Source organism: Amphiura filiformis, chromosome 4 (assembly GCF_039555335.1).
Source record: "Amphiura filiformis chromosome 4, Afil_fr2py, whole genome shotgun sequence".
Classification (NCBI taxonomy): Eukaryota; Metazoa; Echinodermata; class Ophiuroidea; order Amphilepidida; family Amphiuridae; genus Amphiura; species Amphiura filiformis.
This window is the reverse complement of record NC_092631.1, coordinates 34153335-34225423: the sequence shown is the minus strand read 5'-3', so window position 1 is coordinate 34225423 and position 72089 is coordinate 34153335. Positions and strand designations below refer to the sequence as shown.

Below are 72089 nucleotides of genomic sequence, written 5' to 3'. Positions count from 1 at the left end.
CACAACAACAATATTGATTTTGACATCAACAACGTGTTGTTGTTGTTGTTGTTGTTGTTGGTGGTGGTGGTGGTGGTGGTAGTGGTGGTGGTGATGATGATGATGATGATGATGATGATGATGATGATGATGATGATGATGATGATGATGATGATGATGATGAGGGTAAAAGACAATTATGCAATAACAATGACTGCATTACCTTTTTTATTGTGTTTTGCTGAATGCTCAACGGGAAGTCCATCCTCATGTGAACCTATAAAAATAAACAAATATTTAAACGGAATATTAATAGGCGTGATTAAAATTTCAACCGAGCATAAACACGTTTTCAATCAAAGGAACAAAATGTAAGTACCCACGCACTCACCACACCTAATGTGATTTTTTTTTTATTACTTCCGTGGTCCGGGTACTCTGGTGAATTCCGATCGCGTAAAAGTGACAAGGTCGTCTACTACGCGCCGCGCCGACGACCAATGGCGTTGATCAGCCATTCAGCGTGATTGTTTATCTCTTCTGTGTGTACGCTCGTCTACGCTTAGCGCACAGCTCGGACCACCGAAGTAAAAAAAAATTACTTTACAGCGTGCACCCCAGAAAAAAGAACATGCGCTCCCAGGTCCACCCACTCTCACGCACCTCCGCATGCGGGGTACACACCCATTGATCTAACAATCAATTTATCAATCAATCAATCGAGCCACCGAAAGTTGAATAATTGATCAAATGATCAATCAAGCAATAAATCGACTAATAAGCCCAATCGCTATTGTAACTTCCGGTTTTGGGGGACACTTTGACCTCTTTTTATTCTTGTAAAACATTTTAGATTATATTTTGTACGCACAAAAACCAATTTTTCTGAATTTTCTCAATAGGTCAGAGGGCAAAGTGTCCCAAAACTGCAACAACTGTCCCACAATGCATTGCAAACTTCCAATGCCGATTTGGCTTATTAATAAAGGTAACAATTAAACAATCGATCAATCAATCAAACAATCAATAATTAACAAAAATTAATTAATTAATTAATACTCAAACTATCAGCATCAATTTGATGAATGTTCTCAGTCATCCAGTTGCAGTAACATGAAATTTGGAGTTGAATCAAACTACTGGACTGGCCATTTTCCAAACCCACACATCTACTTTACATACACCCGCCACACCCACACAGATACACACTCACCACCTCCACAAACTCACCCCACTCCCACTCGCTACCTACCGTAATAACACCGATTTGAAATGATGCCAGATATGCCAGTAGCCACTCGTAATGGTTGCCGCCCCAAATTCCCAGCGTATCTCCTTTCTTCAAACCCAACTTCAGCAAACCTCGGGCAAACTGGCGGCTCTGCATGTCATGAAATAAAATCTTGAAAAACGGTTTTTTGTTGTTGTTTTTAGCATTTTGTTTAACTCAGTTATTCTGTTTTACCTTCCGGACAACTTTGGATGAGTACTTAGTAAAATGCACGACTATGATCAAATAAAGAGGGATATAATGCGAGCGGAGAAAATATGGTTTGTTTTTTATGTTTTGGGATTTTTTTTTAAACTACATGTTATTTGCTAAAGTTTCGATATGGTACATATACGCAAAGGGTAGTATATTTTATAATCGAACCAAAGAACACGAAATGTTAGTTAACACCATGATAGAGTGAAGCCGGTTTGTGGTCTCGGATCTTATTATTGAGCGGAAAATCACGACAGAGAACCGAAATCGAAGCCAAAATCCGGCGTTGTCGCATTCGAAAATCACGAGCCGCCCATGATAGGTGGGCCCCTTAGAAATTGAAAATCAGTTGTGTAAAATCGGGGTGTTTGGGGATGTACCCCGGAGAAATTGAAAAAATGTTCCCAAAATGAGCGCTAAACTTAAATTGGTGGACACTTTGTACGCTATTTTGTAAATACGTGGTTATACTGACCTCATCTTGCATTTGCTTGTAGGTTTTTCTTTCCTTATCAGCGTAGAATACATACATCTCTTTAGCTGGGTTATTGTTGGCTCTTTCATTAAATAACTGGCCAGCGGTTTTACCCAAACACGGCTGCTCATTAGGAACATGGATGTAACTCGACGTTAGCTGAGGCGAAATTAGAGCCATATTGCTTCTGGATATAAGATAATTAAATTAATCAATCAATCAATCAACTGATTAATCAACAACCAATCATCAATCAAACAATCGTTTGATAAATCGATCTAACAATCAATGTATCAATCAATCAATCGAGCCACCGAAAGTTGAATAATTGATCAAATGATCAATCAAGCAATAAATCGACTAATAAGCCCAATCGCTATTGTAACTTCCGGGTTTTTTTGGGACACTTTGACCTCTTTTTATTCTTGTAAAACATTTTAGATTATATTTTGTACGCACAAAAACCAATTTTTCTGAATATTCTCAATAGGTCAGAGGGCAAAGTGTCCCAAAACTGCAACAACTGTCCCACAATGCATTGCAAACTTCCAATGTCGATTTGGCTTATTAATAAAGGTAACAATTAAACAATCGATCAATCAATCAAACAATCAATTAACAAAAATTAATTAATTAATTAATTAATACTCAAACTATCAGCATCAATTTGATTAATGTTCTCAGTCATCCAGTTGTAGTAACATGAAATTTGGAGTTGAATCAAACTACTGGACTTGCCATTTTCCAAATTTCATATCAGTATCAATAATTGAACAATCAATCGTATATAATCAGTCGTATAGAAACTGATGGACTTCGACCTGTACAACCATTTTTACATGTTTAAGCGCACTTTGCCAAATTCGTTGAATGATGCGACGTGTTTGTTGTTGTTGTTATTGTTGTATATTTTGTGTGTTATCAATTTAATTTAAAGAAAAACAACGAGTTTGGATTCAAAACCTACCTGTTAGCTTCTTGTAACCTACGATGGTCGTTGTTTGTGTTTGTATAACTACATTCCACTCGTGGTAAGGAAATCAAGACACATACGTATATGGTGAAATCAAGACACATACATATGGTCCGATCCCACAAAACCCTGATCATGTTGGCAGATCTACTATTGAGATTTAAAGTCTGTGCAATAATTATCTGTCCCTCTAGGGTGGGCAAAAAAATTGGGAGGGCAAATGGGGGGGGGGAGGCAATTTTGGTAGAAAGGGAGGGCAAGAGATATTTGGCTAGTCAAATGGGGTAAACAATTTTTGCACACATTCATGGGGTTCCTTTTAAATAAAACGCTTCGGAAAACAATACAAAACATTCTCATATGCAAAGTTTCCTGCAGGCGTACTAGTATGTATGCTCGTTACGTTTGCATTAAATGAATGTTTGCAAATTGGGTTCCCAAGATTTTGGCATGTGCACAAGGGGCGATGATTTTTGACAAGCTGAAAGGGGGGGGGGCAAGCAATTTTTGTCATGCAGATAGGGTGGGGCAAAGGTTTTTGGTAAGCCGAGAGGGGAGACAGGCGTTTTTTGGCAGGTCATTTTTAAATTTGCCTACCCCAGGGGATAGATAATTATTGCACAACCTCTTAAAAGGTTTTCTTGCATCTGCAGACTGGTCTCTTGCACACCAATCTGATTACCCAGAAGAAGCTTGCAGCAATATCAGCACTTTTATCAGTGATGCAATACCGCCAAAGCTTGTTTTCAAGAAGACTGGCAAAAATCATTGACAAAAAATCAATTCATGAAACACGCCTATCAAAGGTTATTTTTTGCCTCATTCCGAATCTGTGAATATTAACTCAATTAGTCATGAATATTAATCAGAAATATAAATATATGCCATATCTTTGAGACAATACACATTTTGTGTTATTTTCAAGCCGTATTTGCTTTACACATTTTGGCATATTCCTGTGTTTGTGGGAATTCACACATTGCACGGTTCCGCCATATGTGAGGAGAGCCTCGATCTGACAGCATGCATGAATGGGAATTGGACCAGTCATATAACATTGCGTAAAGTTACATAATACTTCCATTAATGTTCAATGCCAGTTCGAGGCTCTCCCCGCATATGGCGGAACCGTGCAATAGGCGAATAGGTATGGGCGGCCGTGAGGGCCAAAAGGGTCTCAAAACTACACAAGGGTCTCAAAAGTACAATAAGGTCTCAAAAACACACAAAGGTCTCAGACATAAACACACAGTGATGTCTCAATAGCACAATACGGTCTCAAAAACAGAGAAAGGTCTCAGAAAGAAACACACAACAATGTCTCAATAGTATAATAAGGTCTCAGAAACAGGGAAAGGTCTCAAATACAGAGAAAGGTCTCAAAAACAGAGAAAGGTCTCAAAAACAGAGAGGTCTCAAATACAGAGAAAGGTCTCAAATACAGAGAAAGGTCTCAAAAACAGAGAAAGGTCTCAAATACAGAGAAAGGTATCAAAAACAGAGAAAGGTCTCAAAAACAGAGAAAGGTCTCAAAAACAGAGAAAGGTCTCAAACACAGAGAAAGGTCTCAAAAACAGAGAAAGGTCTCAAAAACAGAGAAAGGTCTCAAATACAGAGAAAGGTCTCAAAAACAGAGAAAGGTCTCAAAAACAGAGAAAGGTCTCAAAAACAGAGAAAGGTCTCAAAAACAGAGAAAGGTCTCAAAAACAGAAAAAGGTCTCAAAAACACGTTAAGGTCTCAAAAACACGTTATGGTCTCAAAAACACGTTATGGTCTCAAAAACACGTTATGGTCTCAAAAACACGTTATGGTCTCAAAAACACGTTATGGTCTCAAAAACACGTTATGGTCTCAAAAACACGTTATGGTCTCAAAAACACGTTATGGTCTCAAAAACACGTTATGGTCTCAAAAACACGTTATGGTCTCAAAAACACGTTATGGTCTCAAAAACACGTTATGGTCTCAAAACACGTTATGGTCTCAAAAACACGTTATGGTCTCAAAAACACATTATGGTCTCAAAAACACGTTATGGTCTCAAAAACACGTTATGGTCTCAAAAATACGTCAAGGTCTCAAACCAGGTATTACAACCGACCGTTATAATGTGCAGTACCGCATGCAGTACCGGTACTATACTGCACACATCAGCAGGCGAAACTATACACATTCCGTCACGCACTTCCGCATGAGGAACTACATATCCCAACTTGCATTTCTGCATGCGGTGATGCAGGTCGGAATGTGCAGTTCCGCATGGGGAACTGCAATATTTTTGGTGTATTTCCGCATGGGGAATTTCGGTATATAGGCCTATGGATGGGTCATTTTGTTTTCAAAATTTTCTTAATTTCTTTTGGAAAATAGACCAACTGTGCATCACTGCAGCCAAAATGTTTCTCAAATTGCTTGCGGTTGTAAGTTGTAAAAACTAAGACAATTTGTGTTAGACAATTTGTGTTAGATTTGGCCAAAACTTTTGTCCAAATTTCTTACAAAATTACAAGTTGGACTTAAAAAGTCTTATCATATAATGCGATTGAAAAGAAATTTTGCATTTTGAACACGTTCCTAACGTTTTCCTACACCTTTTAGGGTGTAATATAGAAACGTTGCCCAAAATGTATGTGCCAAAAATTGCTTGCTCCCCCCTCCCCCACCCTTTCGACCTGCCAAAAATTACTTGACCCGCCCTTTCGACCTGCCAAAAATGCTTCCCCTTTGACATTCCAAAACATCTTTGCGTCCCCTATAATTCACCACCCCGGCCCCGGGGTACAATTTATTGCACCACCCCTGACAAGTTCAGGCGCCTATAGAGGTGTAAATGAATTGAATAGAAATTTAGTATGAAATGGGTCTATTGAGAAGATTTATCAATTTTGTCCAGGTATTTGGAACATGGGATCACTCAGGGTCCACCCCATATCCATGTTGGTATATCACTGTGGAGGATGAATCTTATTCAAAATTGAGTTTTATTGGAATTCAGCAGCAGGCATTGCATTCACTAATTTGGACATTTTCAAAACAACTTGCACCTCCCCTCATTAAAACAAACTTCACTGAAACCCTCAGTTTTTGGCAAAAATCAATGCCTGTTTTACACCACAGAAAAAAAGTCTTCTTTGTGCAAGGGGTAAATGTGAAAGATAAAAAGCATCACAAAGAGAATATTTTGAGGCAATTTATGAATTGTTTTCAGCTCAAAAACATTGACATATTTTGCTTAAAATTGTTTTCCTTATAAATTTTTTTTTTCTTGTTTCACCCCTTGCCAAATTGCAACAATTAACTTGTCTAATATTGATCAGCCCTTACACCAGTCACCATGAAAACAAACACAAATATAGATACATGTTAAATTGTATTCTTATTTATAGTCACTTTATTTTTCTAAACACACAAGTATTCCAACATGTGGTCAGTATACATGTATGATTCAAACAAAAATACACAAAGTTGTAAAACCTAAAGCATGTGTTACATTTTAGAATTATTAATAAATTTGTTGTTTAAAATTATCAAATTTTACTAGCAGTGCCCGTATTATTTTGAATATGCATAATTAACATTAAAAGTTGGGTTGTTTGTCTGTCACTTTTTAATTGATTTAAGGAATATCAACAAGGAATTACAAGAATCATAACAAAGCAGCCATGAAAGTGAAAATTTTAGCTCTTTTGACCTTGGGAACTCAGGCCTGTACATGGGGGAGTGGGGAGGGGTGTGACCACACCTTCACCCCCCAAATTTGCACAAGTATGCACAAAGTACCAAAATATCACATTTTTGTGAGCATAGCAAGCAAAAAAATCAGGTTTTTTACGCTTTTTTGGTCAAAAAAGGTGGAAATTCCACTTTTCACAATATCACCCCCCCCCCCCCTGAAAAAAGTGCACTTTCTCCAAATCAGCACCTGCGCACCTGCGTAATCAAAAATCCTGCGTACTACGGGCCTGAGGGAACTGTAACAAGCCCTCTAAACTTACAGCTAAAGAGCATTACTTCTTGTCATTTAGGCCTATATAAAGCACTTATGATTTAGAGCTAATAATTCTGTTTGTACTGAATGTATTCCTACAAATCAAAGATTCTGAATCAGCACCCCAAAATTGACTAAGAACACTTCTCAAACCTTGTATAGCTCTCCCAGTCCGAAACCCCGTCAGTCCGACACCAGCGCCTTAGACCGCTCGGCTATCAAGGCTTGATGGTGTCATGATGAAAATTTAAAATATAATCGCAACTTCATTACTTCAACATACCACGTGACAAGCAAATACAGAAAACGTACCATATTTTGGAATTTTATTTGTTTAAAAACATTAATGTGTATTAATAGCGCTTAATTGTTGATAACTGCGTGTTTTATATACAGAAATAGGAATGAGGCTATACACGCACAATAGTTATAATCGATTTTGATTCACACGTGCGCTACGAACTCGCCGTATACTAAAAGCATAGATTATCAATGTGGCGTGGCCTACCATTTTTCTTGTAGCTTCTTTTATACACGTCGATGTTTTCATCAATTACACAATTAATCCACATTAGACCCTAATTTTATTTCAGGAAATAAAAGATTAGATTACCATAAAAACGAAACAGTAATCATTGGTTGGGTCTAATGTAATTTATACATGGAATTTTCAACGTTTTTTCTATGGCCATTCTCGCTCAATTAAACAAATATTTTGGCGTATATAAAATTGAAATAAAATTCTCTGCCTCATAAAACGACATCAAATGTGCCACAATTGGGTATCACGAATCGTTATATATGATTTGCAGTTAATATTCATATTTTCTTTTATACAGAGGATGCTTCAGTTTTGACAGGAAAAATATTTTCTTGAAAACCCTCTCACTCGGTTATTTTAAAAAGGTAACCACGCTTCCCTAGAATGTGCAATAATTACAATTAAAATTGTTCTTATTCTAACAGTAAGCGTTTCTAAAATGCAGTATGGCGAAATGTGATGTAGATATTAACAAACCATCTAACCCAATAAGTACGATAGGGCCTATATTGTAACGAGCTTAGTAACTTAATTTAGCATGTGATCCTAGCATCCTTTTTTATGACATTTTTCAGTAGATAAAAAAAAAAAAAGCTTATTCACACAATTTCAATCCGATTTTGCGTTTGCGAGTTATGCATGATTATGTGTATTACACTGCTCCATAGGCCACTGTTGTAATTTCGATCTGGTATACCGGTACCAGAACAAAATTCAAATTTTTCATGTCACGATATTTTTGATAAATGAATTAATCTGCAAGAAATATTTAGTACATAAACATTATGTAGCCAAAAGTTCCCAATGGTATAAAAATCTCAACTTTTTTTTTTTTTTTTTGGGGATGAGGCTGTGGATCACGAAATGCCCTTTAACTGTATGTCAAAGCACGTAGCCATTTGACTTCAACTTTTGATTAATACATCCAATTCGAAATGTACCAAAATTGCATTTCCCCATGCGGAAATACACCAAACATATTGCAGTTCCCCATACGGAAATACACCAAAAATATTGCAGTCCCCCATGCGGGACTGCAAGCGGATGTTGCAGTCCTGTATGTGGTACTGCATATATACGGTCGGTTGTAATACCTGATTTGAGACCTAGACGTGTTTTTGAGACCAAGATGTGGTTTTGAGACCAAGACGTACTTTTGAGACCCTTTTGGCACTCACGGCGCGGCCGCCGGGGTCAAAAGGGTCAACGCTCGAGGAATACTATGGGCGGCCGTGTGTGCCAAAAGGGTGTCAAAACACGTTCATGTCTCAAAAACACGTCTAGGTCTCAAATCAGGTATTACAAAGTCAACTCGACCGTTATGTGCAGTCTATGTCTCTGAGGTATATGTCTCTGAGACCTTTCTCTATTTTTGAGACCTTTCTCTGTTTTTGAGACCATTCTGTGTTTGAGATCTTTCTCTGTATTTGAGACCTTTCCCTGTTTTTGAGACCTTTCTCTGTTTTTGAGACCTTTCTCTGTATTTGAGACCTTTCTCTGTTTTTGAGACCTTTTTCTGTTTTTGAGATCTTTCTCTGTTTTTGAGACCTTTCTCTGTTTTGAGACCTTTCCCTGTTTTTGAGACCTTTCTCTGTTTTTGAGACCTTTCCTGTTTTTGAGACCTTTCTCCGTTTTTGAGACCTTTCTCTGTATTTGAGACCTTTCTCTGTTTTTGAGACCTTTCTCTGTTTTTGAGACCTTTCTCTGTTTTGAGACCTTTCTCTGTATTTGTTTTGAGACCTTTCCCTGTTTTTGAGACCTTTCTCTGTTTTTGAGACCTTTCTCTGTATTTGAGACCTTTCTCTGTTTTTGAGACCTTTCTCTGTTTTGAGACCTTTCTCTGTTTTTGAGACCTTTCTCTGTTTTTGAGACCTTCCTCTGTTTTTGAAACCTTTTTCTGTTTTTGAGACCTTTCTCTGTTTTTGAGACCTTTCTCTGTATTTGAGACCTTTCTCTATTTTTGAGACCTTATTGTACTATTGAGACCTTGTTGTGTGTTTGTTTCTGAGACCTTTCTCTGTTTTTGAGACCTTATTATACTTTTGAGACCTTATTGTGTGTTTATTTCTGAGCCCTTTATGTGTTTTTGAGACCTTACTATAAGTTTGAGACCTTATTGTGTATTTATTTCTGAGACCTTTGTGTGTTTTTGAGACCTTATTGTACTTTTGAGACCCGTGTGTGATTTTGAGACCCTTTTGGCCCTCATGGCCGCCCATAAATAGGTCACATATTATGCCAATGTACACGGTATGGCCCAGTTACGTCAATGATGCGCACAATTAGGCTACATGCGTGCCAAATTTTGGGCACAACGGTCCAAATATCCGGTATTGGGTGCTGGGCTACTTGAGAGTCATTCAAGGCCATCTGGCGAGCCAAATCGCCGCGTCTTGCCACTAACAAGTTTTGGCAACACTGGTCACACTACGTACCTTTAACCCCATGATAAAACTGATTGAACAGTTGATTGTATAAATAAAGGATCCTAACAGGTCAATAACATCTACCAAAAGACTTCTTTTAACGCTTTTTTAAACTTGGTCCATACAAAGTCATCTATACTTGTTGCTTTGCTTTAGTTGTCAGTGTTTATTTCGTAGAGTAAATGAATTAATGTTCGTACGTGATTGAATTTTATCCGTATAGACATTATAATGTATTTTGATTTAAGAAAAAGTAGCAAATACTCACTTTGTTAACTTCTTCATCGTCATGTGGGATTCTGCGCCTTATGTACAGGGCCTATATGCAGCAGGTTGACAGACAGTCGATTTGCTAAGTATATTATACAAATATTGACTGCTATGAGGGGCATGGTTAAAATTATAGGCCCAAGGTGATCTCAAAACCATGACTATGCCCCGAGGCGTAGCCGAGGGGCATAGTCATGGTTTTGAGATCACCGCGGGCCTATAATTTTAACCATGCCCCGAATAAAAAGCAGTCAATATTTGTTTTATATACCAAATCTTAAGATTTGGTTGGTTAAAAGCATCGATTTTGGGAAGAGAAATTAATATTTTTAATGCGAACGGCACACAGATTACAATCTGCGCTTTCTGCGTAATTATAGCGCGTGAAAACATTAACGCGTGCGTAATATCATTTACGCTGGGAAAAACTCGCAGTTTGATCGTGACGCACGTGACCGGTCCATAGTTCATTTCCATGGACCGGTCCATAGTTCATTTTGCGGGCATAGTTAATTCAATGACTGCACTTTCAACCAATCAGATGACAGGAATCTTTATATGAGGTATATAAAATACTCTATTGCTATTTATGAACACGCAATATAATAAAACATAAACCTTCAACTGTTTTGATAATGATTCAGAAATACAAAAGTTTTTATTTTTTAATGGGTCAACACCTAATTTTGTTTATTTTGGTGTAAGAATGCATCATGCAAAATGTCATAAAATTTACAAAAAACTTTGGAGGGTGCGCCCTCTATAGGCACACATGTTATGTAGGCTTCCATTGCATCGTCAAAAGAAGCCACGCGCCGTCTTGTTCTAACTCTGCAGGGATTCATTCGGTATTTCGATCACCGTATTAATGCGTGCTTGCTTAAGCATAGTAGCTCAAGTGAGGCTATTTTGTAAACCAGTAACTCGCAATTGCATAGCGCATGTCAAATCCCTACACACACAGTTTGGTCTAGTTGATTTATGTTGCCATTTTTGACGATTTTTGACTTTTGGTAATAAGCCCAAAATGAATCCATAAGATCGTGTATGAGATATTTGCGGGGCATGATATTTGGGCGCGATCACAATAATTTCAAAAATAATTGGGCACTTCTGGGTTCGCTATCGATTATACAGGGTGTCCCAGAAACAAATTACCGGTCGAATGAATATGGACGTAAGTCCAGGAATAGACATTAGAATCCAAAAATCTTATTCAGCATCTTATACGCAAATTTTACTGGAATCGTTTGACTGATCGCAATGAAATGAGCGATTACATAACGCATGCGTAAATTCACTTCATTCCAAGTTTGAAAGAAAGATCATTCAACACAATGCACACTAGTGGTTAACTGTCAATGGGCTTCATATTTTGTTCTGTGAAATCCTTTTCGTTCTTTTTAAGCAATCTGTTTCTTGCAAAACATTTAATTAGGTATTGTTTAAATTTGAAAACCTTGCATGTAAGATGATGCTCGGTACTTGTAAATATATTTTTTCGTTAATGTTGATATAAATGTTGCATAAACAATTATTGCATAAAGAATTTCAGCTGGCTTAAAAAAATTCTCATACACATTAATGTTTTGGAATATTTCCAAGAAATTGTAATGCAAAGTTTAAATCTTTTAAAACTTCAACATTAATGTTGCACTATGGTATCAAAAATCACATGTAAAGCTGTAAGCACTTGATCATTGTTATTCTTGGCTCAAATATTATGAATGTTCTTTGGAAAGTTAATATAACATATTTGCACCACATAAAGAATTTAATTTGGAAAGCTTCCAATTGCAGAAATCAAAGTTTTCTCGGACAAACTGTTATTCATCTTCGGTGAAAGCATGAATGACATAACACATGAAATAAATAATGTGGACTAAATTTAATGAAATACGCAAACTTTAGGTATATAGCGGTGGGCGAGTATGAAAAAAAAAACGCCTGTTGATCAAACTTGGAATGAACTGAATTGATGCACGCATTATGTAATTTCTGTTCGCATTTCTTGGCAACCAGTCAACTGAATCAAATAAAATGTTCGTATGTGATGCACAACAAAATAAGCTATTCGTTACATTTTAAATTTTTAGATTCCGATGTCTATTTCTCGATTTACATTCAATTTTATTCGCTCGGTAATTTTTTCTGGGACACCATGTATGCAATTAAGTATGGTATATTTTCGATGGTAAATATATTTTCAATTTAAAAGTTTGTAGTTCTCATAATATTATATAAAAATCACGTATAAGTCTATAATAATTATAAGAGTATCGGATCATTTTGAATGTTAATAACTGCGAAACGCCGGCGGTAGAGACAATTAATAAATGTGTATTTCAGGGATTCCTGCGATGCCTGCATTAATTTTTATGAATAGAATACAATAGCGGATTCAATAGAACTCTATTTCGGGCAAATAAACCTCGTCACGTTGCTAAATTTCACTTCTTTTTCATTAACTAACCGTTATTTTTTAAACTTGGCAAAACCTCGACCAAGGTTTTTAATATCCCGAGTAGCATCTTTTATAGACATTGTAGAAACAAAGAAACAATATTTATACATGATTATTAGGCCTACATTACACTTCGGTCCTACATACAAGAAACGGATGGTACTTTATTTAGTAAATCCGTTGATGTTCGTCAATGTTCCTTTTATGTTCTTTTAATGTCCTGCTCATGGAACGTTGGAGAAGCAATAGATTACGTAACGCATTGTTTCTTTGAGCCGATTTGATTTTCCGACAAGCTATTCATCGAAAGGTACCTTTTGTTCGGGACAAAAGGGTTCCGCCATTAAATCGGTAACCGACCTGACAGCGTATTAACGCTTTAATGGGCAGACTACTGTCAATAAGTGATCAAACGAAAGTCGCGTGAAAGCGCTTACACGAGCGAAAGGTACCTTTTGTTGTCATACAATACACGAGTGTGATTGAGTAGCCGAAAACACAAAAGGCACACTTTAGCCGTCGTACAGTTCACCCACAGGCGCTTTATTTAAATAAATTAATACTCTTGCTGATCGATTACACATCATAATGTATTAAGGCTGCCAGGTCCACGTGTCTATAGACGAATCCAACGAGCTAATTCATGGTCAGGATTTGGTCGGCCATTACTGGGTCCCCGCAGCACCAAACTGGTGTTGTGACTGCCCAGTTGGGTGGATTAAAGCCGCTAAAAATCGATGTTAGATTCTTTTATGTTCTAAACTGACATCATTCTTTTGTCTACGTGTAACACGGGAAATAGAATGCAGTTTAAAATACCCTCTAAGGCCGCATCATTTCACATTTTAGGTGATATGGAGCCGGCGGGGACCCAGCTATGGCTGCCATTGAGGTGTAGGAATGCGTGAAATTGGATTCGTCTGTAGTACTGTATAATGGTAACGTATATACAACATGCCTATAAATGTTTGTTTTTTCACAATTTCCATCTAATTCTATTTTAAGAAGGAGATTGGCATAGAAACAGTTGCGATTAGGTTTTGGTGTAAGACGGGTTACATGACTGCGGACTTTCTTTTTTTGAGCAGTTTATTTCGTCAACTATGTTTTCTACAGTCCAAGTAGTGACTTCGCCTGTGCAGCTATTTGGTTTCTAGAAAACTGAAAGAAAAAAGACAGAAAGTAATCATCATTATGGCTACATCTTACACAATATTGCATGCACACACCAGCTCTTGTATGCTAAAGCTCTTGCATTAAAGTTTTGGTGATTGCAGAACGAGTAGTACGGAAGTATCGAAGTTATTGAGATGTTCCACTTTTCTACGCCAATGCTTACTTCTACACTTTATGGTATTAATAAATTGAAACAAGTCGCTTAGAGTGATTCTGACATTTTTAAACGTAACCTTCGCGTAGATGTTAGCGTCAGCGTATATTAAAACACAATCTGTCTATTAATACTTGTCCCATGCCTGGGGTAAATGAAAAGTCAGGTTCGACAGAATAAAAAGATATAATCGAAGATTAGATCTTTAAGCAGGAAATATTCACGAAGTCCGCGAACAACTATAGTCCATTTGCCTTCCCCGAGAGAGTAACGTCGTACTTTGTTGGATTTACTTCACGCATGTAGAGATGTACAGTCTTTGATCGGGGGTGTAAACACGTCAGTTCACTGACATGGCTCTCGGCGGCACTGATAACTATGATACGGGCATTAACATGTGGACTTACTTTGCCCGTCTCTGTTGTTGGAAATGCCGCTTCCATGAAGAGAATGTACTTTGGAATAAGAAAATCAGACACCTGAAAGTAATATTTTTGAGAATAAAAATGTCACTCAATACTAGTAATTCCCATCACTACGCTTCTGTAACGGCTGTACCACGAGCATCAAATTCCACGTTCAAAGTGGTCTCCAGTAGCAACGTTTATTAACCCCCATTCAACAATCATACTTCAAAATGTAGGAGAGTAGAATTATATACCTAAAAACATTCAAATCATCCAATGAATGCATTTGAATGTGCAAAAATATTGAACTTAAAAACTATGTCCTATGAGCAAGTTAGAGATTCTAGTAATATCACAAATTACGTTTCAGTTCTGACTATTTGTACTTTTTTTAAACTTCAAAACTAATACTTATATTATTTTCTGGAATAAATATTTGTCTGGAATGTATTTAATCTTTGACAAACCTTTCCTCTGCAAAACTCCTTCAATTCATCTACAGTGACCTTGGCAGAAGGATGAAGTCTGAAGAAACAATAGGAAATGGGAATCTAAGAGAACTGTAAGAATGGAAATGATATTTGTAAAATGACACCACAATGACATTAAGGGATGGGGTATGAACGTTTGGACAGTATTTATTGTGGGACATTAGAGCACATCAGACATATCGAATTGCATTCTGAATACAAAGAATGTCCTTCTGATATCAAATAATTTTGATTTTTTGAAATCGCAATGTAATACATATTTTATGGCAAATGATACTTAACAGTACTCGAAGTAAACTTTATAAATCTGATGATTTATACTTAAAGTGTATGTAGGTGGGATGAAAAGCCGACGATCAATTGAAAATTTTGATCTTTCGTATTGAAGATATGGATTTTTTTCCCAAAACACCAAAATAGTTTAGGTCTTTTTGGGAACAAAATCCATATCATCAATATGAAAGGTCAAAATGTTCAATTGATCGTCGGCTTTTCCTCCCAGCTACATACACTTTAAGAATATATATCATTAAATTTATGAAATTTACTTTGAGGACTGTTATATATCAGAAATGTAAAAAATATCAAATTTTAATAATTTATCATAACATTTGTATTATATCGTGAATTTCAAAAAATGAAAATTATTTGATATCAGAAAGACATTCTTCGTATTCAGAATGCAATTCGATAGGTCTGATGTGCTCTCATGACCCACAAAAATACTGTCGAAACGCTCATTCCAGATCCCTTAATGATGATAATAATACGCTTGTATATATTAATCTTTGTGTTGGTCTAAACTGTGATGTCGGTCTTCTTTACCAAAAAGGTGGTCGGTGGATTGGGAAGTACTTATTTTCTTATTATTTTACAGATGAATTTTGCCGGCGTCTTTTGAATATATACAAGCTTTGCAAAAGCAAACAATTGTTATGCAAGTTTGACGTAATGTAGGGGCCTATGTAATATTTGGCCTGTAATAATCGGGTAAGGTATCAGGAAGAAATAATTTGAAATTTAATGGATATTCCATATCATAATTACGGAACTAGATCTAGATGTTACAATTTATTAATTTATGTCATGAACAAAAATGGAAACCAACCAAATGATTTTTATGATAATTACCTTATACATGCGCAAACCTCTTCAGATGTGCGATCATCGGGAACACCAACAACCTGGAAAATGCCGCAATTTTTAAAAATCGTTAGAATTCAATGGTGCATTGTGCGCCTAAAGAGTCTTTGTAAGTAATCTGTAAGGTCCGATTTCTCGAAGCTTGGCTAGTGGTCAGGCTTCCTTAGCAGGTAGGCTTGATCGACCAATGTGGATTCACGTTGATGACCGTGCTTCGAGAAACCGGCCCTAAAAGCCTTTAAGTTACTCTTGAACATGGTATACATGAGCATGTTTATGTTCTTTAGGTAGAGATTGGATGCCATATTTGTGGCAAAAAGAAACACCTTGGAGTATATTATATTAAAAGCAATCAGCCAAGTCACATAGGAATGACTAAATGTGACCGTACACCACGAATGAGCCGTACATGTCCTCAATTGTATTCTGAGTTACAGTGTAAAATGGGCATGAAGGTCGTATTCATAGGTACCTCAATTTGGTGCTACGTGTACCTCATTTAATGAGATACACGTAGCACCAAATTGAAATACCTATGAATATGACCTTCATGCCCATTTTACACTGTAACTCAGAATACAATTGAGGACATTTACGGCTCATTCGTGGTGTACGGTCACAAATGTTGTGCAGGCGGTCCGGAGCAATTATCGCAGGCTGATGTGGCCAGCTCGTTTTTCTTTTTGTTAGGGCCTACTTTCCTTGTTTGTTTGTTTGTTTGTTTGTTTGTTTGTTTGTTTGTTTGTTTGTTTAACACGTTTGGTCCTAAAGGATACACATTAACAGCTTTAAATTTCATCTGTGAAAAAAAACACTGAGATCATACATATAAGATGCACAAGCCAGGCCGGTAATTTGAGAATAATATTTCAAATATTAAGTCTCAGCTTCCGGGGTTCGCAACGTGTACCGCACAAGAAATCTGAGATCATACATATAAGATGCACAGCCAGGCCGATAATTTGAGAATAATATTTCAAATATTAACAGTCTCAGCTTCCGGGGTTCGCAACGCTTACCGCACAAGAAATCTGTTTCACATTCAAAACGCTTGACGATTTAATCATTTAAATAATTGGGTGTATGCATGGTAGAGAAAATGGTGGTAAAGGGCCTTGTCTATGTGCATACTACGATGGCAAAGCCGGGGTTCTAACCCGGAGCAAGAGCCAAGACCCTCAATATTAAATAAACATGATAATACCATTTATTAAGCTCCATGGATAATACCAATCTATGCAATATTCGTAAATTAAAGCAAAACATAATTACCATAACATTGTTGACTGCAGGATGTTGATCTAAAACTTTCTCCAAATCTCCGGGAGCTATGTTGACCCCTTTCTTTATAATTCGTTCCTGTGGGCCCGAAATTACATTTTTGTTTATAAATTAATTTACCATCCTATATGCTAGCTTATCATGTAATCTGATTACCATGATTTTGGGGGCATGGTGGCATGGGGGGCAAAGTAAATTTCAGTGGGGGGGGGGGTTTATCATTTTGGGGCAAAATTGCCGCAAAAAGTGGAAATTTACAGAATTTTGGCTTTTTTGCCTCAAAAATGGGGGGCTAAACTGGGGTGGCAAGAAAAATATTTGGGGAATGCAACCGCCCCCCGCCCCCGTAGCGCCGCCACTGCTGATTACTAGTACATCTGTATTAAGTTACGGAAATTACAGAAAATTACATTCGAATTAAGACGACACATAATTATACTGGAAAATACGTCACCAAAATGTAAATGTTATTTTAAAAGTTCAGCTTTAAAAATCACTTCCTTGATCAAATCATTCCTAATCAATAATCTAAACTTTACCGCTTTTCTTCCGACAATTCGAGTATAGCCATTTTCATCCAGAGTTCCGAGATCCCTGTTGAGGAAAACATTATGGCTATATCATAAACGGATTTGGGATATTCTGGGTTTATATGACGTACTTTTACAAAGCATTTTAAAGTTCTCGCTACATGGCCATTCGAGTACTGGGTCTAAATCAAAAAGGCTTACTTTTACTTCAAAAGTAAGCTTTTAAAATACCCCTCCCCCTTGTACTACTAATATTTCCACGATCTTGAAGTCCAAATATCCTCGGTGTGTCGGTGTGTTTTCACGTCAAGTACTCAAAAAGTCGGTAACACCGAACAAGTGTTAAAATGGTTCAAGCTTTGAGGACTTTAGCTATAGAGGGGGTAGTAATGTATAAGACCTCATTTTCGCCGTTTAGTCGACGAAAAAACAAAACCCTGTTCTACGGGCCCGATCAACGCAGTTTTTGAACAAATTGTGGAAAAAAATTCCTGTACAAATGAATGCCGACCCAAATTTCGGAATTATCGGAAACAATTTTTTTTTAATTTTTTTTTTTAATTGCAAATTATTTACAAATTTTGGTGATTTTTTCCTAAAAAAACCCCAAAAACCCCGAAAAAGACCCGACTTGAAAGGTCCGTCCGCCCGTAGAACAGGGTTTCTTTTTTTTCTTCTCCTTAACGAGGTTTCCGTAGCTAGGACGAGGTCCTCGGTGTGTCGGTGTGTTGCTATGTTGAAGTCCTCGGAAGTAATGCAAACTAAACGCATTCAAGAAGGTATTTGCATAATTTTAAAAAGACGCAACCAACAACATACATGCATGTGGTGACAGTCCTTTCCTGGCTCATGTGTATAAAAGATATGTCATGGCTTCTTCTGGTTGACAAATACGGTCATATTTCACATAAGTTACATGTACCGCACATGGTATATTCTTGGATGCTATGACAGGGCCGTCGTTAGACTATTTTCTCGGGGGGGGGGGGGGGGCGAGAAATAAATTTTGCTGGTATATGACCGGATTTACCCTTTGCTGGGCGCTGTGCAACATGATTGCCACCCCTGGGCAAATGGCGTAGATTTTTTTTTGACACTGGGGGTATGGTGTTTGAAAAAATTTCTTGACGTATAGTGAATTCAGCGAGCGAAAACATTTGCCATATTGAAGCTATACTGATGAAATATGGTGCAAAAGTGGAATAGAAAATTGGCACTTTTGGGAGTTTAGTCCAAATATACGGTTGATTTTATTTACATATCAATTTGTAAGCGCTCTTGAGCAAAGTCATAGTTCATTGAATTTACATCCGTATGACAAAATAGGCGAAAATAGTAACTTTGTGCACAAGATTTACAATTTAAAGAGAATTGGCCATTGCTCATTCTAATGAGGCTAGTATATGGAAAATAATAAGTGTGCTCTTTCATTTAATGAAATAAAATTTGAAAAATATTGTAAGGAACACTTGAGGTTTTGACTTTTAAAACCTACATTCTTGTCAAAAATCGTGCTGGGATAGGTCGTTTTCAACAGAGTTACCACATTCGTCTTGCTATAAACATTGAATTTTGTTATCTGTTGACCTAATGAGAAAATGAGTTTTTAGGGGGAAGTGTTAGCTTCCGTTTAATATAAAAAAATTCTGATTGGATGACGGGAACACTTGAGGTATTGTCAAAAACCAATCACAGATTTCTATTTTCCACTAGATCTCACACAGCTCTCATGATGCTATGCACTCAACCGTGTAGTCTGCGTATAGAGTCTAGACTCGCTGTGCTTGGAAATTTCTGTGTGCTCGGGTGTATCGAGGTGGAAACTGTGCGTAGATGCATTTATAAGAGAATCGTTTTTGTAGTCAAACCTTTCATATAAAAACCCACTTACAGGCGTCAACATGGGGGATGATTTATTGTATGGATCATCCCCCAGCAAAAATATTGTGAAATCCCCCCCCCCCCGTATCTACGCCTATGCCTATGGCTCTTCGGATAGAAGACAACCTCCCCCACATGGTATAAATCAAGTTTTTTTCCAATCTGTCCCTAGAATTCCTTTATCGGAAAAAGCTCACGAAATTTTAATTGTGTGTAGTGTGCGAAAATTTGCTATTTCAATGCTACGGAAGGTGTACAGGAGTCACTGAGCCAGGGGGGAAATTTTCCAAATCGTCCCACTGATCTGCTACTAAAAAAAGAACATAACCGGGAGAAATGCACGCGAAGCGAGCGAAAAAAAAATGCAGTTTCAATACTAAAATGAACACATACTTGTCCTAAAATCGTGTCATAGGTTAACGTTTGGTTAATTTAGTCTAGGTATTTTGATCCAGCTCATGAGCTTTACGCTTATTACAGGCATCAGAGGAGCTGTCCCAGCTCTCATATTTATGATTTATATAGCAGAAAGAATAAAATTATAACTCACATAGTTGAGTTTCCTGATCGTGTTCAAGTTTGGGATAAAAATAGAATGGGTTTGCTGAGATAAATGCGCTTCGCGCGTGCCAATTTGGCATTCTAATACTAAGTGTTTCCAAATGGGCTTAATTTTGGGTCTAAAATAGACTAGACCAAAACGATGATGCAAATCGTTAATTTCCTCACAACATTTCTGCCGACTGAGCAGGGAAGGGGACTGACTTGCCAACCTGCCCTATCGCCAGTGGCGTAGTTTTCTTATTAAAATTTGGGGGATGGGCTGGGAATATATTTTCTTGAAGTATAGTGAACCCAGCACCTTTTGGTACCCCATATCAAAAAATGAGACCTTTTTCGGATAACTTCCCGATAGTCACCGGGTAGACACCGGCAAATTTCACATGCAAATTAGATAGGTAGCGGGTGACTACCCGATAAATTTTGGGAAACAATAGTGGATACCTTTCAGGTAATAGGTACCGGATGACTATACCCGATGACTGTTTTGGGAAACTAGCGGGTAACCACCCGATGACTTTTTGGGGAACCAGCGGATAACTACCCGATAACTTTTCGGGGACCTAGCGGATAACTTTTGGTGACGATATACCTGGTGACCTCTTTGGAGACTTCCTGTTGACCTTTTGGGGAATGCAGAAATACAAATTCATGAGTATGTACAAATGTATTAGGCAATTTTATAGCTTTATTTGAATTGTATAGTTTTTGGAGAAATACAACTTTACAGTCATGGCAGCAGTTGAGCTTGTGATATCTTGCTATAAGAAACTTGAAAGTGTAATTGTAGTTATTGTACAAAAATATTCTTCTGATTTAAATTTCAATTAATGTACAACCAAATTGATATCAGCATATAAACATGTATACAGTACCTAAGTGTGATCACATCACTGACACAGCCTATAATTTCTATATCAAATATTATAATTTATTTACAACAAATAGCTTAACATAAAGCTTATAAGTTAATTGACACATTAGCTAATTGACATTAATTTACTGTCAAAATCATGTATGATTTACTAGAAAAGATATAAACTAAACATTCAAATGTGTCATATATTAGGTACATTGTGTATAAAATAAAAACTGCATCAATACAAATCATTTCATACAAATTTTCCTACCTGCATTGTCATATGAAATCAAGCATTCAATGCTTTATAATTCCTACAGCATGTTCCAGATTAATTATTAAACATCTTGTAATGTCCTACATGTAAATCCATACATTTTGGACCACAAATAACTTGAATATTCTGCACAAATATATTCCAACTGCCAACAGCTAGCTACTCCATTTTGAATTCATACAGTGACCTTAATTTGACCATATACCCACCCACGCATTCTTAAGATGCTTAATGCTATTTTCAAGGTCAAATTAAAAGCGGATAACCACCGGGTAACTCCTGCAAAGAATATAAGTTTCTGGGAACCTTCTGGGTAACTCATTTGAAATATTTGAGTTTTGGGAGACTTCCGGATGTCTACCCGAAAAGTTTTGGATAACTTAATTAGGTATCCGCAAGGTATCCGCTAGCGGGCACTTTCGGATAACTCTGGAAAAGGTACCCGAAAGGTTTCTGATAACCACCGAATGGTCATCGGGTGGTCACCGGGAAACTTTTCTTTTTGCTATGGGACATTTAAGCGCCCGAAAAATGGACCATATTGAAGCTATGGTACAAAAGTGGAATAAATTTGCAATAAGCGCACAAAAATTGGCACGTTTATTGGCACTTTTATATATGGCCAAATATGAGGTTGAATTGGCCTATCAATACATTGGGGAATTTATCCCCCATCTCCCTGGGATATACGCCTATGCCCATGGCCAATCTCCTTTGGTGCTAAAGAAGGTCGCGGTACGGAGAGATGAAGGGATGCGCACATATTTTGTCGATCATGCAAAATCATTAATTCTTTGTCCACATCACCTCAACGCGCCTGGATCCTTTCTCCCCCCCTTTTGGATCGTCAGGGGGTGTCGCACCCCACCCCCTCCATAGCGACGGCCCTGTGTGAAAATTATCTTTGGACATACATTGTATTGGTACTTTGCTTACCCTGTGTGATACCAACCAGTCGACTTCTTGACTGCCTTTGTCGTGGCGTCCTCTCCCCAATAATACATAAATAATGACCGGCCTCGAAAGCAGATTTCTCCTGATGTATTGATAGGTACGATTTGCTCATCCGGTCCTATTACCTTCATCTGGTTTAGTATTAAATAACAATATAACAATGATTCAATGATGGTAAGATAATGTGTGTGTATTGTATTGTATTGTATTGTATTGTATTGTATTGTATTGTATTGTATTGTATTGTATATTCAAAATCACGTAGTAGGCCAACGGCTGAATTGCATGACATTAACATTACAAATTGTTAAAACAGAGTTACATATTAAATTTCGAAAAGAACATATGTTAAGAACAGTGCAATCATACAAGAATGAAGAATGAACGTCTTCCGTAACCGTGTACATATGGCGATACATACTTGATATGTATATCCTTCTATACCTCTTGTCCAGCGACGGGGGGATACGCTGCTCCTTGAAGAAGTTCTGTCGGATCTTTTGGAGTTTGATGTAATATAAAACCTTCAGTTCCGCCATACACTAACTGAAAAAGAATTGATAACCTTCTAAACTTAATCACCATAGAAATAAAAGTATATCGCGTCGTGAGTAAAACGATAATAGCATATTGGCACTTTAAAAGTATTTGTCAAACAGTTTATTGAAGTTCCGTAAAACCTCGTCTACACGCATATAGAGTGTTTCTGATGAAAGCTAATGTAATCCAGGCACCATTATGGAGTTTCAGCAAATACATTACCGATCCAAACATAAATTATACAAACATTTATTATTGTAAGACCAATCTATTGTATTGGCATATTTACGCATGTATCGTATTAATTAAGCTTTCATCAGAAACACTATATATGCTTGTAGACGAGGTTTTACGGTATTCTTTACCAGTATATGATTGGCGATCTTGGTCATTCTATCACGTAATGAGCGGGGAATAATACTTCCACCTGTCAAACCTGAAATGGTTAATGAAGGAAATGAGAGAAAATTAAACTGTTATATTAACATGATTAAGGTCGATCGATGTCTTGATGGTAGTTGCGTTAGTTTAAAAGGGGTTTCCTAAAGCTATAAAGTCTCACTGCCGAAACATATGTAAAAAATGGGGTTTTTTTACGTTCTAAAACATGTTTTTGTGGAATGGTCAAAAGGTTTTTATTAGAGGTTAATGACTGCGCATCAGTTGTTTTGAGGGTATTGTGAAATATCTAAACATTGTGCTTTGTAATCGAGGAATATCCCGAGGGAAAATAACCGTCACTTTTCACTTTTTAAATTCAATTTACATCAAATTTTCTTCTTTTAGATTTGAAAACAAAATGTAATTTTAACTGTATCTTTCGTTTTCCCTGTAAAAAATCGAATAGCCCATTAGGGAAATATCGCTAGCAACCAAACACATTAGCGCGCAATCAGGCGATGTCCAAATACGGCGGCCAGCGTCACGTAACGCGGTCATTGTTAAGCGTACTTTTAGCTACGTCACGAGACGCGGTTATTATACTTTTTTCAATAACCTGCATTTGCGTCTGCGTATTTTAAAGTTATTATCTGTGATTGGATTAAACACATCGCGTATATTAATGATCAATTATGAATTTAAATGTGGCATCAGAAACATACGCAATTACATCCATTAATTGGCCCGTAAAAAGCAAATAAAAAGATATCGTGACATATTTTATTGTTTTTACGGCCCCTAAGGTATCTTTTCTTTACTTTTAAGAGTCCATTAAGGTATCATTTCTCTTATTTTTACGACCCCTAAGACCACGGGCCCGGTGGTAACGCACCCCTTATACTCCTCCCCTTGTCGGAGGTGCAAAATTTCGGTTTTGTTTGTTGCATTCTGTTGTCGTATTACAATTGTTGGTATAAAAGATATGTGACGGAAATCTGCTTACATGTGACATATCTGTATATACTTGTAAACTTATGCTATATAATCAAATATGGGTGGGGGTGTGCGTAGGGGAGTATTGGTGTGGGTTGGTTGCAGGGATTGTTGTTGGGTGTATTTGTAGTTGGTGGGTGGGTGGGTATGTATGTATGTATGTATGTAGGTAGGTAGGTAGGTAGGTAGGTAGGTAGGTAGGAGGGAGGTAGGGCGGTGGGTAGGCAACCCAGCAAACACGAAACGTTTTCAACATCATTCGAAAAAGGTTATAAAATGTTGTCAGAAAACGTTTAACTGTCGGGTTATATAAAGGGTATAAAACGTTTTCATAACATGAAAAAAACATTTTTTGAAAACCTACTGTAAAATTATGCTATATAATCAAATATGGGTGGGGGGTGTGCGTAGGGGTGTATTTGTGTGGGTTGGTTGCAGGGATTGTTGTTGGGTGTATTTGTAGTTGGTGGGTAGATAGGTAGGTAGGTAGGTAGGTAGGTAGGTAGGTAGGTAGGTGGGTGGGTAAGTAGGTAGGTAGGTACGTAGGTAGGTGGGTACGTAGGTGGGTAATTAGTTAGTTAGGTAGGTAGGTAGGTAGGTAGGTAGGTAGGTAGGTAGGTAGGTAGGTAGGTAGGTAGGTAGGCAAGGAAACACGTACTCATAGGTATGGGCAATGTGTGGTGCTTATTTGTAGGCTTAGGTGTGAATATATAGGAATTATAGGCACTACTCACATAACTGAAGAGATGCAAAGTCGTACTCATCGAAGTTTGGAAGACTCAAGATATCATTCAGGTGATGAATCAGCATGCTTGTACTGGTAACTCTGAAAAAAAATGAATAGATGTTTGTATCATCCCAAGATCTCTTTGTTTTACTTTGGGATCAGGAAAGGGGTATTTACCCATGTCTGTTGAATTCGGAAACCGTAGGTACTTTTATTTTACAGACACTTTATTTTATCCATAAACTAAAGAAATACAGACTAATGCGTGATTATGTGTCTGCTCCATAGGCCAATGTTATAGTTACGTTCTTCAAATTTGACGATATTAATTTGCAAGAATTAATCTGCAAGAAATTTTGTGTATATAAACATAGCTAGATGTTTCCAGTGGTATAAAAATCTCAACTTTTTTGGAGAAAAGTGGGGGGATGAGGAAATAAAGGTCATCATTCATAGTCTTTACTACGAAATTATTATTTCACCATCTCTAGATATTTTCTTTAAAATAATATAACCTAAGTTTATGAAATAATATAACCTAAGTTTATACTTAAATGGTATATTTTTAGCTTAAAACAATTTGAATTAAGCAAGCCTGTACAGTGCATAATAATTATGGAATTGACATTTCGGATCGGGTAATGTTTTGCCAGATTTGGGCCATTTCCTAATCAGAAAATTTGCCCGCATTAACAACAGAATCAACGCGTACCTTGACTTCTGAATTTTATTGATACATTAGCATTTAATAAGTATGAATTACTTTTCATCTTGAATAGCACTTGCCAGTATTTGGGCATCAAAGGTAGGTCCTGGAATAATAGTAGTTGCCGTATATAGTATTGGTATAAATGCTCCATCGCCTCCAAAGGACGTTGTCAAAGCAAATCTTGATATCTGAAATAATTAATTCAGTTGTTTCAAGTATTGAGTTTCAGTATTGGTTTTGGTTTCGGTCACGTGGTTTCCTATTATCCTGCCTAAGCTCTTGACTGACGTCATTATCGATATCTTTGTTTTTACCCTTTGTTAGAAACATAAAACTTGTAGCATTCGGTTTTCATTTCAGTTTGTTAAATAATCGTGTGAACGCACAATCGCTTTGTTTGAAAATACCGATTTTATTGAAACGTACATCTATCGTCTCATATAACACGGGCGGCGTCATTATTTTGGGTAAAACAACGAGGCGAAATAACGATGTCGCCCGTGTTATATAGGCCTAAAGACGATAGATGCACGACAGCGGCTAAAAACTACTTACTTACTTACTTACTTACTTAGTTACTTACCTACTTACTTACTTACTTACTTACTTACTTACTAACTTACTTACTTACTTACTTACTAACTTACTTACTTACAAATATTGTCTTGTAGACAAAAACATATATTCTTTCACATACCCATGGAATTCCATTATCTTCAGCATCTACGGAATACGGCTTGGAATATAAATCGTACAAATCGGGAAAGAAATTGAGTAATCGGTGTGCGTGAGTTACTGCTTTGGGGAAGCCGGTCGAACCCTGAAAAGATAATATTATTCAATTGGTTAAAACTGACTGCCAGTACCATATATGGGAAGCTTCGTTACCTTATCCTATCATGCATCATTCAGAAACGGGCTCGTCGGCATTACTCTTGCGCCTAGTCCCCCCGGGTCTAATCCATCCAAAAGCACCCTCGCCAGTTCGAACAATCCAGTTTCCAAGGCACGGTACTTACTCCCCATTCCAGAAAAATAAATAACTATTTGTTTTGGATTGAAAAAATATTATCCGGTTTTGCCAAATGAAACATAGCTTAATCCTAATCCTTTAGGTAATCCTAACAGGCAATAAAAGCCAAATTTTAATATTTGGTCAATTTTTGGAAATAAGGGCCAAAAACATGCATTTTGGGGTGTTTTTCGACCCTTTTTTGTATTCTGTGACAATCAGGCCCAAGGACTTGAACAAAGCCTAATTTCAAGTTATGCATTCTAAATTTTGGAAAACACATTTTCCAATCTTTTTCATAACCAATTAGCAAAAATAACATATAATATTAAAATTATGAGCTAACGCTTAGCCTATACTCAAGATTTTGAATGCTTACAATTTTGTCACTACAATTGTAAGAAAACATGCAAAATTGCATGTTTATGGACCATTTTACCTCAAATTGCAAAAATATTAAAATTTGACTTTTATTACCAGTTAGGACTACCTAAAGGATTAGGATTTAGTTATGTTTCATATGTCAAAACAGGATAATATTTTTAATTCCAAAAAATAGTTCTGTATTTTTCTGGAATAGGGAGTATTAAATGCTACTTCTCGGCGGATTTATCATGTCAGGTTTGCTTCGAATGTCGAAATTCAAGAGCCGCCTTCAAACTTGTGCGCGGAGTTGCGAGTTATTCATATGCGGTACCTAGGAATAGTGCTTGATGAGATATAACAAAAAAGGTCCATGTTCTAAAATTGTTTATGACGCTCAACATTGGGTGGTGGACTTTTGCAAAGTAGAAAACATACATGAGTCAGTCATGTTTACACGCGGCTCATGTAGGGAGAACTCCGGATTGTTTTGAATGATGCAAGGATACTGGGCTTTCTGTGTGTAAATCGTTGCGACCATTTGCAACAAAGGTTTGCGCAAACACTAACATTATTATGTAACAAATAGTGTTCATGTTCCCTTTCCTTTTAAATCATTACGTCGTACTTTTCATGTAACTATATTTTGAATTATCAGATTAATGTATTTAATATGTTCTTACCGATGTAAAAAAGACTGCCAAAGGATCGTCAAAATCAACCAACTCGCAAGCTTTGAAGAAGACACTCTCATCTACTGCTTTCCCTAATTCCATGAATTCGACCAAGGAATACGCACCGCTTTAAGAAGAATAAAAATGTAAACGTTACCAAAAATATATAATTAGACAATAATAACTGCACACCATATATTTTGAGGTCATTGTGTGAAATCGGGGGGTTTTATTTTGGGCCGAGGTTTTCCGAGGGAGCGGTAGCTGCCGAGGAAAAATACCGAGGCCCAAAACAAAACCCGACGGTTTCACACAAATAACTCAAAATAGATGGTGCAGAGTTATTATTGTCATTCATTACCGTCGTGTCTGATATTTCGAACAAATCAAAATAGCATTTTATGTTATTTATATCATAAAACACTGTTAAATATAACCAGATTTAATTATTGTTATTACCTACCCTACAAAAAAATCGAGCAGGCGAATTTGACATTAGCGTCGATCAGAGCTACCAATCTCAGAAGCGCGATGGCATCGCGTGGGCGTGTGCTTTGCCATAACGCTTAGCGTATACACGCTGCATTGGCGCGCTGAAGTCATTGTACTATACCAGGAGTCATTGTGAGTTATTCATAACCTTCGCGTAAGTGCGTCCCAATCAAATTGCTCGTTAGATGATATACGCACACCGGCGGAGGTTATTGATTATAGGTTAATAACTGCGCATCAGTTATTTGGAGGGCATTGTTATGTGAAAAATCTAAACATTTTGCCTTTGGAACCGAGGAATTATCCCGAGGGGCAGAGCCCCGAGGGATATGCCGAGGTCCAAAGCAAAATGTTTAGATTTAGAGGTTAATAACTGCGCATCGGTTATTTGGAGGCATTGTGAAAAATCTAAACATTTTGCCTTTGGAACCGAGGAATATCCCGAGGGCGCAGCCCCGAGGGATATTCCGAGGTCCAAAGCAAAATGTTTAGATTTTTCACAATGCCCGACAAATTACCGATGCAAAGTTATTAACCTCATTCATAACCGTCACTTTAATCTCTTCACCTTACAAAATAACACAAAATTTTGTTCAAAAGTTTATAAAAATAGATGATTTTTATATCTTCCCTTTCCAAAAATCGATCAGGCTAAAACAGGACGACCAATAACAAAAGTGCGTATCACAATCTGTCCAAATATGGAAGCGCGCAATCCAGATACGGCAGCCAGTGCGCGCGCAGTTTGTTCGACGCACAACAACACGCAAACGCCGGTCAATTGTGTGCGACATTGGAACAATTACATTTTGCGGTCAATTGTGAGATATTAATGACCTCGATTTGCGTTCGCGTTTTCACAAATAACTAAATGTAATTGGATCGCACGCATCGCGTTTATTAATGAGGTTATGAATTAGAGGTTAATAACTGCGCATCGGTTATTTGGAGGCATTGTGAAAAATCTAAACATTTTGCCTTTGGAACCGAGGAATATCCTGAGGGCGTAGCCCCGAGGATATTCCGAGGTCCAAAGCAAAATGTTTAGATTTTTCACAATGCCCGACATATTACCGATGCAAAGTTATTAACCTCATTCATAGCCGTCACTTTAATCTCTTCACCTTACAAAATAACACAAAATTTTGCTCAAAAGATTATAAAAATAGATGATTTTTACATCTTCCCTTTCCAAAAATCGATCAGGCTAAAACATGACGACCAATAACAAAAGTGCGTATCACAATCTGTGCAAATATGGTAGCGCGCAATCCAAATACGACAGCCAGCGCGCGCGCAGTTTGTTCGACGCACAACAACACGCGAACGCCGGTCAATTGTGTGCGACATTGGAACAATTACGCATTTTGCGGTCAATTGTGAGATATTAATGACCTCAATTTGCGTTCGCGTTTTCACAAATAACTTAATGTAATTGGATCGCACACATCGCGTTTATTAATGAGGTTATGAATAGACAATAATAACTGCGCACCATCTATTTTGAGGTCATTGTGTGAAATCGGAGGGTTTTGTTTTGGGCTGAGGTATTTAAAAATACCGAGGCCCAAAACAAAACCCGACAATTTCACACAATAACCTCAAAATAGATGGTGCAAAGTTATATTGTCATTCATTACTGTCGTATCTAATATTTTGAACAAATCAAAATGGCATTTTATGTTATTTTATGCCATAAAACGCTGTTAAATATAACCAGTTTTAATCATTGTTGTAACCTACCCTACAAAAAAATCAACCAGGCGAATATAACATTCGCGCCGACAACAAGAGCTACCAATCACAGAAGCGAGGCGGCATCGCGTAGGCGTGTGCGTTGCCATAGCGCGTAGCTTATACACGGACGCGCGCGCAGAAGTCATTGTTGCGCGTCCGGAGTCATTGTGAGTTATTCATAACCTCATTAATAAACGCGATTCGTGCGATCCAATTACATTTAGTTATTTGTGAAAACGCAAACGCAAATCGAGGTCATTAATATCTCACAATTGACCGCAAAATGCGTAATTGTTCCAATGTCGCACACAATTGACCGGCGTTTGCGTGTTGTTGTGCGTCGAGCAAACTGCGCGTGCGCTGGCTGCCGTATTTGGATTTCGCGCTACCATATTTGCACAGATTGTGATACGCACTTTTGTTATTGGTCGTCCTGTTTTAGCCTGATCGATTTTTGGAAAGGGGAGATGTAAAAATCATCTATTTTTGATGCAATTTGATGTTATTTTGTAAGGTGAAGAGGTTAAAGTGACGGTTATGAATGAGGTTAATAACTTTGCATTGGTAATGTCGGGCATTGTGAAAAATCTAAACATTTTGCTTTGGACCTCGGAATATCCCTCGGGGCTACGCCCTCGGGATATTCCTCGGTTCCAAAGGCAAAATGTTTAGATTTTTCACAATGCCTCCAAATAACCGATGCGCAGTTATTAACCTTCTAATTAATGACCTCGCAATTAGTGCGCGGTCAGGCAATCAATTTCTTTTGATTGGATTACAGGCTTCGCGTATATTAATGAGGTTATGAATTTTTCACAATGCCCGACATGTAACTGATGCAAAGTTATTAACCGAATTCATTACCGTCATTTTTAATTCATCTCTCAACCAAATCTCAACAATTTTTTATCACAACTTAATTCGCCCTTTCAAAATCGAACAGGCTAAAACGGACTTACAGCAGTGCGTAATCACGCCATGTGCAAATTTGGCAGTTGCGTGCGGGCATAGACATTTGTCTGGGCGTGCGGGTGAAGTGTTTCGGCGCTACAGATGCGCACACGCGGAAGTCATTCTATCGCGTAATCACACGCGGAGGTCATTGATTGTATGTGATTCTAGCTCACTTGTATTGCAATGTTATAGTTGTAAGTTTTAAATATGCTTTGAGACTCTATTTTACTCCCTGTTGATTTTCTGACATGTACCAGGGCCGTGACACTCGTATTCAAACCCTGTATAAAAAGTGAAGTCACTTTACGGCAGTTTGATTGACACATCGGCAGTTTGAGTGACGGTTGTTATGGAGTTTGGTATGGTACCGTAGTAACGTTTTAGCCTAAAATTTACGTACGTGTGCACGACAACAACGTGCGTACTACTTTCATAGTGAAGCAGACTTATTCCGTAATTTTGATTGACAGTTGCTGGGGAGTTTGGACCCTAAATTTTTCCAAGATGGCGGACATCGACTGTCAGATATTCGGACCCTGTTCGGACCCTGTTCGGACCCTTTCCAGCAAAAATACAGCTTATTTAGCTAATGTCGACATAGGGCCATCGCAGATAATATTTTCCTAGCATATTGAGCTAACTTGATAGAAATGGAAAGAAACGACCAAATGTTCATCGTTTCTCGCAATTAATTTTTTTTTTTGAAACGATGACGTTAACATGCATCACCTCTTCCACATGTCAACCTCTTACACAGCACAAGCCATCATATTCATGAACGCGCATTGAAGTGTGTGACTGACATCATTTGCGCAAACGTGTGGCTTATCCTATAGTAAATTAGTACTCGAGAATCCTTGCATGTACCCTCTCTAGGAACGCTTTAAATAATGGGAGGAAAGAGGTATGGTGCACCGAGAGAACACTTCTCACCTGCATTTCTTTCCTGCATTGATGACGTATCTCAAACTTGGTGTGCTGGAACAAGTATAACAAACGAAATACAATAAAGTTGGTGAATAAAGGGTTTTAAAATGTTTAAAATGTTTAAAACGATTATTAGACATTGGTTGGGCACTACACATTCATTTAAGGTAAGGATGTGCTACCGATATTTATAAATAAATAAATATATAATTAATTAATAAAGCGTCTTAGATCCGTAATAAACGGTTATTAATTGAATTGGGGATTATAAGAAATGCCAAAGACCCGCGAACTGGAGGTCATCGACCGCACATTACATACATATTCTGGAAATATAGTGAGTGACATCACCCGCCTCCGTAGTAGTAAATTTCCGGAGGGGTTCTCCCTGGTTGATGGTGAACGGAGGTGTGCCACGGTTTTGGGGTACTTTTTCAACAATTTTGGTATATCGATGGGTGGAATTTCAGTGAAGACCAATGAACCAAAAAGTGCCCTTAAAATCAAATAATTTGAGTGAATTTGGGTGCTATTTGGGGTTTTTTTATGAAAAATTGGTAAACTGATGGGTTGCAAAATCAGCAAAATATTAGATAGAGAGGAACTAAATTGCAATGAATCAATGCTTACATTGTAGGGCCTTTGGATAACCGGAACTTTGTTTTGCCGAAATGATGACATGCCGAATTAGTAATTAGTACCGGCGATATTCCAATGTTTTTAGTTGGGACCAGCGAGCTTAATAAGAATGTGTAGCTCGAAGCTGGGACTATAGTAATTCATGGTAATAATTTATACATTACTCCTTCTCAGGAGTGAGGCTTTAAGGCTTTCATATATTGTTGAACAGAGACGCATTTCTATTGTACACTCTTATAATTACAAGCCATACACATCACGCAAACCAACAGCGTAGCCACATCATCGTCCCCATTTGTCAATTTTTAGTCCCATTTTTAGTCATTTTAATGACACTTTACACTTTGCCGTCTCCATTTTCATCCCTGAAAATGTTTTGGGGGAGCAACTTGCTCCATCACAACATCCTAGGACTTCTTCTGATGAAGATGTGTGTCACACATCGAAAATTCAAGGTTAGTTGGAATTTTGTGCTGAAAGTCAGTTTAAACTTTTACAAATGTATCTTGACATGTCAGGATAATTTTTTCAAAAGACGTGTCCAAAATCAATGCATGATTATAATTATTACCATATTTTTTTATCGGCAATTGTTATTAAACTGAAATATACGGATCCTATACTATATGGATCCTAAACTATACTGATCCTACCCTTGACAATTCAGGTTCTCCGCAGAATTTACAGCTAACTCCGGAATGACTTGACAGGCTTTGTCACACAGGTCAGCAGGTGATCGCATCAGTACGATTACTTTGATTCCGAGCTGAAATGTTGATGTAGATTATTTCGATGAAGAACACAATTATATGGCGGCGACGACGACGACGAAAAACACGACAACAATGGTGATTTTAACATCAACATCGTATTGTTGTTGTTGTTGTTGTTGTTGTTGTTGGTGGTGGTGGTGGTGGTGGTGATGGTGGTGGTGTTGGTGATGATGATGGTGGTGGTGGTGATGGTGGTGGTGGTGGTTGTGGTGGTGGTGGTGGTGGTGGTGGTGGTGATGGTGGGTGGGATGATGATGATGATGATGATGATGATGATGATGATGATGATGATGATGATGATGGCGGTGGTGGCGGTGGTGGTGGTGGTGATGTTTGTGGTGTTAATGATACTGCTGTTGTTGGTGTATCATTGTGGTGGACAGAAACAAAATGTCTACAGGATAAAGATGATTTTACAATATTTATAAGTGCACTACCTTTTGAATTATTTTTTGCTGAACGCTAAACGGGAAGTCCATCCTCATGTGAACCTATAAAAATAAACAAATGTTTAAACGGAATAGGCATCATTGAGATTTCAACCGAGCATAAACACGTTTTCTGTTAACAACATATCAATTTGTAAGCGCGCTTTAGCAAATTCATGCACATTTGCAATTTAAAGAGAATTGGCCATTGCTCATTCTAATGACGCTAGTATATGGACAATATAAATGTGCTCTTTCATTTAATGACATAAAATTTCAAAAATAGTGTAAGGAACACTTGAGGTTTTGACTTTTAAAACCTACATTTTGGTCACAAATTGTGCTGTGATAGGTAGTATTCAATAGATTTACCACAATCGCATTGCTATAACATTGAATTGTAATATCTGTTGACCTTATGCATGTTATGACAAAAAACGTTTTTAGGGGAAGTGTTAGCTTTCTTTCGATAAAAAAAAATTCTGATTGGATGAAGGGAGGTTTTGGCAAAAACCAATTACAGATGTCTATTTGCCACTAGATCTCACACAGCTCTCTATGATGCTATGCACTCAACCGTGTAGTATAACACAGACTGCGTGGAGACTAGACTCGCTCATTCTCGCTGTGCTAGAAATTTGTGTGTACTCGGGTGTATCGAGGTGGAAACTGTGCGTAGATGCATTTATAAGAGAATAGTTTTTGTAGTCAAACCTTTTCATGATGGTTAAAAGAACAAACTTTAAGTATCCACGCTCTCGCTACACCTATCTGCCTATACAGGCTGCAGGCCCGCACAACATAGCATGCACTCCCAGGTCCATACACACCCCCGCACGTACACACGGGTACACTCCCACCCATCCAGTTTAGAAACACCCTTCACACACACCCACCGTAACACACCCACATAGATATACACCCACCACCTCCACAAAGAAACTCACCCGACTCCCACTTCCTACCTACCGTAATGACACCGATTTGAAATGAGGCCAGGTATGCTAGTAGCCACTCGTAATGGTTGCCACCCCAAATTCCTAGCGTATCTCCTTTCTTCAAACCCAACTTCAGCAAACCTCGGGCAAACTGGTGGCTCTGCATGTCATAAAATAAAATCTTGAAATTCGTTGCTTTTTGCATTTTGTTCAGCTCAATTCTGTTTTACCTTCTGGACAACTTTGGAAGAGTACTTTGGTAAATTGTATGACGTTGACAAAATAAAGCGATTGTATGATGCAGTGATGTAATTTTAGTCTACTTTCAACTTCCTTTTGCCCAACATGTCCAAAGGAGAGTGCTTTAAGGTTGCAATGCATATAGTCTTGTATGCGTTTTAACTTACTACAAGCAGCTGCGACAGAACGTCGAAATGAAGAAACGAAACCGCCAAATAAGGCTCATGCGAACACTAAACAAACCCCGCTCTACTGCGGTCGTCCTACTCTAGTAGATATTTACCAAACAAATGGTGATTATTTACAAAACAAATCATTTGCTCAAAAGATATAATTTGTTTTGTAAATATCTACACCAGATGTGAGTGGGGCCAGAGTTGTGCGACCCACTAAAGTTTGTTCGACTTATAATAGGCGAAATTATTCGGTTTTTTCTTACTGCGTGGTTCAATAAAGTCCCAACTTACGCTCGCGTAAATTCACATAAGCGTGCACCAGTCACACTTACGCAATGTGCAACTAGCGTAAGCGTTGCGTCCAATTGCGTGCATGCCATTCTATATCAATACGTCCTTATCGTATCCTCAATTTTTATTGTGTAAAATGCGGGTGTCTGAGGGGGATGTGCCCCTTGAATAATTAAAGAACGGTACAAAATGAGCGCCAAATTGAAGCTATTTGGTAGACACTTTGTACACTATTATTGTGTAAGAACTTAGTTCAGAAATTGTTTTAAAAGGTGTTCAAAATGAAGACCTAGTTGAAGCAATTCGCGGTCTTTTGATATTGTGTCCCCTTCTAAAAACGCCCCTCCCGTGGTTATACTGACCTCATCTTGCATTTGCTTGTAGGTTTTCCATTCCTTATCAGCGTAGAATACATACATCTCTTTGTCTGGGTTATTGTTGGCTCTTTCATTAAATAACTGGCCAGCGGTTTTGCCCAAACACGGCTGCTCATTAGGCACATGGATATAACTCGACGTTAACTTAGGCGAAATTTGAGTCATATTGATTCTGGATATAAGACAATTAAATTAATCAAATCAATCAGTTGTAGGGGTGGGGGTTGGTGTAATATAGTCCTAACCCTCCAAAACACATTTGAGGGTCAGCACTATGTTGCACAATAGATCATGAACTAATAATGTTGTTTTTGTACCTTCTTTCTAGACCCTGGAAACGCTAAATAAATTGGATATTTCTTATAAGAAAATGACAAATCTTAAAGTTTGGGATGTAAAAAACATGTTCTCAGTGATTCCAAATAGAGATTCAGCTTTCACTGTTTCTAGATGATCTGAGAAACTGCACTGAAATGTTGGTGCAATATAGTGTTAACCATCAAAATAGAAGTGACTCGTTTAAACCTAATTGTACATGCTATCTTAAATAATCATTGATATTCCTGATTATATAACACATAGTGTTGATAAGCGCAATGATCAGATGATTTTGTTGAGAATTAACACCAGCTTTACAAATATTTTTTAAACGCAACTGTTTTGAATCCAGTAACAAGTCGGTTGAAAAATAGGTGAAGATTAGGACTATATTATACGCACCCCTTCAATTGATTTATCAACCAACCAATCATTATTCAAATCAATAAATCAATTGTTAATCAATCAATCAAAAATCAATCAATCAATCAATCAATTAATCGAGCCACCGAAAGTTGATTGATCGATCAGATGAGCAATCAATCATTCAATCAATCAACTAATTAATAAAGGTATCAATTAAACAATCGATCTATATAAATAACAAAGATTACTACTCACACTATCACTACTCTCAATTGAACAATCCATCAATCTCACCTAATTGTAGTCGTATAGAAACTGATGAACCTTAGTCGAACTGCATTACCTTTTACGTGATTAAGGGGGTACTACATCCCTGCCCAATTTTGTGTTTTTGCATTTTTTTTCTTCAAACTTTTAGCGCATTGGTGACAAGATATGTATATTATAGGGGCAAGGACTACAACTACTGCACTGGAAATTTTATTTCAGCACAGACAACAGTTGTGGAGTTACAGTCAAAAATGAGGGAAAACCAATATTTGATCAATAAATCAATAACTACTTGCCTTGAGTTGCTGAATTTTCAGTGCAGTAGTTGTAGTCCTTGCCGCTATTATATACATATCTTACTTGTCACCAATGCGCTATAATTTTTGAGAAAAATGCAAAAATAGACACAAAATTGGCCAGGGGTGTATTACCCCCTTAAGCGCACTTTGCCAAATTCGTTGAATGAACCGATGTGTTTTGTGCTATATACATGTCAATTCAACGCAAGAAGAACAACGAGTTTGGATTTAAAACCTAACTGTTAGCTTCTTGTAACCTACGATGGTCGTTGTTTGTGTTTGTATAATGATTTACATTCCACTCGTGGTAAGGAAATCAAGACACATGCATATGGTCCGTTCCCACAAAACCCTGATCATGTTGGCAGATCTACTATTGAGATTTAAAGCCTGTGTAATAATTATCTTTCCCTCTAGGGTGGGCAAAAAAATTGGTAAGAGAAGCAATTTACGCACTTCGAAAGGGGAGCAAGAGTTTTTTTGCTGGTAAAAAGGGGCAAACAATTGCACACATTCATGGCGTACATTTTAAATAAAACGCTCTAAAACGGCTTTGGAAAACAGTACAAAACATTTTAATAGGCAAAATATCCTGTAGGCGTATGTTCATTACTTTCCGCATTTCGAAATTTGGCATGTGCGCAAGGGGGCGATGGTTTTTTTGACAGGCTGAAAGGGGGCAAGGAATTTTGGCCAGCCACGGGGTTGGCATGCCGAGGGGCAGACAAGCGTGTTTTTTGGCAAGTCTTTTTTTTTTATCTCAGCGGATATATACTTATTGCACAACCTTTCTTGCATCTGCAGACAAAAAATCAAGTCATGAAACACGCCTATCAAAGGTTATTCTTTGCCTCATTCCGAATCTGTGAATATTGGCTCAATAGTCATGAATATTAATCAGGAATATAAATATATGCCATATCTTTGAGACCAATACAAATTTGGTGTTATTTTCAAGCTGTATTTGCTTTACACATTTTGGCATGTTCCTGTGTTTGTGGCCCATGGGGCACTCTACTTTGGAAGTGACGGTATGTGCCTGTCAATGTCTTTTGAAGTCGACTATACCCGATGACCCCTTTTTTTTTAAAGTCATACCTGATGACCCGCCTTTTTTTTAGTTGCGGCTACCCAATGACCCCCTTTTTTTGGTTCCGGCTACCCAATAACCCCCTTTTTTATAGATTTTCTAGAAGAGCATCATCAAAATGCAACAAAATAATGCCAAAACTTTCAAATTTTGCTCCATTTTTTTTTCAAAATTATGCCGAAACTTTCCAAATTTTGCTTCATTTTTTCAAAATTTTCTACCCGATGACACTTTTTTTGAAATCTTATACTTAATGACCCCTTTTTTCAAAATATTATACCCAATGACCCCCTTTTTTATTTTGTTTGTACCCAATGACCCCCTTTTTTAAAATAACGCTTTGTTACCGATAGGCCCCTACTTCGCGACACCGGTAGGCACATACCCGTCACTTCTAAAGTTGAGTGCCCCGCCCACCCCCCCGGTTTATGGGAACAGGTCACATATTATGCCAATGCACACGGTATGGCCCAGTTACGTCAATGATGCCAAAGCTGCGTCTTAGGCGCCCAATTAGGCTACTTGCGTTCCAAATTTCGGGCACAACCGTCCAAATATCCGGTATTAGCGAGATTACGATTTCCAAACGTAGGTATCGAACGCCTGTGCAGACTATGCAATATATCTCTCCAGTGACTTTCCAGTGGGTGTTTTTCTTTAAATTAAAAGTTGGGCTACTCGAGAGTCATTCAAGGCGGTCTGGCGAGCCAAGTCGCCGCGTCTTGGCTGTAAGCGGTTTTGTCAACACTGTTCACACTACGTACCTTTAACACCATGATAAAACTGTTTGAACAGTTGATTATATAAATAAAGGACCCTAATAGGTCAATAATATACTTATCTGGTATGCTATATGTTAGCATATCTATGCTATACTAACAAATCTGCAAACACTTCAATTGTTATTATTTTTATCATTTGAAAAAGCAAATCGCTGAATGGGCTCGGTAAATAAACACTATTCCCCATTCCAGAAAAATACAGCACTAAATTTTTTGGATTAAAAAAATATTATCCTGTTTTGCCAAATGAAACATAGCTAAATCCTAATCCTTTAGTTAGTCCTAACTGGCAATGCAAGTAAAATATTAATATTTAGTCAATTATTGGAAATAAGTGTCAAAAACATGCATTTTTATGGTGTTTTTCGACCCTTTTCGTATTCTGTGACAATCAAGCCCAAGACTTGAACAAAGACTAAGTTCAAGTTATGCATTCTAATTTTTGGAAAATACGTTTTCCGATTTTTTTCATAACCAATTAACAAAAATAACATATAATATTCAAATTATGAGCTAACTCTTATCTATTCAAGATTTTGAATTTTTAGAATTGTGCCAAATCTTACAATTTTGTGACTACAATTGTAAGAAAACATGTTTTTGGACCATTTTCCTCAAACTGCAAAAAATATTAAAATTTGACCTTTTTTGGCCAGTTAGGACTAACTTAAAGCTAGTCCTAAGCTTTTCCTAGTCCTAACTAGCTATGTTTCATTTGGCAAGACAGTGTAATATTTTTTTTAAATAGTGCTGTATTTTTCTGGAATGTGGAGTAATGCACACCATGAACGCGCCAAGTTTTGCAATTTTATTAACACATTTGAACGCATGTTTTAAATTTTAACACATGCCACTGTTTTTGAAATATTTCAAGTGAAAAATGTCGATTTTTGTAGCATTCAGGTAATTCTGTCTAAATCCAATACTAGAGAGATGGCGATATTCCATACGTGCTGTGCCTGGAACGTGCGTATATACGGCGTTCAATATTATGGTTTGCCAAAAAACAAATAGTTTGGTAGATTAGGACCACTACATCCATGTATCATAACTTTACTTTCAAAATGAGAATTTTTCGTGACGCCGTGCAAAATGTCAATTTAACGTGGCCCGCGCGTTTATACCGTGCGTTTGTATCAAAAAGGCAAATCGCAATCTATTTTTATACGGCCAAGCTCACACGCATTTCAATGGACAATCTCATCAATCTGTACGTATGAACGCGTACGAATGAAGTCAAATTTTCACACCTCACTGTTGCTTTATTATAATGATTCCTTGCAAACAAAAATGTGCGTTTTCAACGTTGTTTACACGTTCATTTCGTACGTGCAAAATCTTGAAAACTGGCAAAATACGGGACGTCGCTTCGATACAGGAGATTGATTTGAATAGACAGACGTGCGTATGATCACGGCGTTTGGAAATCGCAACCTCTCTATGTACTGAAAGTGTTTAGAGCTGGGATGAAAAGCTTATCATCATCAGATCATATGAAAAATTTGACGTTTCGTGTTCAAGATATGCATAAAGTTTCCAAAAACACCGACAAATTATAAGCGTACAAGTAAAAAATATTCATATTTAGTGACAGCAATCGTGGCTTTTTGTAAAACCATGCGGAAATTCTACTCATTTCTACTCATAATGTGTTATGTGTTTGCCAAAGGAGATTAATGTTCGGACTTCAAGGGCTGTTAAATGTCATAAATGTAAATGCTTAATAATTTGCCATAAATATGTACTAAATTTTGTCTATGCTTTCGAGCCCGTAAGTAACAAACTGCTACATTTCCAGACATTTTTTGATAATAATCATGATAACTAATCCAAAATCACCCGATACATCTAGTGTATCATTTCATGATTTTGTTTTACACACTATTCATTGATTTTAACATCTGCCTTTTCCCGCCACCTTTTGACACCCTAGGAGTCATTTCCACTAATCTTACACCTGTTTTGGTGTAAATCGCTAAATGATCGCTGAAAGGTGTCGGTCGGACACTTACGGTGTCACTGAAAGGGCGAGTTAGCGCAGCGGTAGTTCCCTCACTTTGCACCACTGAGGTCCCGGGTTTAAGCCCCGGCGCGGCCCAAGGACTCATGTGCACTTGGTTTATCCCGATTCCATGCTCGCTCTCGCAGGTTTGCTCCGGGATCTCCGGTTTCCTCCTGTTTTCAAAAAATCGGTGATTAGTTTGTTGGTTAACAAAAACTTCACCCAATGGAATTTGGGGAGCTGCACAGATAAATGGTGGATGTTCCAATCTAAGTGCGGATAGGTTTGCGCTATTCCGGCTGCACAATGCCTAGTTGATGCGATCTGATTGTGATGATTCACCATCACTGACCATGGCAGCAAAATTACAGCGCTTTGAACACTCCATGATCCGTGGCACACCGACATCGCCCGGTTAATAATTACATTATACAACCAGAGACACTGAAATGAATACACGGGATCGATACACGTAAATGTGCTATGTACGATTGATATTCACGATAAATCTTTGGATACCGGGGTGGAAAATGATGAATATCTCCCGTAAATGATTTCGTATAAAGAAAGCAGATGTGGTTCCTTGCACTTGGATATATATTTTGAACAGATATGATAGTCGTTAGTTTGCGTCTTGAGAGAGTAGCTTGCGTCTTGAGCTGAAAAAGTGACCAAAATTCAAGATTTTAAATAGCGCAGCGTAGACCCTCGTGGAGGTAGTCTCGGGCCAGACTGTATGTGGCTATCACGAACATACAGGATCGACGAGTGTCAGACAGACTGACACAAACTGGCTGTGTAGGAGACTATCGTAGAGGCAGTCTATAAGCAGATGACAATGGCGAATGTATGCTCGCTGACCGTACAGAGGTTTATTTATTTATTTATTTATTTATTTATTTATTTATTTATTTAAATTAATGTACAACATATTATCATTGTCGATTACAACCAGTTTAAAGTCAAACAACACTTTTGTCAGTGTCATTTACAGTTCACTCCTAGAAGGTGTCGCTGTGTGACACCATTTTTTTGCAGTGCTTATAGAAAAAGGGTTCGGAAGCTCGAGCCGGACATTACCGAAAAATAATCCAATTGCCTTCCGTTACGGTATGTTTTCGGAAACCCAGCAGTTCATCCCTACCCAATCAAGTACCCTCCCCCACCCCAAACCCCCACCCCGCCTGAAACGAGCATCTTAGAAATAGCGGCGTCCAATATCCTCAGCTTCATCCCAACTTTTTTCAAAAAGCTGAGCAAAGTTAGCCTATGGAGTAGTGTAATACACAAAATAATGCATCAAACACAAAATCGGAATCAACAGATATTTTTGGAATAAAAGCTTTTTTTTAGATATCTTCTAACAAATGTCATATAAAATAAGAGATGCTAGAATCAAACAATAACTCCTTTAAAACGGATTGCAATATACTGAACTTATAACCTACTATAAAGTGGTCTATTGCATTGTTTTATGGGGACATAAATAATTACATTAATCAATATCGGTATACTAAAATGTGACGTTTATAACGTGATTATTGACAGGTGCACAGTGTATCAAAGGAATCTTTTTCTAGGGTCTGTGATCTAATCCATTTTAAAGAGGTCGAGAGACCCGTACGTGACGATATAGGCCTATCCCTGGGATGTCAGTGAGGTCTTGTTTTTACAAAAAAAATACTGTGCAAACGTTGCTATCCCGGCCCTTAAGGTTACACAAAGAAACGTATAAAAAAACGTATAAAAGACGTATAAAGTTCTCTCTAAATTCTAAAGAGTGAAAAAGTCAATCCTCCTCGGAGTGACTCTTCGGGTCAATCCAAAAGATTGACATTTCAATCTACCAAGAGTGAAAATCACATATTTTGCTCCAGACGAGTAAAATTGTCACTCTGCAAAGAGTGAAATTTCAATCTTTTTAGAGTGAAATTTTCAATCTTTTCACAGAGTGTTCCCTCAGCACAATCTCTCTCGATTGAAGTGTGTTTAAATTTAATAAACATAAATAAACGTCAATCGAGAGAGATTGTGCTGAGGGAACACTCTGTGAAAAGATTGAATGTTTCACTCTAAAAAGATTGAAATTTCACTCTTTGCAGAGTGAAAATTTTACTCGAATGGACGAAAATATGTGATTTTCACTCTTGGTAGATTGAAATGTCAATCTTTTGGATTGACCCGAAGAGTCACTCCGAGGAGGATTGACTTTTTCACTCTTTAGAATTTAGAGAGTTGTTCTATAAAACAGAGTTTTCTCAGTAATCAAATATCGCAGCGAGTGAAATGTTGGTGCATTGGATGTAACATTTTTAACGTTTAAACACATTTTTAGAATAAATTTGTAAACCTTTTTACGCACCATGTTCACAAGATTAAAAACGCGTTCCATGACGTTTTTTTTTCAAATGTGCACCCCGTATAAAACCACGCCGAGTGATTGTTTTCTTCTTTTTTTGTATTGTACTACAAATCGATCAAAGAAATAATGTTGCCATGGGGAAGAACCAAATACAGTACCGATTAAATTTTAAAAGCCCGTTTTGGGGGGAACATTTTCGAGAATCTTGAATGAGAAAAAACTGTTTTGTTACATTCTCGATATCTTGATTGTGGAACGTTAATTTTGACATCTAACTACCAACATTATTTCTCAACTGTCTGTCGATTAATCTACCATTTGATTTTCATTCGAAATTGAAGCTACTTTTGCAAAAAACGAGTTTTTTCGTCATCGATGCGTCCGACTTGGCGGGGGCAATGCGCTTGTTTATCATAACATCATTTTACGTAAGCTCCCTCTGTGGCGCAATCGAGTAGCGCGCTTGACTCATACTCTTCTCGACTATGTAATAATTTTGAACTGGTCAACTAGTACGGGTTCGAGTCCCTGTGTGGTCCAATTCTATTATTTTCTATTTTTTTCTTACTTTTCACTTTTTCTGTCTTGTTTCTTGTTCGTTTCTTTCTTTCTGACTGCAGTGATTGATTGTTTTTGCCGGGGTTTTTTTTATATTATTGTATAATTCATGAATAGGCCTACTAGTCTAAATATTTTTTACAAATTAGATATTGGTTGTTGGTTTTGTTATTGTTGTTGTAGTTATTGTTGTATATATTGCATAATCAGGGTAGGCCTACTAGGCCTATTATAGCCTATAGCGGCATTGATTTATTTCACGACAGATATCATCTAAGGATAATATTTTTAAAAAAATTTAAATTTAAAAAATACCATAAGAAAATTGCAGAAAACCGGCAAAATCAAGCAAAATCAGTCGGAACTCGGAAATATTGATTTTGAGATATTGCCAAACAAAGAGAATATTTCCCTTTGTTTCCTATTGTTTTGGAAACCCTTTAATTGCTCATATCTTTGGAATTGGTTGTTCAATTTCAATGGGGCTTTCTGCAAAATCCAGCTTTGTAAGTGCTTTTTACTATCGTATAAGAAACTGAAAATTTAATATTCCGAGTTCCGACTGATTTTGCTTGATCGCATAGGCCTAACATGACAGTACGTGCGGATCATGGTTGCATCTTACCATGCTACGTGCGGACCGTGACTGCATCATCTTGAGTGTTACTGTTAGCCTATATACTGTAGGCCTAATTTGGTTGGGTTGAACCAGGTCGATGTCCAAACTGGATCAAGTTCTCTGTCAGGCTATTTTAGTTAAAAACAGACTTGTTTGTTTCTAAATATACTTCTTTAGTAGGCCTATAAGTTTAATATTACATTGGTAAAAACTATTTCCTACACGTTCGCAAACATCTGTTCAAACTTTTCCAAAACAGTTTCATATTAAATCATAAACATGATAAAAAGGTGTAGAGTTGCGAGCGAGCTGTCATTTGACGTGGTGAGGTGCAAAGTATAGTATCGACACTTTATAGGCGGTCACAGATCTGAAAGACTTCTCTCACACTTTTTGTCATACGAAGGTAAGAATCATTTATTAATATTTATACATTATATAATTATTTTAATCAGCTATAGTTTTATGGCTTGTTCGTTTTTATGCCTATAATCATAATTTTTTTTTTAAAGGTTACAAAGTTACAAACTTTTGTGTTGATTTGCAAATGCAAAATAAAACTGAGAAAAGTGATTATTTGGCAGTAATCAACCATTAAACAATCCATTAATTCTAGGCCTACGATACAAGATTTTGGCCATCACTACAGTAAACGAAATACACTTTTAAAACACCTTTGTTGTTACTTTTCAGTGCTTTATAGTGGAAAACGGAACATCATGGAAATCATCCAATTTGTAACACGGATTTTTAATTTTGTAACACGGAGAAATCGTGGCTTTACCATATAAACTATTTGTTTATTTCAGCTTTCCGAAATCATTGATATGGGAACAAGTTTTAAAAAGGATGCAGATACAAAGAAGAACAGTTTTCAACTTTGGCATGTTTGGGGCCCGCTTTACAGTGGTTTTTTTTTTACATTAGGCCTATACCTCAACATGCTCAAGGCCAGATGCATGTTACGCACGCCTTAAGTTTCCGTGTTATTTCAGTTGTTGCCGCTGCTGGTTACCATGGTTACTATATATTTTCAAAACAAAATTGAAATTATGGTTTATATTGTCTCCATCCAGGTTTCGCAATCTTCAACACAGCAATGTTTCTCAAATTCCTAGCCGTATTACTTGTGAACATCTTGTTCCTCAGTGGCACCTTCGCTGGTACCGGTAAGTTAGTTACCTTTATTATTATTAAGCGTTGCAATTTGCCGAATGCGACTAACGTCTTGCGCTTTTAAAATTGTTATAATTATTGAAAGTCATTCAGCCGTGTATCGTCACCACCTAATAGAACATTAGAAGTAGTGATGTAACAGGATTAATTACCATATAGCGATAGGTGAAAACAATTTTTGAAAGTTTTGCTCTGCACTACTGTCTATAAGTAGACTGCACTCATCACCTGTATGTGTATGTGTGCACGCAATCATCAATTGAATACAATGTACGCTGTCGAAGTGATGATGTAACAAGATTAACTACCATAGAAATAGATGAATACAATTTTTGAATAGATCGCCCAGCACTACAACGTGGCATTCGACCATTATGTCAAAGAAATGCTAATCACTCGCATCTGTAAGATTAGTATCTTTGAAAAGAGCGGTATTGTATTCAATCTATAATTGCAGACATACACAGGTGATGAGTGCAACCTAGATTGTAATGCAGGGCGATATATTCAAAAATTGTACTAATATATTGCTATGCCGTAGTTAATCCGATTATTAGGTAACTTCGACAGCGTATACCGCTCTTTTCAAAGACACTAATCTTACAGGTTCGAGTGACACGTATATGGACTCTGCATAATGTGACATTTCCACAGAATTACGATCCAGGTCTCAATACCTATTCTTTGATAATCAATCGTGCGATGCAGACTTACAGCGTACGCCTAGTGCAGGGCAATGCATTCAAAAATTGTTTTCACATATTGCTGTGGTAAGTAATCCTGTTACATCACTACTTCTACAACGAATATACACACCCTGAAAAAATTCTCGAACTTTGTAACCTGTAAAAATCATAAATTATGACGTTTTTACTTTTGGGGAAAAAATGTGTTAAAGGCGTTAGCTGCAAGCAGTGGCGTATTTTCGTCAAATTTCCTCCCTTCGGTTGCCTACCCCTCCCCCTTCCTTTTTCTTCCTCTGGAAAAATCCTGGCTACATGTATGGCACCCGGTTCCAGCACCCCGTGTATCCGCAGTTACTCATGCTCGTCGACGAACTTTTGAAAACACCCCTTATGCATCTCATTTCACGAAGTTCTCAGGATTGAAACACTCCTATTTTTTGCGATTTCATAAATCTTGTGCCCTTCAACAGTGCCCGTTTTTCGCTAAAATGCGAACGATATCTATGCGCGAAGTAGCTTAAAAATCTATTATTTGGACGTAAAACAGCCATTTTAAGAAAACGACAACTCCAATTTTTATGCAACTTTCATAAATAGAATTCTAGACATCAATTACATACAAATCAGCACCAACTTTAACATAATTAGGCATATAATAATGATTATTGTCAAAAATATTGATTTTCAGACCCCCCAGCCCCCCCCCCCCTGTCCAAATACTTGTTTTGGTCGGCACCAACTCATTTTTGGCCGATTTGGATGAAAATGGTGTCAAAATGCTCAGGAGATCATATTGCATCAAATAGGCCTGTTCCCTAAGAAATTTGAAACAGTAGGATTAAATAACCCACCACTAGTAATAATAGACATTAACTAATTTCAGCTTGTATTAAATTTTGAGCGAAAATGATAGGTGTAATAATCGAGTCGTAGGTTAAAAAGTTGCTTTCAAAAAGGCCTCGTGTCGTAATCATGCGTGACCATTGGTGATCAGTGTCACTAGGAAAATTAGCTAAAATTAGCAGCCGGTTCTGTCCATATATCGATTAATAATCGTCTAGTGATGTTTATTTATTAATGCAAAACACTCACTTGCCTCACAAAATATTGAAGTCAATATAAAAAGTAATATCACCTCATTTTACTGAAGTTCAATCAGTTTTAAAAGGATTGTTATTGAGAGAGACACTGAATGAGAAACAAGGTTGCAAAAAAAGCCTGAGTATTTTGTAGCAGGTTGTGGTGGTGTAATGGTTAATACCTTTGCTTTTATTGCGAGAGGTTGAAGGTACGAACCCCTACCGTAGCGTTTGGGATCTTCTTTTTCTCTCTTGTCTTGTTATTTGTGTGTGTGGGGAGGTGGTGTAGACCGATCATTTATAATTATTTTGAAATATCAATGCAAATATACGTGTTTTTTATCACTGTCTTTCCGCGCAATTTTTCTTTATGCGTTTATCAAATGATGAGATAGATTCAGCCATAAATGCACGAATGATTTTTTTTTGTTCAAATCTGATGTTTTGGCATTTTTACGCATGTCTCAACTTACACCCCTGGCTTAACTACTTGGAATCATCCAAATTTGAGCGCCTCTTTGATGTCCTACTCTTAGATATTAAATCCCCCGTAGCACAGCTGCTGCAGTGGTCAACATAATTGGTGCTTTCTTTTTCTTTCTTTTTACCTCATTATTTCTGCTTCAAATGACCAAAAAACCTTCATGGCAGTTGTTTACTAGTAGGGCCTATTATAAATATTTTCATAATATGATTTGGCAATCTAAACTGAAATTTGACCAAAATCGTATATTATGGTTTTTTTAACAAAAATATAAAGCCTAGGATTAAGAAAAAAAAACCGAGTTAAAATTAAAATCAAAAGTAAAATAGAAGTGCCCTACCGGGGTTCGAGCCAGGAGTGAAAAGATCGTGCGTCCAAATATTTACCGCCATACTGAGTGGTTCGGTAGTTCTTTCACTCAGTGGCTCACTTGTGTATAATATTCATGTAGATAACCAACAATGGACAATTAACAACGAAATTTTGTTTATATAGGGAAAACAATAAGCCGTATAACACATCGCGTGATATTCACGCACAGCGATACTCTGAAAGCCAATATTTCAACATGTTCAATCAATATACAACTAGGGATATACACCAACCAAATTTCATGAATTTTTCTAAACTTTTGTTATTTTCTAACATGACACCCGTTTTTGACGCCCGCGCTTTTTCTTGCTTGATGACATGAACGTTTTTGTGATTGTGACACGCATTTTTTTTTTCATTTTTCCTGCTACTTTGGGAATGTTCAAGCTTCGTTATTTCCCATATAATTCAACTTTTACACGTTATTTGTTGCTTTAAACGAATGTTCAATATCTTATCCGTGGTCATGGTACGTAATTTAAGCAGAAAACGACCCGTGTCTTCCATTTCGGAAATATTTTGCTAAAACGCGTTTGCCCGCTAAATTTTCAACATTGTGTTACGTAACACCATGCTCACAACCCGTAAAAATTTTCTGTCGAACAAAAGAGGTCACGAAGTTGCCGTCGTACTGAATTAAGAACAACGAAACTACGATAATTTATACATTTGATTCGCAAATAAAGAGCACCCTTTTTCAATTTCACGAACAAGTGGTATGAAAAATTGTCCCTTTTTGTACTTTGGGAATCGCTAATTAGCGCTACTTGCTCTATTAGCGCTAATTGCGACCCTCTCACTGGGTCATCTTCAATTTAGCAAATTAGCGATATAGTGCTAGGTACCGCTAATTAGCGTTATTAGCGCTAAAACGCTAATCGCGCCAATTGCGCTCCTCTCACTGGGTCATCTTTTTATTGCAAATTAGCGTCAGAATACCTGGTACCGCTAATTAGCGTTATTAGCGCTAAAATGCTACATTGCGCTAATAAACACTAATTGCGCGATTAGCGCTAATCGCGCCCCTCTCACTGGGTCGTCTATAATTTAGCAAATTAGTGACAGAGTGCTAGGTATCGCTAATAAGTGTTATTAGCGCTTAAACGTTACATCGCACTAATTACCACTACTTGCGCTATTAGCGCTAATTGCGCCCCTCTCACTGGGTCAACTTCAATTTAGCAAATTAGCGATAGAGTGTTAGGTAGCGCTAATTAGCGTTATTAACGCTACATCACGCTAATTAGCATTATTGCGCTATTAGCGCTAAAACGCTACATCGCGATAATTAGCGCTAATTGCGGCTATTAGCGCTAATTGCGCCCCTCTCACTGGGTCATCTTCAATTGCCGACAGGGTGCTAGGTACCGCTAATTAGCGTTATTAGTGCTAAAACGCTACAACGCACTAATTAATTGAGCTAATTGCGCCCCTCACTGGGTCAACTTCAACTTAGCAAATTAGCGACAGTCTTACGTACCGCTAATTAGCGTTATTAGCGCTAAAATGCTACATCGCTCTAATTACCCCTAATTGCGCTATGAGCGCTAATTGGGCCCCTCTCACTAGGCCAACTTCAATTTTGCAAATTAGCGACAGAGTCCTAGGTACCGCTAATTAGCGATATTACCGTAAAACGCAACATCGCGCTTATTAGCGCTATTCCGCTATTAGCGCTAAAACGCTACATCGCGATAATTAGCCCTAATTGCGCTATTAGTGCTTATTGCGCCCCTCTCACTAGGTCTCACTTCAATTTAGCAAATTACCGACAGGGTGCTAGGTACCGCTAATCAGCGTTATCGCTAAAACGCTACATCGCACTTAGCGCTAATTGGCTCATCTTCAATTTAGCAATTAAGCGACAGAGTGCTATGTACCGCTAATTTGCGTTATTTAAAAAAAAAAAAGAAAAAACGCAGTGATTTATAGTGCGCTACGCACAGGCATAACGCCTAGACGTTGATCCACAAGCCTCAGCACACTTTACAGGTTGTCGCTGACCACTACGGCCCCACATCATTCCATAAAGCATTAAACAACACTATTCAGGGACTTTGCTGCTTCAAGAGCGCACACCCTAGACATTTCACAAATAACCTTCGCAACCAGGATCAGCTCCCCGAATTTCATACGGGTTACAACGAGACAAATTAGCAGTAAGTTCCTTGTCCAGGGCAATTTCAAGCTAACTCAATTTTTTCACGAGAGCGTACTAGGCACCGGGGGTTCGAAACCCGGGGGGGCCACTGTAATGGTGAAGGGGGGTATCAGGCGCGTCCGTAAATTCACGTAAAAAGGGTATTTTTTCAGACTAGAGTACGTTACGTGCGTAACGTGAATAGGGTATCAAATTCATGTAAAATTGGTGTAAAAGGGTATGTTTTTGGAGCTCTTACGTACTTAGGGTAGTTTTGCCAACTTTGGGATTTTGTGCTTTCTCCTTCATTCATGAAAAGTGAAAGGAAAGTGTCTTCTTCCTACACCCCAAAAGCAGTTAAAAGCCACCTTTCAGCTGTCAGAGATGACAGATCCCTATACTGGCCCATAAACACGAGGTCCCCGGACGAGGTCACAACTTGTTCAGAATATACAACCAATCAGCATGCTTTTTCTTAACTGGGGAGTCAATAAATTATGAGGAAAAATATAAGAGGATTTCTGATTGGCCGAACCTCTTTAAACTCATTAATATTCATAGTCTTGGTGGCTTCCAGCCCAGAAAATTTGGTTGGTCGGAACATGGTCTAAAGGAGCAACAAAGCAACCACGAACTTCTAGGTTTGTAAACAAGCTGTGTCAATGAACTTTTGACATGTGTGAAATTTTACCGGGGTATTTACAAACACAACGATTGAATAATTTGGAACTATTTTGGCTTTCTTAAAATATAAATCAATGAGTTTCAGGATTTTGGTTGGGTTTACCACTAAATCCAGTATGATAATTAATGCTCTAGGATGTTTTAAATCGAGACGAAATTAGGAAATAAACCAAGCTAAACCGGCTGTGTTTGCCCGTGTGTTTGCCGTCTTCTTCCAACTTCAATGTGTGGTTTGCAATCGCCATGGTCGTAATTTGCGTTGGACTTGCAGTTCAAAATTCTCTTGGATATGTGGAGAAATGGGTACATCCCAATCCCAAAGAATAAATTCTACAATATTTCAATAAAAAGGGTTGGACCTGTAATCCAAAAAGGGGAAATTATTGGCCCAAACATCTTGAAAATATTGGACATACTGCATGAACTTTGAGGTAAGCTTTAGCACCACGTATTAAAACTTGTATGGCTCAAAATTCAGACGGCTTGCCACAAATTACTAGCCCTATCATGCCACTCGCCGCCTGGGTTCTGTGTGTTTACTTGTTTAGGGGTAATAATTGCATCAATTAGGGTTGGGGAAAAGACAACTACTTGTTTAGGGTAGCAAATCGTGCAACTTATACTTGTTTAGGGGAAAATTTCAGTCTCGGAAATACTTGTTTAGGGTGCTTTTGAGAGTCCTCGGACGCGCCTGATACCCCCTCTTGACACTATAGTGGCCCCCCGGGGGTTCGAACCCGCAACCTCTCGCACCATAGTCGAACGCCTTATCGATTGAGCTAACTATTAGCGCTAAAACGCTACATCGCGATAATTAGCGCTAATTGCGCCCCTCTCACTGGATCAACTTCAATTAAGCAAATTAGCAACAGAGTGCTAGGTACCGCTAATTTAGCGTTATTAACGCTAAACGCTACATCGCGCAAATTAGCAATAATTGCGCTATTAGAGATAATTGCGCCATTGCGCAAATATGCCAAAGGTCCAATCCTGCCCCTTCATCCGGACTATGCCATAGCTGCAAAGCGTAAGAGATTATGATTGAACTGTATTGTCTATACCGCCGCCTCAAATTTCATGACGCATAAACATGATAAAAAACAATTTACAAACAAATTCCCATGTAAAATTTTCATTGGCCATTTTTTGGTCAAATTTGCACAAAAAAATCACTAAAAAATGACATTTACACCCGGAAATCGAATTTATTGTATGAAGTGCTGATTTTATCCATAGATATTAAATATACATGTGCAATGTAATCTTCACCCCAAATATGATGTTCTACTAGTTTTAGTTTCAAAGAAATCGCTAGTTAAAATATGACCTTATTGGGTAAAAAATAGAAAAATCCTTAAATAGGACAACTGTTTCCATGGGGTGGCAGACTTAAAAAAAAGAATCTGCAAAAAATAGATCTTAAAAAAGAATCTGCTGCAAGTTTCTATAGGCCTACCGTACCTTTATTAGTATCCACTATCCTATAGTTTGATCCTAACTCATAAAATGTCGCATATTTTTACTGACTCTTCCAGATCATGCAGATACATGTTGTAAGAAATGCCCGCCATTGTGGACCCGTTTCCAAGACAACTGCTACCAATTCTTCGGTTCTGTCAAGAGTTGGTCAGATGCTGAGGCACACTGCAATGGGTTCTTCACGGACACGGCTCAAGGACATTTGGTATCCATCCATAGTAAAGCAGAGTCTGATTTCGTCTATAAACTCTGGCATGACTCCCAGCTTCAGTCCACTCAATTCACGTGCACCCTTAGTGTCACTCATTATGGCGCCACTCCATTTAACACCATCTATCTTGGATTGACTGACACGGCTGTAGAAGGTGTTTTTGCCTGGACTGATGGAAGTCCCACTGATTACGCGGCATGGAACTCGGGTCAACCTGATAATTACGACGGTGTCGAAGACTGTGCCATATGGGAACAAACATGGTGGAATGATGTACCGTGTGGCTTCTCAGTTCTTTTCCCTTACGTTTGCAAGCTTAAGCTTGATGATAACTAAACATCGTCAAGTAGGCATATCTATTAAGCGTCAATTATAACAGTTTAAGCCAACTCAAAAGTAATATAGGCCTATATCTGATATTACAAAGTTGTGATCCAGGACCACAATGCTTAAAACATCATAGGGATGAAATCAAAACTCGACCGGCGGTTGACCGCCGGTTCCGTCCGGTTCCGTCCGGTTTCCAATGTTTAGAACAAAAGCAACCGGACGGAACCGGCGGTCAACCGCCGATCGAGTTTTGATTTCATCCCTTAAAGGCAGGACTGAGGCCGCTGACTTCCATAGTAAAGACTTGCAACTATAACGGAGTCCAATATAGCATGTTGTCATAGACCACACTGCATTGTGGTCCTTCACCACAAGTTACGGACGGAATCGGATTTCGCAATATGTATATATATATATCCATATGACAGCTTGCATGGTATTTTGAGGTTTTACATGACCACCAACATTTATGGTTCATAGGCACTATATTAGAGAGATTGCGATTTCCAAACGTAGCATCGAACGTACGTGGAATCTATTCAAAATCCCGTCACAGGAGAGTGATTTTGAATAGATGCCACGTACGTTCGATGCTACGTTTGGAAATCGTAATCTCTCTATTATGTTCCTTTTAACTTGTTCCAAAGATAACTGCTACCGATTATCAATTCTCAATTTTAATAAGTCAAAATACACCTTTGCTATATTATATTTAGATAGCAAAAAATAGACATTGAATTTCAAGTTTGTTCTGCTACTTAGATGACTTTTAATTATTTAGAATTATTTAGAACACGGCGTGAAATGTGCGTGTAACTGGACTGATTTCAGTGGTTGTATTCTCCGTCACTTCCGTCACGCCATTTTTGCAACATACGAAGGGGTTGCCATTTTAGACGTTATATACTGTTATTTGGTAAGAATGTATAGCTCTGTGTATCCTCTTTCCAGTGATACCCAAATAAGTATACCCATTCTCCACGTAATATCGCTATGACGTCATAATGTTAGCGCGCCCTCACAAAATTGGGAAATTATGGCATTGTACAAAATAGCAAATTGATTGTCGCCTAAAAATTCATGCAAACTTTAAACGGTTTTTGTGTTAAATATGAAAAGAAATGTTTATTTGAATGACCAAGTTTAATCTCCCGGCCAAATCCCTTTCACAACAGCAGAATGAAAATTACGGATTAACTATAGAAACCGTAGGGTTGACATCCCCCCCCCCCACTCCTTTCGGTTAACTTTGATGGGGTTAAAAATTTTATATCTAGAATGGGCGTAAAACGGTAAAGGGTGAATCTTCGATTAACTTAAGTTATTTGGAAAAGGCGGGTCAGATTATCCTCCCGGGAAGCGTATTTATTTTTGCAACCATATTGGGCCGCAATACGCTAACCATATCCATAAACCATAACCTTAATTAACCATAACCCAAAACCCTAAACCTAACCCTAACCATAACCATAACTATAACTATAACCATAACCTTAATCCTAATCCCTAACCCTAACCCTTAACCCTACCCCTAAGGGTTAGTAGTATTGCAGCCCATTATGATTTCAAAAAGAAATAAAGCTCCCGGGGCACATGCACCCTTTGCTCCCCAGTTCACTGTTACATTATGTCTTTACCCTAGCATTTTTATATAACTATAAAAGCGATTTTTTTAAAATTCAAATCATCAGCCAAATTCGTTGTGTTTGCAGGAAAAGTTATATTAGTGATTTTGTATTTTTATCGTAGTTTATAAATACCAATATAGAGAGTCCTTGAATAAGTTCATCAGGATTGTTAGATATCAATTATTGGTAAATAGTGCTTCACAAATCCACTTGATTACTCACGTTTTTAGACGTTTCATCTTCCTACGGAAGACTTCATCATTAATGTGATGAACCAGCAACACTCCTACTCTCATCTCCAGAGGGTGTAGTTCTTTGTAATAGCTGGTCATATACATGATTGAGTGAGTATGTCCCTTCATCGCGGTCGATAACGTTGCCCCCCCCCCCCACCCCACCCCCGTTTTCTGATCCACATTGCTTCTCTAATCCATCTGGTTTGATGCATGAGCTCCATAGACTACGGATAAACGGTCGAGAGTCTTTTTTCCCCAAATTCATTTTACGTCATTGTTCCAGCTGAAAATTGATAGAAAACCTGACAGTTATTACAAATATTATTTTTGTACCGCTTTGTGAAAGAATTACGAAAATCAACATTTGACAGATATCGCATTATTAGGTGCTATTAGGAATGATCAAGAAGTGAGTATTAAGGTATAAAGCTATCTTCCTTATTTTGAAGATAGCGCGGTGTGAGTATTAAGCTAGCTAGTAGATAGCAAGATGTGGCTATAGAACAATTTTTAGTAGATAGCAAGATATAAAAAAGCCACTTTTGGGATCGCTCTAATTTAAAGAACTTGAATAGGCCTGCACCGCTTGGAATGAACAGGTTGTGTTATGGTAGTCCGCCCTCATTCATTCTGCAATAAAATGAAACAATATTTTTAGCATGATTGTTTATACTCCTCTATTCGCCAAACGCCAAGAGTTTCTAGAATGCTGTTAAAATAAGAAAATGTATTACACATTCTGGGGAAGCGTGGTTACCTTTTTGAAATAACCGAGTGAGAGGGTTTTCAATAAAATATTTTTCCTGTCAAAACTGAAGCATCCTCTGTATAAAAGAAAATATGAATATTAACTGCACATCATATAATGTATATAACGATTCGTGATACCCAATTGTGGCACATTTGATGTCGTTTATGAGGCAGAGAATTTTATTTCAATTTTATATACGCCAAAATATTTTTTAATTGAGCGAGAATGGCGATAGAAAAAACGTTGAAAATTCCATGTAAAAATTACATTAGACCCCGCCAAAGATTACTGTTTCGTTTTTATGGTAATCTAATCTTTTATTTCCTGAAATAAAATTAGGGGTCTAATGTAGATTTCTTGTACAAATGATAAAAACATCGACGTGTATACAAGAAGTTATGGTAGGCTGCATATACTGACTGACATATACGGCGAGTAGAGCACGTGCGAGTCAAAATCGATATAATGTATGCAAAAAACTATTGTACATGTATAGGCTCATTTATTGTCGGATTTCTGTATAGAACACGCAGTTATCAACAATTGAGCGCTATTAATACATATTAAAGTTTTTAAACAAATAAAATTCCAAAATATGGTACGTTTTCTGTCTTTGCTTGTCACGTGGTATGTTGAAGTAATGAACATGATGAAGTTGCGATTATATCTTTAAATTTTCACGATGACACCAACAAGTCCTTGTGGCCGAGCGGTCTAAGGCTCGGTACATATTATGTTAGGGAAATGTGGCTGGGAGATCGAGAATGTATGTATGGCGAAGAGTGGTGTGGACTGTTTATTAGTATTTTTCTTGGAACCCAACGGATTGCCGCAGATCGTGTTAGTGCGCCACCACTCTTGATTTAGATCAATATTAAGTGTCTACCGTTTATCGACAGTATCGTGAAGGTAGGGAAGGGGGCACTTGAGGCTGTGGTACACATGCATGACCAAAAACGAGTCAAAAGCCTGGTGTCTCGGGACCAGGCAAGTAACTAACGTGACACGTTTAGGAGGGTTTTATCAAGATTTTATCTTAGACAACAAGGTGTGGGTATAAAGTTATCTTCAGTAGATATAAAGCTATCTTCGGTAGATTTTAACAAGTTGTGGATATAAAGCTATCTTCAGCAGATAGTAAAGGGTGCATATAAAGCTATCTTCGGTAGATAACAAGGTGTGAGTATAAACCTGTCTTCAGTAAATTGCAAAGGTGCGTATGTGTATCAAGCTATCTTCAGTAGATAGCAGGGTATGGATATTTTTGAAATAGCCGAGTGGGAGGGTTCTCGATGAAATATTTTTTGTGTAAAGACTGAAGCATCCTATGTATAGAGGAATATATGAATATTAACTGCACAACATATATAACGATTCGTGATACCCAATTGTGGTACGGCCGTGTGTCCTGAACTCGCTACCCTTAGCGTTACATGACAAATATAATGAATTTTTACACCAACCGGGTTTCTAATTAGATTATCTCGACGATCATCAACCCTAAACTAGCAAAAGTATACATTTTTGGAAAGCTGAAGGCATAAGCAATTCAAATATATACATTTTGGATCAATATTGGATCTGCCTGGCCTTGTGCCAAATGTTATAAATAAAAAAAAAATTTAACTCATTATACAGGGTGACCTGCAAGTTATACAGGGTGGAATAAAACAGATTTTGATAAAAAAATGGGTCACTCAATGCATTGCTTATTACCAACTTACAGTAATAAACTGGAAGTAAACAACATTCATTTGGCTAGAGGATATGGAGAGCCAACTGACTTTGGAAGAAACCAAAATCACAGCTGTTTGGTAATCTCGAAAATAAGGGTGTCCCAAAGTATGTTAGATTTTTTTACAATTCAACATATTTTGAACCTAAGCATTTTCTCCCTAACCCATACAGAAAAAATATGTCCATATTTAGATTCCTCGTCAAATTTCCCTTCAGAAAATCTATACTTTGACTATGATAGGATAAGTAATTAAAATTTTACAGTAACTTTTAGATTTTGAAGACATCTGCATTACTTAATACAGTGTTAATATGACAACGGGTAGTTTTGTATGGAAATAGACTAAACCAAACATAAATTATTAAAAACAATTAGTAGAATTGTTAAGCTGTAAGGCCATGAGTGATTTAGATGCTAAATAGAGTCCAAATCCAATTTACAGCCTTTACAGAAGCAGATTACGCACTAAAAATACCAATCCCATAGAGTTTGTGTGTACCACATCCCCCACCACCACATCCCCCACCACCGCCACCCTGCCCATTCTGAATTCTATGAAGCACAGTGTCAGTATTAAAAAAGTTCAAGCATTTCTTTTTACAGGGTTGAAAGTGCATTTTATTTAGCAATAAAATGAGACCACAAGCATGACAATACCTTCTCTGACAGAGATATCATCATTTGTTTTGAGTCGACTTTGGCAAAATGTAACGTCGCCTCCTTTTTTTGGTGGCGAGCTCAAGGCACACGACCGTACAGTTGGTGTCGTTTGAAGGCAGAGAATTTTATTTCAATTTTATATACGCCAAAATATTTTCTGAATTTAGCAAAAATAAATGCCGAAAAGATTATGAAAAATCTATTTAAAAATTACATAGGTCCCCACTAAAGACTACTGTTTCGTCTTTATGGGAATCTAATCTTTTAATATCTGAAAGAAAGACTACCTTTACCTTGCAAACCAACACGATGAGCACACAGATCACATGTACGAATTCAAAATCGATTATGTATTGTGTATGTATAGTGGTATTTCTATTATATATCCGATCAATGTTGGAGTTGCCCATAGTTTAAAATTCAATTCGGCTACCAATAAGTCATGTGGGCCAGCGGATTGGGTATTCTGTATGTAGCAGCGGCGTGGGTTCGAGGCCCACCTCTGCCGAACTGAAATCCCCTTTTTTTTTTATTTCATATTAGGGAAATGGGGCTGGGCGATTTTATGTATGACGTAGAGAGGAGTGGTTTTTTTTCAAGATTTTGAAGATCAGATTGTATTCTGTTGTTGTTCTGTTGTAATTTGTCTCCAGTGTTTTATGTAGCGCTTTGAGACTTAATTGCGTATTGCGCTTTATAGCCTAAGCATAGTTGTATTATCATTATTATCTAGAATTATTTTGACTACTATAAATAATATCAAACATGTTAAATAAAAATATAATTTGTTTTTATATACACAAACTTTACAAAAACTAAATCACTACTTTTGATCATTCCTTCGCCAAGAGATATTTATTTTATGTGATTTCTTCCATTGAGTGCAACAGTAAACTCACCCGTCATGTCAGAAGGCAATCGCATATTTTTTTAATTTTGACAATAAACCACACCCTTCTTGAAATATACGAATTTTACTAAGGTCGTGTGTCTTGAGCTCGCCACCAAAAAAAGGTGGCGACGTTACATTTTGCCAAAGTCGACTCACAACAAATGATGATATCTCTGTCAAGCAAGAAGTTATTGTCATGCTTGTGGTCTCATTTTATTGCTAAATAAAATGCACTTTCAACCCTGTAAAAAGAAATACTTGAACTTTTTTAATACTGACACTACGCTTCATAGAATTCAGAATGGGCAGGGTGGCGGTGGTGGGGATGTGGTGGTGGGGATGTGGTACACACAAACTCTATGGGATTGGTATTTTTAGTGCGTAATCTGCTTCTGTAAAGGCTGTAAATTGGATTTGGACTCTATTTAGCATCTGAACGACTCACGGCCTTACAGCTAAACAACTCTACTAATTGTTTTTAATCACTGTAGTAAGTAATGCAGATGTCTTCAAAATCTGAAAGTTACTGTAAAATTTTAATTACTTATCCTATCATAGTCAAAGTATAGATTTTCTGAAGGGAAATTTGAAGAGGAATCTAAAATATGGACATATTTTTTCTGTATGGGTTAGGGGGAAAATGTTTAGGTTCAAAATATGTTGAATTGTAAAAAAATCTAACATACTTTGGGACACCCTATATTCCGAGATTACCAAACAGCTGTGATTTTGGTTTCTTCCGAAGTCAGTTGGCTCTCCATTTCCTCTGACCAAATGAATGTTGTTTACTTCCAGTTTATTACTATAAGTTGGTAATAAGCAATGCATTGAGTGACCCATTTTTTATCAAAATCTTTTTTATTCCACCCTGTATAACTTGCAGGTCACCCTGTATAATGAGTTGAAATGTATATATTGGAATTGCTGATGCCTTTAGCTTTCCAAAAATGTATACCTTTGCTAGTTTAGGGTTGATGATTGTCGAGATAATCTAATTAGAAACCCGGTTGGTGTAAAAATTCATAATATTTGTCATGTAACGCTAAGGGTGGCGAGTTCAGGACACACGGCCCTAAACTACTTTATTTTCAAACCTTTATCAATAGCTAGCAATCAATGATCTGTGTTAGGAAGGTCAATCCCTCCGTACTAGGCGTCTATTGTCATTGATTAATATTTGACTCTGTGGGACGGATTAGTTTCGTAAAATGCTCATATTACATGCATAGAGCGGTCAATTGTCAAATTAAAAAAGTATGTGATAGCCGTTTTTGATTCTGTTTAGTTCGGGCAATATTATTTTCAGGGACACCCTGTACAATAAAATATAGGCCTATATACAAACTGTGTTGCACCTATGGGTTTGGATTCCTTTCTTAGGGATTAATCATTATACCCTATTATTCTTTGATCAGCTCGTAATCGGCCGGCCTTTTAACATCGCGGATTAATATCAATATGTTTTAAATTGAGAATTGTCTTGTGATATCTCGCCAGAAGCATCATGAATTTATCAATTCATGTCATATATTTGTCTACTTTCTTTAACTCGCATAGAGCAGGTCAACAATAGCACTCTTAATGTGGGTCTACTTTGCGGCGTGGTGGTAAAAGCCTAACATTTCTCGCCGATTACGAGCTGATCAAAGTATATTATAATATACCTCATCTAAAGATTCCCGCCATCTGATTGGTTAAAAGCGCGGGCGTAGTTTATTTATTTATTTATTTATTTATTTATTTATTTATTTATTTATTTATTTATTTATTTATTTATTTATGTATTTATTTATTTATTTGGTGCAGTAGTATACAACTTCGCGCTTATACGGCAATTTGCCTCGACTAAAATGGAATAGTTATATAGGGCTAATTTTAGGGGCTGTGCAATAATTATGAGCCCTGGGGAGGGTAAAATTGGGGGGGAAATTTTTGGCAAGCCGAAAGGGGGGCAAGCAATTTTTGGCAAGCCGAGAGGGGGGGGGGCAAGAGATTTTTGGCACACATTCTTGGGGTGCCTTTTAAATAAAACGCTCTAAAAGGCTTAGGAAAACCGTACGGAAGCGCTTAAATGCTCGCTGCGCTCGCAACATGTATATAGACCATTTAAGGTTTGCAAATTAGGATCCCAAAAATTTGGCATGTGCAAGGGGGGGGGGGGGGCAAAGATTTTTTTGGCAGGCCGAGAGGGGGGCAAGCCATTTTGGAAATGTTACCCCCTGGGCTGATAATTATTGCACAGCCCCTTATGTGCATGAACATAACCATGCGTTGTTTGAAAACAATCGTGCTCTTCTGTTACACTCCTGATATTAAATTCTGTAGTACATTGTCTGCGCAAATGTGCGTTAATGTAGTGCAGTAGCATGCATGAGAATATATCACATATTTTTCATGATTTATGTTTGCTAATTTACTAGTTTCCTCTGATTTCACATGAAACTGTTGGTGCCGTATTTCGAATTATTTCAGTGAAAGATAGTTTATTTTGGAATGTTGTGAGGGATATTCCTCGTATAGTGAGATATTGTTTGCATATCTCTGAAATTATGTTAAATAAAAAAATGAATTTAAACAAAATTCCACCACAACCTGGCATCACACTTGAATTAAGTCCTTAGGATGTTTGTTAACAAAATCAACACTTTTAGATAATGATAATTCTCTATGCACAAAACATACCAACGTCGCGTTGATTCAAAACCATACTAGCTCATACTGCTATCTACTGATGATAGGTCTGTATGTAACAGGTGCGCTTATTTGGTCTAAACTAGGTCGGGGTGTTTTGAAACAAAGGCTTTAAATGCCCTAATTTATTCTGTGGGAGTATGAATGTAAGAAACATTTTGAAAGTGTATTGTCAGGATTGCTTAATGTTACCAGCGTGTTGAAGAATAGATACACTTGTCGGAGATGGGATGGGGAGAGTTGCGTGCTATCACCAAGAATCAAAATGTTCTTTAATTGTTGAATATGAACCCAAAAGCAGGGACCCCTCCTTTTTCTCCCTCTGCAGATGACTAGTAAGTTATGCACTTTCACTAAACCAATACAACCGCACCCTTAATAGTCTAGTCACCAGGTGGCTTTACCATGCACCTGCATGAATGCTTTATTTTTCTATCCTATTTCTTCGTAATCCTTAAAGTCCCTAGTACACAAACTTTGTTGTTCCCAAAACAAAATATTGTCCCATGGGTTGGGGAAAGGTCATTGAACTTTACATGGGGTCGAATTTCAAACTCCATCATAATGTGTCGAAAACATTGCTAATGTATTCCTCTGGTCATAAGGATTCAGAAAATGTATAGTTTTACCTATCTAGCATGTACCGTTCTTGAGTTATTACCAAAAAGATCAAAGGTCAACCGTTGACCTCTGAAGGGTCAAAAATTTTAACTTGCTCCGATTTTGATGAAAATGGTGTCAAAATCTTTGTATTAATAAATGATCTTAAATAATGCTAGTTAGCAATATGTAGAATGTTTGTTAAAAAAAGGGAACGTCCAAGGGGACGGGGAGGGGACTGACTTGCAGTACCGTATTTACCTTTTTGGTGGCCCTGGACCAGGCCAACATTTGGAGGCCCCAAATCTCACCGTGAGGAAGGCATATGCACTCAATTAGCCAAGTTTTGATTTACAAATAGGGTGCATATTATAAGATCGAGAGTGGCGGAGACGAGCACATTTTGTTCCGATTTGAGACATTTATACTTCAGACAATTTTAGCCCAAAATGAAGGTAACATTTGCTATGTAAAGTAAAGATACCAAGTTTAAAAAAGGGTGAAAAGCAACACGGGAAATATTTTTTAACGTTTTGAAACGTTTTGTGGTAGATATTCCGCGGACTTACATGAATTAGCTAGGCAACCCCATCTAGCGCATCAAAAGAAATGTTGACACCTTTCTCATTTTCGTATTATATTCAGATTTCATGGTGGGTTTGTTTGTTTGTTTGGTTTTTTTTATTTGGCAAGATCATTAGAATACAAAAACCAATTATAGAGACAGAAAAATCATTACAAAGTACATCAATGTGACAAATTATTTAAAGCTTAAATTAATCAGCCACAAAGCCATTTAGGATTAGGACACACGGACAAAAAAAATGACAAGCCGGGATAACCCATTAATCCCGCAGAAAAGGCAAGCTTATTTCCGATGGGGTCACAAGAAAAGATGAGAGAACAAAAGAGAAACAAAAAAATGCCTACACAGTGAAATCAGACATCTCTTGACTGAGAGAGTTGCTGGCCAGATGTTGTTTGACACTAATGCAGACTTGGATGATATTTGATGGGAGTTCATTCCAGTCCAAAATGGCTTTGTAGTAGAATGTGTTTGAGGCAATACCTTTTACCCGAGGAACAATGAAATTGGATTCACTTGATCTGGTTCCATAAGAGTGAGCACTTAATGTTCTGTGAAAGTGCACCTTGACAATGGTAGATGTTAAAGACATGGTTAAGCCTCAGCTGTTTAACTGTCACAAATTTTCAAGAGATTCACACGGTTTAGCTCATGTTGCCCAATGTGATCTCTGGGAGAAAGTTTCAAGATGTAACGAGCAACCTTATTTTGAGTAATTTGCAGTTTATTTTTGTGGTTCTGAGTGAGGCCACTATAGCAAGATGTGCAACAGTAATCCATGTGCCACTGAATCAATGCAGAACTAAGATTTTTGCGCAAAGTTTGATTGAGAATGTGAGAATGCCGGTAGAGGAACTTAAGGCGACCAGAAACCTTTTTGATGACAGAGTTAACCATGCTTTCACCAGACAGTGTATTGCTTATTGAAACACCAAGATACTTGATACTCTCCTGAGATTTGATAACATGACCATCATAGGCAACACAGAAGTCAAAGAGTATATATACACTCTGTCTTGCCAACGTGAAAGCACTGAAAGCTCCCTGCGAGCTAAAACTTTTCACGCCAACACAATACACTAATGTTGACATAGCCTGAAATAGACCTTCTGTCCTGTCATCGGTGTGAAGATAATATGCCTGTAGTCTGGATACGGTCATTGAATTAACTATTATACCTTCAGGTATCACGATACTAATAAATTTTCCTATACGTTGTGTACAAAATAGGCTCTATTCAAATGGCTCTACCTATCTCTTACGAAGCGACTCAATTTTTCGAAGTAATATTCAAACAAATAAGCAAGTAAACAAACAAAAAGAAATATATTGGTAACTATTGAATTTTCGAGCTACTGGACCGCGAAGACTATCAAGTTTGTTCACCAAGTTTTCAGAATAGCGCCACTGTTGGTGTATCAAAGTGAGCAGGGTATTTTTAGTTTAATTGGGCTAATTATAATATGATCCAATTGCCTATTTGCCTTATCAAACCACTGAATTTTAGTTATCATGAATAGGCCTATTCTGTTTTGTGGTAATGCTATATGTTATCAGCATTGAGGCCTATGATCATAACTTTATATGAAACAGAGTGTAAGGAAATGTGAATAAAATTTTTTCATCTGCACATCTGCTCATTTCTTAAATAAAGCTCATTAATTTGAAATTTAAAAAAAACGGTGGCCTTTTCTCTTATCCAATCATAACAAGTTTTATATCTACAGAAACCTGAAAGTATGAATATTCATGTTCCGTCCGTGGAAAAAAAAGAGCGACGTTTAACAGACGAGCCCCTCTGAGTCATGCGGCAATTTGGCTTACCCGACGCACAGTGTCATCGCCCCGATATCTTCATGGCAGAAATCGCCATGGTAGGTTGAATCCACCGCCAAAATTGGCCATTTTGTATCGACCTGTTTACTAGTTTTGAGTCGCATAATAGGCCGAAGGACAGTACATCATAGGTCATATTCTTTAAGACTACTTCCACGATTGGCCTATACACTGCGCTATATAATTCGGCACATATAAATCAGAAATATTGTCAGTTTTTGACTCAAGACGCAAGCTACTGTCTCAAGACGCAAGCCAACGACTATCATATCTGTTCAAAATATTCATGTGCACGGAACCACATCTGGTTTCTTTATACGAAATCATTTACGGGAGATATTCATCATTTTCTACACCGGTATCCAAAGATTTTCTTCTAATATCAAACTCGTGCATAGCAAATTCAAGTGCATCGATCCCGGGTATTTATTTTAGTATCTCTGCTGACAAAGTAATTATTAGCCAGGCGATGTCGGTGTGCGACGTTTAGCCAAGATTTAGAATTTGTAATGAAAAATCGCGGGTTTTTCGTAGTCACGGAATTTTTGTTTTCAAATAGGCTTTTAACTTTTATATCCCGTCTCCCGAGTAAACACGCACTGACAAAAGACAGAATAGCCGGTGGGAAATCAACAGCTGATTGCAAGTGTGCAAAGTATAGTAATTAGGCAGATGCATTTTTGATTTTCTCGCAAATTAAAGAATGGAGAGTGCTTGTTGGAAACGTTATATTTTGTTGAAAATAAAATAAAAGCACTTATTTGCTGTTGATATACAAAATGGGACTAAATTTCATAAGTGAGCCGAGGCTTTTTAAACTTGCTGCTTTCTTTATAGTTGTCAACGTTTTTTGGTAGGTTTCTCTTTCTTTTTATGAATGTAGCCAAGCAGCTCCAAGCTTGGAAGGTTACGAGTACTGTCCATTCAATTAGCTTAGATTCTTGAGTAAGATTTAATCTTTCCCTAGAGAAGTCCTTTCAGAGAGATGAGCTTTCGGAACTCTAGCGAGTGCCATCTTCAGAGCAACCAAATAAACATGATGATGCGTCTTACAAACACTAGGGGAACTGTCAATAGGACATGTCACAGTGATTGACATAAAGTGTCAAGAGGGGATGTCAAATTGATTGACAGGAAGTGTCAATGAGTCAAAAAGGAGAACTTCCTATGTGGAGAACAAACAGGCTATTATTAACTTGGTCAGACGTCCTTTCGAATAATCTATTCCATTCCTTTGTCCCTATTGAAATTGTCTTGAGTGGAATGGATATGCCAAGCTTCCATGAATTTCCTTTCAGACCACTTGGTGTCAGCGGCGTAGCAAGAGCATCAGGGGCCCGTGGACAAGGAGCAGTGCGGGCCCGTTTAACCATGGCGAGATTTACCTTAGGGAGTGTTCATAAATACTTTGGTGGGGGATTGGAAAATATTGGGTGGGGGGTCAAAACAAATTTGGGTCCTAAAAAGGGGGACATCAAAAAAATTCAGTCCTTAATAGGGGGATCAAAAAAATTTGAGGGTAAAATTCCGGGGTAAAATGTACGATAAGGCATCTACATTCCAAAATTTTTGCGCGCGCTCGCATGACTGTTAAGTGTTCAATTTTGTAATCTCAAGCTACAAATCAACAAAATGTGTGCACTTTACAATTTGGGTGTAACACTATGACTCCAATGCGTAATAACTCCAAACGGTAATTTTAGCTAGTAATGAGTTAATGACCATAGGGTAGATCTCGGAGGATGGGGGATAAAACCCCCCCAATATGTTGATAGGGGGGATGGACCATACAATCATCCCCCCAATGTTGCCTGTATATGGGTTTCTAACCTAAATTAACCCCAATTTAATTCCAGTTTTGTACTATATTTCACCAGTTTAGCTTCAATATGGCAAATTTTTTTGCGGGCTTCGCGCGCATTTGTACCATAAACTTATTTTGTCGGCAAAAGGTGCTACATTTACTGGACTTCAAGAAAAACTCCAATGTCAAAAATAAATCTATGCCAGTGTTAATAATAATGTATATTTTTGGTTTCTTTTTTAGGACATAAAGGGGGGGATCAAAAAATTTCAGACCATAAAAAGGGGGGATCAAAAAAATCCGCCCTTTTTAGGGGGACCAAAAATATTTCGACGTCCGAGGTTCCAACTTTTCCACCCAAATCTGATGAAATAATGAAAAATGAAAAATGAAAAAGTCACCTCACCAACCTGGGAAAAAAAGGGACGATAAACTCGGAATTAACTTTCATTGGCCTAATGATAACCAAATAATTCCCTGTTTTATGATTAATTGATGCTAATTGCAATTTGCAATGTTGGTTGCTGATGATGCGTCTCTCTTTTCGGTACGCTATCTATAGACATTGGAGACGTGAGTTGCGTCGCCCTCTTGTGGCGATGTTCCTGATTGATCGGCTTGTTGTTGGTGACGGCAGGCTTTACTTTAGTGGAGCATACCGATGCATCAGCTGCTGTCTGCCATCACTTTTGTTTCGGAGCTTGTGTTTTGTACACGTTTTTCTCTTTCTGTGCATCATTTTATAGCGGCTGTCTTTGTAACTGAGGTTTCTTATATTGTGAATAAATTGTCTTTCTTTGTGATACGTCAATTGATTGTCTTTCGCTGCATTTTATGTTGTTCCGTGTTATTTATTACGCCGCCTGAATCCGTACCAGATACCCAGCTGAGGAAAAATCATTACAGGACTTTTAATAGCCTACATTTTCTCATTTTTACCCAAATTTGGTAATTTTTGTCCCATTTTGCCCCAGAAAAAAGTTGCACCACTTTAGAATTCCATATCCACCCGGGTGATGATCCTCATACATGTACCTAAGGGGCTGTGCAATAATTATGAGCCCCGGAGGGGGGGTAAAATTTCGGAACGGCCCGCCAAAAATCGCTTGCACACCTCTTGGCCCGCCAAAATTCTTTGCCCCCCCTTAACACATGCCAAATTGTTGGGATTCAAATTTGCAATCCTTAAATGGCCTAGATACATATTGCGAAAGCAGCGAGCAGGAATATTTGCATATGAAAACGTTTCCGTACTGTTTTCCTAAGCCTTTTTAGAGCGTTTTATTTAAAGGTGCCCCATGAATGTGTGCCAAAATCGCTTGCCCCCCCCCTCGGCTGGCCAAAAATTGTTTGCCCCCAATTTACCCTCCCCCAGGGCTCATAATTATTGCACAGTCCCTAACATCTGATAGCAATGGGTTTTTTTCTCCGCGATTATGTATAAAACCTTTTTTCATATTAGCCCCCCGCCCCCTACTAACAATGCAATGGAGATTTATTGATGCATGATATTACGAGGGCCTTTCCAAAAGTTCTCTCTTCATTGTAACATCTATGTTATCTTACGTGCCAGGCAATTGAAATTATTCATGAATATACTCTTAAAACTTAGCTACAAAAAGTTATTTGATTAAAACATGTACAATGTGATTTTTGGTTGTTAAGATGTGTTGGTTAAAGCGAATACAGATTTGGTACGTCGGAAACGGTGTGAAAAGAAAGGCTAATTTTGATTTAAAAGGTTGCCCCCATCTATGTGAAAATGATTACAGATTTAGTTCTGAAAATGATTAAATTGCTTTCTTTTTGTTTCTATGATTTAATCAATATCTAATACGCAGAAAAAAAACAATTGTTCCAGCTCATTGGCATATGGAACTAATCGATGGATACAACCCACGTTACACAAAAATACTTAGTATATAAAGAAATAAACAAAAAATAATAGTAGAATATGCAACAACCCAGCAAACATAAAACGTTCTCGACATCATTCGCAAACGGTTAGAAAAGGTTGCCAGAAAACGTTTAAATGTCGGGTTATAAAGGGTATAAAACGTTTTCATAACATTCCAAAACATTTGTTGATAACATACTGCAAATATTCTAACATAATAATATTTAAGTGTTGACAAAAACTGTTTGCAAACTTTTTTTACAATAACCTTCTGGAAGAGGTTCATTTGGATAGTTCAATCAGGGCTATGACACTCTATTCACGTGGTTTCTTTTCCAACGCTAAAAGATTACGAATTTTGGTGGTTTGTAAATGAAAAGTGTCCGCACTATCGATTGATTACGTAACTGTTATGAATAATTTATTAGTTTTTCAATGCAATCGCCTCGACCCATTAATACATATTATCTGTATTTATCAAAGTACTTGGAATAGCAATCTGGTGAGTTCACTGAACTACGCCCAAATACTGATGGAGTTTTAATGGCGCTAATCCTCTCCATACACAGATGAACAAATACAATAGGAGAAGGTCAACACATATGACCTCCTATATGACATGTTATATGAGATGTACAACAACCTGAATATCATAAAGATCAGTGTTCGTTTGTGCATATGAACTGCATATTTACAATACTAAATATTACTCGTTATATATTATGTCAAATATTGGTATTATGACAACACGGTATATACATTGTATATAAAACGACTAATAGATCCTTCTATCATGGCGTCCGGTCATTGGTTCATCATATCCCGTATGTTTCTTAAAATTCATTCATATTTGAGACAAATTTCTGTGCCCATTTTATAGGCGTACAGGTGGATCCGGTTTTTTTTTGTCATTTTCATTTCTTTTTGATGAAAGAATTAAGGTTTTCCACTGCACGGAGGCCACTATGTGATACTAATTTAATGCTATTTGTAAATGAATGCGGATTCCCGGTTGTTGTTTTTCCACAGTGTGACAACTGTCCACCCATCCAGACAACATCATCACACAATAAAACGTCTGTATTTGTACGATGAGTAAATATTAAACTGAACTTTGCCTTGGAACATTGTGTAAGACGGTGTAAGATTTTGTGGGCATTATTATCCTCTTTGTATCCGTAAATGACATGGCATAGACTGTGTGAATTCTATGAAGACTACTTATACATGGGGTCATATCCATGGACACAAGTAACGATAATTGACAACACGATACGCGACTGTATTTAGGGAGGCTAACCACTAATAATTAATAATGCCGGGTAGGGCCTACTCCTGGGCGACTCGTGTGGGCAAGGACGCTTTAATAGGACGGTGACCAAATGAGTCTCAAATTTCACCGGGGAGGGGGAGGGCACTCAAGTATGATAATGTAGGCCTATACGCATGTGTGGCCAACTTATTTAAACACCCCCCTAAAACGAGTTTTACCCTACCAGCAAATTTAGGATCAATAGGCCTAACTTAATACACTAAAGGAAGTTTTGGATGAGAAAACGGCCATTTTGATGAGAAACGGCCAAAATGGTGAGAATTTAAATTTTCTCATTCTTTTGGATGAGAAACTTCCTGGTGTGTGTGTCAATCATTATTGTCTTATTAAAATCCGGGACTTTGGTTGACCTGTGCTAGACTCCAGCACATGTTAATGACGCAAAGACAGTTGTGGTAACACCATGGTCGCAGACCTGCAAAAAAAGCTCAAAAACAGAAGGCTAACAGATAGTAATGAAACCAGTTTTTATTTTCCTTGCTCTAGCGAGTTCACAGAGAAGGTGTTTCTAGTACAATGCAGCGTCGGACTCTAGCTGAGAGCGTAGCCTGAGTCCAAACGGACTCCAAGAAGGGCTCTCCATACACAAATGAACAAACACAAAGGAAAGTAGTCTCCTCCGTGACCAGCTTGATTTCGATGGAGCGAAACCAAATTGGCTGCAGAGGAGACGGGTAATTTTGCCATGCAAATGAGGTGAGTGCCCTCTCAAGAATAACTACTCTCTGGTTCAATGTTCATTTTGTAGCTAAGTTCTATAAAACATACCCATGTACAAAGTACTCACATTTTATTTGCTGGTTTCCTAATCATGAGTGATGACTTGATCCAGCAACACTGGTGGTGTTTCTAGAAGATGTAGTGTTTCTAGAATTGTTCTGGATCAAATGGTCATAACTGTGACTGAGGTTGAATGCTGCGCCCCCTTGGTTGTTCATTGCTTTTTCTCCCCTGCGACGAATCCATATGGGATATCTTTCGTCTTCTCGGTGGAGGAGTTTGCTCCCTCCCAGTCCATAACGTGGTTTGTTGCGGCGACATGGTCTGATATGGCCGATTTGTGTTGGTCTGATATTGAAGAGAGTCTATTTGCTCTAGTTTGGATTTTGTTGATGATTTTGTCCGCTTCGTATGCATGCGATTTGCATATAAATAGAGAAGTGAATAATAGTGTATATATCACTCAAGTGTCGATTTTCAGGGTATTCTTTTGTTATATCGGTGGAAATATATCAATGGTCTTTATTTTTTCACAGTGAAATAAGCCCAGGCTATTTCCAAAACTGAATCACGCTATCAAATGTAGATTGACTTGTGCGCCTTCTCTGCTCGTAAATATTGTACTACGAAATTTAAAAACTTCTTTTGTATAATTTGATGAATGTAACTTCAAACCTGATTTCCGATTATATAAAACCTGAATTGAACACCGAAACGGCTTGCTACAAATTAATGTTAAGTTTCTAACAATGGGTACAGACAAAGATATCGACAATGACGTCACAAGCGCTTGGCAGGATAATAGGAAACCACGTGACCAAAACCAAAACTAAAACTCAATATTTGAAATGACCAATATGCCCAAATCACTGAATTCTAAAACACATGGCCACAAAGTGTACACATGACTTTTGACCTTGCATGCTTTGGGCCCAAGTCTTAATTTTTTTCACACCCATAAAAAAAACCAGATTAAATGTCTCAATCAAAAGGTTTCATCAGTGAGTACAGATTTTGATTGGTTGATTACTTCCTGACTACTTCCTGATTGACAGATTATGAGGACCACAGGATTAGCATCATCTTCTCATGCTGAGTTCCCATTTGCATCTCCAGCTGTGTGGCTATCATTAATTATGCATACTAGTAATGAAAGTGTGAAGTATTAATGGCAGCAAACAGATTTTAGTGTACTGCCACATGAATTTAGCCGGTTGAACGAAACAGGAACAAGAAATGAAAATAAAGTAATCGTAACCAGGAACTGAAAAACCAAGATATAAAACGATATTGCACAACTTATATTAGAGAGCTTAATCGTTATTTTATCTTGAATAATTACAACTTACTAAGAAGAGGTTATATGAGAGAAGGGAAAGTTATTAAATGACGGTTGGTAGATATGCTTTCAGAATTTTCAAAACTGCCTTTCAATTTATGCATAAAGCTAGTCTGTAAAACAATTAAGGTAACAGTTATGTTTTACTCCTGTATAGGTGCCAACACCTGGATCGGTTGGTAGATTACAGGTTTTTTTTGTTTTTTAAATTTTTTTTTAAATTTCTGCAAAATACAAAATGATGCGTAATGCTGCAACTCTTTATAGACTTTATAACGTCGTGGTGGTGTTATTTTTCATTCAAATGCCTTTTGCAGAAATTTGTTGTGATTACTAATCTTTCAAAACATAAAATAGAGCATGTTTTCAATATAGTCACAGGG

The 72089-nt window shown here is 37.6% G+C and overlaps 3 protein-coding genes across 3 annotated transcripts in view; 1 reads left to right on the top strand and 2 right to left on the bottom strand.

Moving 5' to 3' along the window:
* LOC140150147 (medium-chain acyl-CoA ligase ACSF2, mitochondrial-like) overlaps positions 1-3050 on the bottom strand; it is a 6976-nt gene extending 3926 nt beyond the window's left edge. Inside the window, exons 1-4 of the mRNA XM_072172151.1 lie at positions 2908-3050; positions 1941-2127; positions 1193-1360; positions 203-256 (exon numbers count right to left, since the gene is read on the bottom strand). Coding sequence (XP_072028252.1) covers positions 203-256; positions 1193-1360; positions 1941-2127; positions 2908-3050 — 552 coding nt within the window. The remainder of the gene's footprint in view (positions 1-202; positions 257-1192; positions 1361-1940; positions 2128-2907) is intronic.
* A 10663-nt stretch (positions 3051-13713) lies between these two features.
* LOC140150146 (medium-chain acyl-CoA ligase ACSF2, mitochondrial-like) lies at positions 13714-35853 on the bottom strand. The gene is made up of 14 exons (XM_072172150.1): positions 35674-35853; positions 34636-34764; positions 33119-33231; positions 31833-31877; positions 27726-27843; positions 26365-26487; positions 25722-25855; positions 24966-25057; positions 23223-23293; positions 22762-22863; positions 22300-22448; positions 14808-14865; positions 14341-14412; positions 13714-13764 (listed from the first exon to the last, which is right to left on the bottom strand). Exons 1-14 carry the CDS (start codon positions 35851-35853, stop codon positions 13714-13716), a joined length of 1437 nt encoding a protein of 478 aa, XP_072028251.1.
* An 8823-nt stretch (positions 35854-44676) lies between these two features.
* Positions 44677-53121, top strand: LOC140149795 (echinoidin-like). The gene is made up of 3 exons (XM_072171841.1): positions 44677-44760; positions 45431-45523; positions 52511-53121. The coding sequence occupies exons 2-3, from the start codon at positions 45454-45456 to the stop codon at positions 52999-53001; spliced, it is 561 nt and encodes a 186-aa protein (XP_072027942.1). The 5' UTR covers positions 44677-44760; positions 45431-45453; the 3' UTR covers positions 53002-53121.
* Positions 53122-72089: the final 18968 nt, after the last annotated feature.

Excerpts from the sequence above, each read along its gene's own strand:
- LOC140149795 (XM_072171841.1), top strand. The coding sequence starts at position 45,454 with ATGTTTCTCAAATTCCTAGCCGTATTACTTGTGAACATCTTGTTCCTC. Across the intron at positions 45,524-52,510 it reads TGGCACCTTCGCTGGTACCG|ATCATGCAGATACATGTTGT; the intron begins GTAAGTTAGTTA and ends TGACTCTTCCAG.
- LOC140150146 (XM_072172150.1), bottom strand. The coding sequence starts at position 35,853 with ATGACTCAAATTTCGCCTAAGTTAACGTCGAGTTATATCCATGTGCCT. Across the intron at positions 25,856-26,364 it reads AAGATAATGGAATTCCATGG|ATATCAAGATTTGCTTTGAC; the intron begins GTATGTGAAAGA and ends TAATTATTTCAG. Across the intron at positions 13,765-14,340 it reads CAACAACAGAGACGGGCAAA|TTTTCTAGAAACCAAATAGC; the intron begins GTAAGTCCACAT and ends TTTTTCTTTCAG.